The sequence below is a fragment of the Oncorhynchus kisutch genome, linkage group LG30 (assembly GCF_002021735.2).
Source record: "Oncorhynchus kisutch isolate 150728-3 linkage group LG30, Okis_V2, whole genome shotgun sequence".
Classification (NCBI taxonomy): Eukaryota; Metazoa; Chordata; class Actinopteri; order Salmoniformes; family Salmonidae; genus Oncorhynchus; species Oncorhynchus kisutch.
The window spans coordinates 47,682,453-47,739,722 of NC_034203.2; the positions used below are offsets into that span (position 1 = coordinate 47,682,453).

Consider the following 57,270-nt stretch of genomic DNA (forward strand, 5'->3'; position numbering starts at 1 on the left):
TTACCAGTGGAAGTATACCAAACTCCAGGCCTGGATGGCCGACCATTGGAAGTATACCAAACTCCAGGGCTGGATGGCAGACCAGTGGAAGTATACCAAACTCCAGGGCTGGATGGCCGACCATTGGAAGTATACCAAACTCCAGGGCTGGATGGCAGACCAGTGGAAGTATACCAAACTCCAGGGCTGGATGGCAGACCAGTGGAAGTATACCAAACTCCAGGGCTAGATGGCATACCAGTGGAAGTATACCAAACTCCAGGGCTGGATGGCAGACCAGTGGAAGTATACCAAACTCCAGGGCTGGATGGCAGACCAGTGGAAGTATACCAAACTCCAGGGCTAGATGGCATACCAGTGGAAGTATACCAAACTCCAGGGCTGGATGGTATACCAGTGGAAGTATACCAAACTCCAGGGCTGGATGGCTTACCAGTGGAAGTATACCAAACTCCAGGGCTGGATGGCTTACCAGTGGAAGTATACCAAACTCCAGGACTGGATGGCTTACCAGTGGAAGTATACCAAACTCCAGGGCTGGATGGCTTACCAGTGGAAGTATACCAAACTCCAGGGCTGGATGGCAGACCAGTGGAAGTATACCAAACTCCAGGGCTGGATGGCATACCAGTGGAGGTATACCAAACTCCAGGGCTGGATGGCATACCAGTGGAGGTATACCAAACTCCAGGGCTGGATGGCAGACCAGTGGAAGTATACCAAAAAAATGATATACTCAGAGGACCGTTATTAACATCAAATCAAAATCAAATCAAATCAAATTTTATTTGTCACATACACATGGTTAGCAGATGTTAATGGTTACATACACATGGTTAGCAGATGTTAATGGTCACATACACATGGTTAGCAGATGTTAATGCGAGTGTAGCGAAATGCTTGTGCTTCTAGTTCCGACAATGCAGTAATAACCAACAAGTAATCTAACTAACAATTCCAAAACTACTGTCTTATACACAGTGTAAGGGGATAAAGAATATGTACATAAGGATATATGAATGAGTGATGGTACAGAGCAGCATAGGCAAGATACAGTAGATGGTATCGAGTACAGTATATACATATGAGATGAGTATGTAAACAAAGTGGCATAGTTAAAGTGGCTAGTGATACATGTATTACATAAGGATACAGTCGATGATATAGAGTACAGTATATACGTATGCATATGAGATGAATAATGTAGGGTAAGTAACATTATATAAGGTAGCATTGTTTAAAGTGGCTAGTGATATATTTACATCATTTCCCATCAATTCCCATTATTAAAGTGGCTGGAGTTGAGTCAGTGTCAGTGTGTTGGCAGCAGCCACTCAATGTTAGTGGTGGCTGTTTAACAGTCTGATGGCCTTGAGATAGAAGCTGTTTTTCAGTCTCTCGGTCCCAGCTTTGATGCACCTGTACTGACCTCGCCTTCTGGATGATAGCGGGGTGAACAGGCAGTGGCTCGGGTGGTTGTCCTTGATGATCTTTATGGCCTTCCTGTAACATCGGGTGTTGTAGGTGTCCTGGAGGGCAGGTAGTTTGCCCCCGGTGATGCGTTGTGCAGACCTCACTACCCTCTGGAGAGCCTTACGGTTGTGGGCGGAGCAGTTGCCGTACCAGGCGGTGATACAGCCCAACAGGATGCTCTCGATTGTGCATCTGTAGAAGTTTGTGAGTGCTTTTGGTGACAAGCCGAATTTCTTCAGCCTCCTGAGGTTGAAGAGGCGCTGCTGCGCCTTCTTCACGATGCTGTCTGTGTGAGTGGACCAATTCAGTTTGTCTGTGATGTGTATGCCGAGGAACTTAAAACTTGCTACCCTCTCCACTACTGTTCCATCGATGTGGATAGGGGGGTGTTCCCTCTGCTGTTTCCTGAAGTCCACAATCATCTCCTTAGTTTTGTTGACGTTGAGTGTGAGGTTATTTTCCTGACACCACACTCCGAGGGCCCTCACCTCCTCCCTGTAGGCCGTCTCGTCGTTGTTTTAACATGTTTTAACCACTCCTATATAAATGGTAGATTATCAGACACTCAATGAGGTCTGATTTCTACTGAAACAGAATCCAAGTGGTAAATATAAAGATCCAGTCCATATAAAACAAATTGGAGGCCCCTTACACTTCAGTAAGAATGCTAACAAAATGTATAGTGCATACAATTAAAAAGGTTTTGTCAGATATTATTCATTCTGATCAGACAGGTTTTTTACATGGACGATCCATTGGAGATAATATTAGACAAGTACTGGAAACAATAGAACACTATGAAAAATCTGGGAAACCAGGCCTGGTAGTCACAGCTGACTTTGAAAATGCTTTTGATAAAGTATGACTGGAGTTTATTTATAAATGCCTGGAAGATCTTCATTTTTGTGAATCTCTTATAAAATGGCTTAAAGTCATATATAGTAACTCTAGGTGTAAAATAGTAAATAATGGCTACTTCTCATTAAGTTTAAAACTGTCAAGTGGAATAAAACAAGGTTGTCCACTATCAGCATATCTATTTATTATGGCCATCAAAATGTTAGCTATTAAAATCAGATCCAACAATAATATCAAGGGGCTAGAAATCCAGGGCTAAAAACAAAGGTGTCGTTGTACGCTGATGATTCATGTCTTTTAAATCCAGAATCTGGATCCCTCCACAGCCTCATAGAGGATCTAGATACTTTTTTTGAAAAATATATATGGAAATGTCTGCTCTACCCAAAATTACAATATGTATACCAGTTTCATTTAAAGACAGCTGTACCATACAGGTTGACAGCTGTGCCAAATACATTGTAAAATAATTGAAAATAGATTGTCGACGTTCTGATTCCATGGCACATGGTTTATGAAATGAAGCCGGATTCAAAACTTAGAATTTTTCTATTTAAAATATTAATAAAATTTTTTGCAACCAATAGAATGTTATATACAGTTGAAGTCGGAAGTTTACATACACTTAGGTTGCAGTCATTAAAACTCGTTTTTCAACCACTCCACAAATGTCTTGTTAACAAACTATAGTTTTGGCAAGTCGGTTAGGACATCTACTATGTGCATGACACAAGTAATTTTTCCAACAATTGTTTAAAGACAGATTATTTCACTTATAATTCACTGTATCACAATTCCAGTGGGTCAGAAGTTTACATACACTAAGTTGACTGTGTCTCAAAACAGCTTGGAAAATTCCAGAAAATGATGTCATGGCTTTAGAAGCTTCTGATAGGCTAATTGACGTAATTTGAGTCAATTGGAGGTGTACCTGTGGATGTTTATCAAGGCCTACCTTCAAACTCAGTGCCTCTTTGCTTGACATCATGGGAAAATCAAAAGAAATCAGTCAAGACCTCAAAAATAAATTTGTAGACCTCCACAAGTCTGGTTCATCCGCCTGAAGGTACCACGTTCATCTGTACAAACAATAGTACACAAGTATAAACACCATGGGACCGTGCAGCCGTCATACCGCTCAGGAAGGAGACGCGTTCTGTCTCCTAGAGATGAACGTACTTTGGTGTGAAAAGTGCAAATCAATCCCAGAACAGCAGCTGCTGGAGGAAACAGGTACAAAAGTATCTATATCCACAGTAAAACGAGTCCTATTTTGACATAACCTGAAAGGCCACTCAGCAAGGAAGAAGCCACTGCAAAACTGCCATTAAAAAAGCCAGACACATGGGGACAAAGATCGTACTTTTTTGGGAGAAATGTCCTCTGGTCTGATGAAACAAAAATAGAACTGTTTGGCCATAATGACCATCATTATGTTTGGAGGAAAAAGGGGGAGGCTTGCAAGCCGAAGAACACCATCCCAACTGTGAAGCATGGGGGTGGCAGCATCATGTTGTGGGGGTGCTTTGCTGCAGGAGGGACTGGTGCACTTGACAAAATAGATGGCATTATGAGGCAGGAAAATGATGTGGATATATTGAAGCAACATCTCAAGACATCAGTCAGGAAGTTAACGCTTGGTCGCAAATGGGTCTTCTAAATGGACAATGACCCCGAGCGTACATCCAAAGTTGTGACAAATGGCTTAAGGACAACAAAGTCAAGGTATTGGAGTGGCCATCACAAAGCCCTGACCTCAATCCCATAGATAATTTGTGGGCAGAACTGAAAAAGCGTGTGAGAGCAAGGAGGCCTACAAACCTGACTCAATTACACCAGCTCTGTCAGGAGGAATGGGCCAAAATTCATCCAACTTATTGTGGGAAGCTTGTGGAAGGCTACCTGAAACGTTTGACCCAAGTTAAACAATTTAAAGGCAATGCTACCAAAGACTAATTGAGTGTGTCACGCCCTGACCTTAGAGAGCCTTTTTATGCCTCTATTTGGTTTGGTCAGGGTGTGATTTGGGTGGCCATTCTAGGTTCTGATTTCTATGTTTTGTGTTTCTATGTTTTGCCCGGGTGTGGTTCTCAATCAGGGTCAGCTGTCTATCGTTGTCTCTGATTGGGAATCATACTTAGGCAGCTCTTTCCCTTTTGTTATTGTGGGAAGTTGTCTTTGTTAGGGGCACTATAGCGCTCGTAAGCTTTACGGTCGTTTTGTTGTTTGTGTTGTCGACATTATAAATAAAGAAATGTACACTCACAACGCTGCGCTTTGGTCCATTTCTTCAGACGGTCGTGACAGTATGTAAACTTCTGACCTACTGAGAATGTGATGAAAGAAATAAAAGCTGAAATATATCATTCTCTATTATTCTGACATTTCACATTCTTAAAATAAAGTGTTGATCCTAACTGACCTAAAACATGATTTTTTACTGGGATTAAATGTCAGGAATTGTGAAAAACTGAGTTTAAATGTATTTGGCTAAGGTGGATGTAAACTTCAGACTTCAACTCTATATGGGGGGATACAACCTTCCCAGCTCTGCACATTTTGCAACGAAGAGACAGATTCATTAGATCATTTCTTTTGGTACTGTCCATATCAGAGGGGTTGAATGGAGCTGAAGGGACTGGATGGTGTTAAAATATAGATGGAGGGGTTGAATGGAGCTGAAGGGTGGGACTGGATGGTGTTAAGAGATAGATGGGAGGGGTTGAATGGAGCTGAAGATGGGACTGGATGGTGTTAAGAGATAGATGGGAGGGGTTGAATGGAGCTGAAGGGACTGGATGGTGTTACAATATAGATGGAGGGGTTGAATGGAGCTGAAGGGTGGGACTGGATGGTGTTAAGAGATAGATGGGAGGGGTTGAATGGAGCTGAAGGGTGGGACTGGATGGTGTTAAGAGATAGATGGGAGGGGTTGAATGGAGCTGAAGGGTGGGACTGGATGGTGTTAAGAGATAGATGGGAGGGGTTGAATGGAGCTGAAGGGTGGGACTGGATGGTGTTAAGAGATAGATGGGAGGGGTTGAATGGAGCTGAAGGGTGGGACTGGATGGTGTTAAGCGATAGATGGGAGGGGTTGAATGGAGCTGAAGGGTGGGACTGGATGGTGTTAAGAGATAGATGGGAGGGGTTGAATGGAGCTGAAGGTTGGGACTGGATGGTGTTAAGAGATAGATGGGAGGGGTTGAATGGAGCTGAAGGGTGGGACTGGATGGTGTTAAGCGATAGATGGGAGGGGTTGAATGGAGCTGAAGGGTGGGACTGGATGGTGTTAAGAGATAGATGGGAGGGGTTGAATGGAGCTGAAGGTTGGGACTGGATGGTGTTAAGAGATAGATGGGAGGGGTTGAATGGAGCTGAAGGATGAGACTGGATGGTGTTAAGAGATAGATGGGAGGGGTTGAATGGAGCTGAAGGGTGGGACTGGATGGTGTTAAGCGATAGATGGGAGGGGTTGAATGGAGCTGAAGGGTGGGACTGGATGGTGTTAAGCGATAGATGGGAGGGGTTGAATGGAGCTGAAGGGTGGGACTGGATGGTGTTAAGAGATAGATGGGAGGGGTTGAATGGAGCTGAAGCGTGGGACTGGATGGTGTTAAGAGATAGATGGGAGGGGTTGAATGGAGCTGAAGGGTGGGACTGGATGGTGTTAAGCGATAGATGGGAGGGGTTGAATGGAGCTGAAGGGTGGGACTGGATGGTGTTAAGAGATAGATGGGAGGGGCTGAATGGAGCTGAAGGGTGGGACTGGATGGTGTTAAGAGATAGATGGGAGGGGTTGAATGGAGCTGAAGGGTGGGACTGGATGGTGTTAAGAGATAGATGGGAGGGGTTGAATGGAGCTGAAGGGTGGGACTGGATGGTGTTAAGAGATAGATGGGAGGGGTTGAATGGAGCTGAAGGTTGGGAATAATAATTAACTAGATAACTCATGTAAAACATATTGTGTCCGTAAAACATATATAGGTTCAGAACCATTTGTGAAATAAATAGATGGGAGAGGTTGAGATTAGAGGAAGGACAGGAGTTAAAAACAAACAAAATAGAACTACTGTAAAATAGATTGTGACCATAAAATGTACATAGTATGTATAAGCTGGAAGTAGAAGCCTAAGTGTTGTTGTTCTCTAGTTTACTCCAATTAGGGGAGGGGTGGTAGGGTTAGAAAGTAATAAAGGAAAATATATATATATATTTTTTTATATACAGTACCAGTCAAAAGTTTGCACACACCTACACATTCCAGGGTTTTTATTTATTTGTTCTATTTTCTACATTGTAGAATAATAGTGAAGACATCAACACTATGAAATAGCACACATGGAATCATGTAGTAACCAAAACAAGTGTTAAACAAATCAAAAATATATTTTATATTTCAAAGTAGCCACCCTTTGCCTTGATGACAGCTTTGCACACTCCTGGCATTCTCTCAACCAGATTCATGAGGTAGTCACCTGGAATGCATTTCAATTACAAGGTGTGCCTTGTTAAAAGTTAATATGTGGAATTTCTTTCCATCTTTATGCGTTTGAGCCAATCATTTGTGTTGTGACAAGGTAGGGGTGGTATACAGAAGATAGCCCCATTTGGTAAAACACCAAGTCCATATTATGGCAAGAACAGTTCAAATAAGCAAAGAGAAACATCAGTCCATCATTACTTTAGGACATATAATGGAGACAGAGGCCTGGACCTCTAGCAGTGTATAATGGAGACAGAGGACTGGACCTCTAGCAGTGTATAATGGAGACAGAGGCCTGGACCTCTAGCAGTGTATAATGGAGACAGAGGACTGGACCTCTAGCAGTGTATAATGGAGACAGAGGACTGGACCTCTAGCAGTGTATAATGGAGACAGAGGACTGGACCTCTAGCAGTGTATAATGGAGACAGAGGACTGGACCTCTAGCAGTGTATAATGGAGACAGAGGACTGGACCTCTAGCAGTGTATAATGGAGACAGAGGACTGGACCTCTAGCAGTGTATAATGGAGACAGAGGACTGGACCTCTAGCAGTGTATAATGGAGACAGAGGACTGGACCTCTAGCAGTGTATAATGGAGACAGAGGCCTGGACCTCTAGCAGTGTATAATGGAGACAGAGGACTGGCAGTATCTGGACCTCTAGCAGTGTATAATGGAGACAGAGGACTGGACCTCTAGCAGTGTATAATGGAGACAGAGGACTGGACCTCTAGCAGTGTATAATGGAGACAGCGGACTGGACCTCTAGCAGTGTATAATGGAGACAGAGGACTGGACCTCTAGCAGTGTATAATGGAGACAGAGGCCTGGACCTCTAGCAGTGTATAATGGAGACAGAGGCCTGGACCTCTAGCAGTGTATAATGGAGACAGAGGACTGGCAGTATCTGGACCTCTAGCAGTGTATAATGGAGACAGAGGACTGGCAGTATCTGGACCTCTAGCAGTGTATAATGGAGACAGAGGACTGGACCTCTAGCAGTGTATAATGGAGACAGAGGACTGGACCTCTAGCAGTGTATAATGGAGACAGAGGACTGGACCTCTAGCAGTGTATAATGGAGACAGAGGACTGGACCTCTAGCAGTGTATAATGGAGACAGAGGCCTGGACCTCTAGCAGTGTATAATGGAGACAGAGGACTGGCAGTATCTGGACCTCTAGCAGTGTATAATGGAGACAGAGGACTGGACCTCTAGCAGTGTATAATGGAGACAGAGGACTGGACCTCTAGCAGTGTATAATGGAGACAGCGGACTGGACCTCTAGCAGTGTATAATGGAGACAGAGGACTGGACCTCTAGCAGTGTATAATGGAGACAGAGGCCTGGACCTCTAGCAGTGTATAATGGAGACAGAGGCCTGGACCTCTAGCAGTGTATAATGGAGACAGAGGACTGGCAGTATCTGGACCTCTAGCAGTGTATAATGGAGACAGAGGACTGGCAGTATCTGGACCTCTAGCAGATATTTTCTGTACATTTAGTATATGCGATAGTAATGACTCGGTAACAATGAAAAACATTTTAATACAAAGAAGCGTCTTTCAAATGACATTTTTTTTGTGAACAGTGTCTTATCAATATCAAGTTGTATAGTTATATATATAACAGTAAAACTATGACTAGTTAAACAAGGAAGGGACTGGCTCTACCCAGTAACACTACTCATTTTTAGTTCTATATCGTTAAGGCAGACAGTTCAGACACCATCCCATTAGAAAAAACATTCTGTTGTCACCACCAGTGTCCGTTTCCAGAAGTTCCAAATGGCACCCTATTCCCTCTATAGTGCATTATAGGGGTCCTGGTCTAAAGCAGTGCACTATATAGGGAATAGGGTGCCATTTGGTAAATAACCCAGGTCTTCGGACCAGGGTCGTGTTCATTAGTACATACACATGAAAAACATTTTAAAACACTGTGCAACGGAAAACGCAAATATGCGTTTATTATTGTTTCAGACCATTTTCTTCCTTTTGGTACCAAATGATTACAATCCAGGTGTGTGTGTGTGTGTGTGTGTGTGTGTCGTGCTGTAACACGTTACTGTGTCTTAAAGGGCTTTAGCAGGAAGACCCACCCAGGCAAGGTCGGTGCAGCAGGTCGGTAACCAAGACGACACCATGACACCATCGCCACGGCAACTTGATTCTACCTAATAAGGTAACAGGAGACAGTTGCAATTAAAAAATAATAACACTTGTTCACTGTGGGAAGGAAAAATAATTTCCAGGACAGGAAGTCTGGTGTCAGATGACGTTGGACAAAACAGGTGGTGGTACATAAATAAGAAATGGTTTTATGCTAACTCACACATTTGTAGACAATAAGTAAAAAAAACATCAAATATCCACCACTAAAGCCTTATCTACTCACAGTGGAATGTACACGCCAGTACAGTGGCGTGGAAAACCACATGAAACATTCACAAGTCTTTTCACATGTGTGTATTACAGGAAGTGCTGAGCGATTAGTGCTTATTGAGGTCAGTTCAGTTTCGATTATAAAAAAAAAAGTTATCACGTTTTTTTTCTTCTTTCGATTATTTATTTATTTATTAACATGAAATGTATTACGTTCACATTATTTGAGAGCTTTTTAACGCAAATTCCAAAGCCAAAAATAATGAACATTCAATTGCCAAAACATTTGAAATATTCCATTGTCTCTGTCAAGTCCATATTGGGTCGACATCAATAGAAACATAGGAAATTACTATGAAATAATAATATATTTCAGTTGTGTATATTGCTTATTTTTTATTTGATGACTTTATTATTTTTAAATCCTCAAAGTTATCACCTCATCTCTGATCAGACAGTAAGTCAGCAGTCAGACCATCTAACGTTATGTTCCCCAAACTGTACTGTCTGTAGTCATCCTATTTAACTAGGATGCTGCAAAGCTGTCTGACTAAAATCATTTAACTAGTTATTTAAAGTAGATAAGGCATACTTTCACAAACTGTCTCTGTCCCTCGTCGTTGTGTTGTGAACATTCCTCTCACATGCGATCTGTGTGTATGGAACGCAACATAACGTAATGTAGTTGCAGGCGTAAAAAGGTATCCATCCAGAGATCTGTATATAATGACGAAATGCTTATGTCTCCGCCCCTAACAAGGGGAGTCGTTGTCCCGAAGGCGGGAAGGCAGGCGACAAGCTTAGGTCCAAAATAACCCCAAAGAAATGTATTGGGTTTATTTTGGCGAGATTGAAACCTCTAGCGTCGCCTCTTTTTCTCTGATTAGTCTCTCAGCTGAGAAAAAAATGGCGCAATGGATTGTGGTCATTGTAGTTAATTACCACGTGTCTTTGCTAAGCTAGGCTGAATATTTACTGTATGAAAACTACAACTCCATTCAGTCCAGCGTCCCACATAATTCTTGACTTGATTTCTCAGACTTCTCTCATGAATGATTTGAGTTCTCTCTATAGAAATGGAGCGTTGGGCTCACAAAACAAAACGGAATTCAAGTAATCGAACCGGAGTCCGTCAATAAGTTGTTTAATAACCCCCCCCCCCCAAAAAAAGACATGTTGGTTAATCTCTCAACACTAATTACAGGTTAGTTCAATAACCTGTTGCTTTGAACAAAAGCATCTAGTAAATGGTATATGTTATTATTATATTTTACTCACGTTGGCTGCGGTGAAGGAGCCGCTAACATGTTATTATTATATTAGTTAAACAAGTGGCTATATAAGACCGCCAGTAGAAGAATGAATGTCTACAACGCAAATATCTTTAGTTCCACCATTTACCTCAGGACATTGTATTAGTTCTGTGCATCTACATGGTTGGAGACGACTTGGTTCCATGGCCCACCACAGCATCAACAGCAGTGTGTTCAACCTCCAACGTACTGAAGAAGTAAGCCTGGATGAAAAGAAACACAGCAAATAATTTATTCTGAGAGAACACCGGGGTTCTGCCCCAAATTACACCCCCATTCCCTTTATAGTGCACTACTTTTGACCAGGACCCCCATAGGGAATAGGGTGCCATTTGGGACACATTCGAGACCAACAAGCTAGAGAGGAACAGGGGCTCTGGTCAAAAGTAGTGCACTATATAGAGAATAGGGTGCCATAGGACTCTGGTCTAAAGTAGTGCACTATATAGGGAATAGGGCCCCATAGGGTTCTGATCTAAAGTAGTGCACTATGTAGGGAATAGGGTGCCATAGGGCTCTGGTCTAAAGTAGTGCACTATATAGGGAATAGGCTTCCATGGGGCTCTGGTCTAAAGTAGTGCGCTAGATAGGGAATAGGCTTCCATGGGGCTCTGGTCTAAAGTAGTGCGCTAGATAGGGAATAGGGTGCCATTTTGGATGAACCTCATTTCCTGTCAGTCTTTTTTTTCTTATTAAGCCCTTCTGACACCCAATCTCTCTCTGTAAGTAGACAGGTCGTTCCACGAAATTGGTGCCTTTTGAAGTAAGTCTTCTCTCTCTTTTTGGTCTATTTATAAATGATTTGATCATCTTTGACTAAGGTGGTCAAGCTCAACATGTCAACCCTGTTCACTCAATTGAAAGTTGGGATTGATTTTTTTTTTTTTATCCAATATTATATCATTTTTTTTCTAGGTAACAATTAAGTACCTTACTGTGATTATTTTAAATTACAATGGTCAAAAAGAAACAAAAATAGATTCTTAGTAAAGAGCAATTTAATAAGCAATAATTTTGCTTGGACTGTCTGGGAGTGCTGTGAGTGGGGAGGGGAAAACTGAAAACTAGCTGTTATTGGCAGAGAGATTTAGAACTCTTTCTTATTGGCCTATTAACACATTTACCACCTGGTGATGTCACCAAGCAGTCCAAAACTCCATCCCACCAAAACAGGCTGAAATGTATTTCCAAACAGCACTTACACTAAAAGGGCATTATCATAATTATTTTTACAATTTCACAGTATTTTCTGTAGGCTAAACATATCCTCCATGCAATTGAATGTTGAAAGATATTTTTTCTTTTTAAAAGTTTGCATGTCCAAAAAGGCACCCATTTCGAGACATGTGATTCTCCTGAGTAGCTAGCTGGCTGTAGTCACACGTCGAAGTCTCTTTCTCATGCGCTGTCAAGAGGGAGTGTAGCCAAAGATACTATGGTCTTTGGTGTAGCGCTCAGGCAGTTGCCACGCTACAAGGCTCCAGTAGAATAGTGAGGAGGTAACTGAGCTAATTAAGTCATTGTGTGGGTCCCATTTGGAGATGCAACCATTGGTGCAGCCAGGTGAGGTTATGTAAACTGGGTCAGTCAAGTCGGTGATTGTTAAATCAGGACATTGTATTACATGACCAGGAACAACCCAACTCCGTAAGGCTGGTGTCGTGTTCACTAGGCACGAAAATAAGAAAAAAAAGCGGTCTGCACTTGCCCAATAAGAAACACTCATTTTGGTTTTCCATGGTGCACAACGTTTAGAAACGTTTTGCTACACTGTGCCCTAATGAACACGGCCCAGGTGTGTTTTTTTTCTCTCTGAATGTTTACCTTACAACCGAACGCCAAGAGGATGTGGAGCGCCACGATGGCCGTCATGATCGCTATGGCAACCCGGGGCTGGTCGTCACGGACGGCGGGCCAGAAGGTCAAGACCAGGATGGAACCAGAGAGACAGAGAGCCACAACAATGGAAAACCACCTAACGGCCTCGTACGGGATGATCCACAACACCTGTCAACAACAACACTCGTCAATAACTACAACATTATATAACATGTAAAAAAAGACTGGAATAAACATGTCCTCAACATTTGCATTGCAACAAAGTAAATGTGACACTATAGAACCTAATAAAATATAAACAATGCCACGTAATCAGACACAAAACAGTGTGTCATGTCTTACCACAGCAGGTATGTAGACGGCCAGGGAGTATCCGTAGACACAGACGATCTCCAGGAATGAGTAAGAAACTACGTTCATAACCTTGGAGTTCCTCCAGACCAGCAGGCCCCACAGGGCCAGGGGAACCAGACACGCATAGCTGTAGATCGCCGTGGCCGCAATGGTCACTGGGAAATAAAAACACACAAGAGAAACAGTAGCAACAATCCCATTATTTTCTAAAACATTTACGGGACTATTTGTTGTGTTCAGTATCTATTTGACTGAGTCTTGGGAAGTGGAGGAGTCAGTTTTATCCTGTGTTTTGTTTGACCCTTGAAAAACTTAAAATGACACTCACCTTTCCGGAACTCTGGGACGTATTTATACTGTGGTTCCCCCAGGTAAAACAGGAAGTCAGAAATGTTTCCACAGATGGCGATGACAAAAACCAGAGTAGCACAGATCCAAAAGGGACCTGGAGGACACAGAGACGGTATCAGTAATCTGTAGTATTTGACGATGCCAGTTTCAAATGCTGCTTCCACGTCCCTGAATCCACTTGATGAGGTTGAATGTTATTCTGCCACTTGTTGAATGCCCTCATCAAGACACAGGTGCCTTTATACACTCAGTGTTATCCACAAGTACATAGAGTAGCCAGACAAATAGAAAAAGTAGCCAGACGGGTGCCCCTCTGTGTTCAAAATGTTTTGCAGAAGGAGCTCTATTTTGGTGGCCTCTGGTACATTCTTATGCCTTAATTCCATCCGAAATACACAGCAAAATGATTGAATACTTTATCGAGTTTACCTCTCACATTGTGGTATTGTCTGGAAAGACATGACTTTACCATTGAAATTAGTGAAAACATATGAGTTCGGTGTGTGTGTTGTTTTGTCTCGGTCTAGGACTAGACGAACAAAACTATTTAAACCTTTTTAAACATTGAATCTTGTGAGATTAAAGTCTCATTTATTGTCTTCCTGCAAGATATTAATTGCCACAATTATGTTCTCTTCAAATTATGTATTTTATTAAAACAGAAAAATTAAGTAAATATCCTGTATTATCTTGAAAAATAAATTAAAGGATTTGTTTTTCCAGGTTTTCGCTCTTTAAAAATCACACTTTTGTAATAGAAAAACAACATAATTGGATGTTCTAAGCCCACAACAATGCTTAAACCTCATTAGAAGACGGCTTGTTGATTTCTGGGTTCCCCTTTAATTCAAGTGAGCACCTAGCAAGAGGCTGTTAGCGCGTTTTTGTAGAGCACATGTGATTGTAGAGTCTGCAAAAACAAACACCCACTGATGAATGATGTTTGTCCCCCATGTAGTCTATTTCACTTCCTCAAAATCCACAGAACGAATCTAAGATACCTCAAGAAAACTGTTATTAATTTACGTTTTGGCCAAGAATGTTTTAGTCGCGCAATTTAACATCTAATTAAGAAAAGTCGCCAAGTATGTTTTAGTCTCTGGAGAGACATTAAAATAGCTGAGCAGCGATGCTCCCCATCCAACCGGACAGAGATGGAGAGGATCTGTGGAGAAGAATGGGAGAAACTTCTCAGGCAGCATCATACCCAAAAGACTCGAGGCTGTAATCGCTGCCAAAGGTGCAGCCAAAAGTACTGAGTAAAGGGTCTAAATACTTATGGAAATGTGATATTTCAGTTTTTAATACATTTGCAAAAATGTCAACAAAAAAAAAATGTTTATGCTTTATCATTATGGGGTACTGTGATGTCATTATGGGGTATTGTGATGTCATTATGGGGTATTGTGATGTCATTATGGGGTACTGTGATGTCATTATGGGGTATTGTGATGTCATTATGGGGTACTGTGATGTCATTATGGGGTACTGTGATGTCATTATGGGGTACTGTGATGTCATTATGGGGTACTGTGATGTCATTATGGGGTACTGTGATGTCATTATGGGGTACTGTGATGTCATTATGGGGTACTGTGATGTCATTATGGGGTACTGTGATGTCATTATGGGGTACTGTGATGTCATTATGGGGTATTGTGATGTCATTATGGGGTACTGTGATGTCATTATGGGGTACTGTGATGTCATTATGGGGTATTGTGATGTCATTATGGGGTATTGTGATGTCATTATGGGGTACTGTGATGTCATTATGGGGTACTGTGATGTCATTATGGGGTATTGTGATGTCATTATGGGGTACTGTGATGTCATTATGGGGTACTGTGATGTCATTATGGGGTACTGTGATGTCATTATGGGGTACTGTGATGTCATTATGGGGTACTGTGATGTCATTATGGGGTATTGTGATGTCATTATGGGGTACTGTGATGTCATTATGGGGTATTGTGATGTCATTATGGGGTATTGTGATGTCATTATGGGGTACTGTGATGTCATTATGGGGTACTGTGATGTCATTATGGGGTATTGTGATGTCATTATGGGGTACTGTGATGTCATTATGGGGTACTGTGATGTCATTATGGGGTACTGTGATGTCATTATGGGGTACTGTGATGTCATTATGGGGTATTGTGATGTCATTCTGGGGTATTGTGATGTCATTATGGGGTATTGTAATGTCTTTATGGGTTATTGTGATGTCATTATGGGGTACTGTGATGTCATTATGGGGTATTGTGATGTCATTATGGGGTACTGTGATGTCATTATGGGGTATTGTGATGTCATTATGGGGTATTGTGATGTCATTATGGGGTACTGTGATGTCATTATGGGGTACTGTGATGTCATTATGGGGTACTGTGATGTCATTATGGGGTACTGTGATGTCATTATGGGGTATTGTGTGTAGATTGATGAGGGGAAAAACGATTTCATCCATTTTAGAATAAGGCTGTAACGTAACAAAATGTGTAAAAAGTCAAGGGGTCTGAATACTTTCCGAATGCACTGTATGAGATCAATTTTATTCAGTCAGTTGGACACCTTTTATAAACTTGTCAACACTGGCTGTTCAGTTGCAAATCAACACACAGTAAATAGCACCACGACTCCACCTGGCTGGCTCTGTGAAACACGCGAAAGAAAATAAATTAATGTGTCAGAAAACAATAATTAAGTCGTGGATTTTTAGCATCATCGTTACCACATGGGACGTCATGCTCTCTCCCTCTCCCTCAACTGCAACCAACCACAACGCACACAAATTGTACCGGGAGGTGGGACTACGTAACCATGTCAACGCTCGCTTTGTGACTGAGAGGCGCCTGTCCTGTCAATAGATTGGTAGAAGATGCATATCGTTCATTGTAGCGGGATCGACGGACTAACCAAAAAAAATAAAAAACGTTTAATTATAAGTAACCTTTTATATGAAGTGGAAAAAGTAGACGGCTGAAAATAAGTCTCTAAGTGGCTGATTAGCCGACAGCTGGCGCTAACGTTAAACATTTAGGTTAGGATAACAACTCTTCAGGTCATGACTAGTAGGAAGGATGCATGCTCACCATAAAGATCAGGGTTGTTGCAGATGTAGAGATGGACAAAGTTCTTCCCTGGCCATGGCAATAACGACCCCAGGATTCTCTCTCTCACCTAGAGGAAACAAAGACAAAGTCATTACGACACAGAAGTATAATAAATACATGATTACAAACCCAAGGCGGACGCCTATCCTGTGCAGGGATGGAAAGGGCACACAGGGCATGGGGCCCCCAACTTTTTGTTCTGTTTTTGGGGTTATGGGTCATCTGGGTCACATTTTTGGGGTTATGGGTCACCTGGAGGTCATGGGCCATATGTGTAAAAATGCAGGACAACTAAGACATTGAATTTTTTTTATTTTTAAATCTCTCAGCCTCAATGCCAAATGTGAACAATAGCATGAGACAAGCTATAAAACAACACATTTCTCTCTCTGACCCATGCCAACAAGTGTAGAATTGTAGGAAAGGTGCTTTTAAACTGCAACATTTTCTCTTCGCCTCATGACAAAATGTGTAGAATAGCATTATAAAAGTGCAATTCTTTCTACACAAACCGTGTGTTGAAATGGCAGGAAGTTAGCCGTTTACCCCCGCAAATAGAAATCAGATCCTGATCCAATGGAACTTCATTCGTTCTTAAAAACATATTGAAAATGTCATTTCAAAAAACATTTATTATGTTTTTCAAAGGCCTATTTGTTTGGCCGACTCAATTCAGATGCACAGATGAAGTCAGTTGAAGTACCTGGTGTGTCTCTACGTCAAAGAATGTCTGATAATATTCAAAGGTCCAGAAAGGAGCACTTCTCTTCTGCCCAGACAACAGCTGTAGGAAAAGAAAACCTGTATTTTATAACGATAGAACTCACATCAGGTAACAAAACAATCACAGAATCAGATTAATTATCAGAAACATCAAAATGGGCTTTTATATGGCAAGTGCTTTATTTTCTGAACCAAACATGGACAACATCTGGGCTGCAACTAAGTGCTTACCGACTACAGCCTATATGTTGTCAATGTTACGTTATAACGTGGTAAACTACACTATATATACACAAATGTATATGTACACTCCTTTCAGACACACCCGTTGCTGACAGGTGTATGAAATCGAGAACGCTAGCTGCCCGGATGCATAGTGCCAACTGTAAAGTTTGGTGGAGGAGGAATAGTGGTCTGGGGCTGTTTTTCAAGGTTCAGGCTAGGCCCCTTAGTTCCAGTGAAGGGAAATCTCAACGCTACAGCATACAATGACATTCTAGAACATTCTGTGCTTCCAACTTTGTTGCAACAGTTTGGGGAAGGCGCTTTCCTGTTTCAGCATGACAATGCCCCCGTTCAGAAAGAGAGGTCCATACAGAAATGGTTTGTCGAGATCAGTGTAGAGGAACTTGACTAGCCTGCACAGAGCCCTGAACTCAACCCCATTGAAACCCTTTCGGATGAATTGGAACGCCGACTGCAAGCCAGGCCTAATAGCCCAACATCAGTGCCGACCTCATTAATGCTTGTGGCTGATTAGAAGCAAGTCCCCGTAGCAATGTTCCAACATCTAGTGAAAAGCCTTCCCAGAAGAGTGGAGGCTGTTATAGCAGCAATGTTCCAACATCTAGTGGAAAGCCTTCCCAGAAGAGTGGAGGCTGTTATAGCAGCAATGTTCCTACATCTAGTGGAAAGCCTTCCCAGAAGAGTGGAGGCTGTTATAGCAGCAATGTTCCAACATCTAGTGGAAAGCCTTCCCAGAAGAGTGGAGGCTGTTATAGCAGCAATGTTCCAACATCTAGTGGAAAGCCATCCCAGAAGAGTGGAGGCCGTTATAGCAGCAATGTTCCAACATCTAGTGGAAAGCCTTCCCAGAAGAGTGGAGGCTGTTATAGCAGCAATGTTCCTACATCTAGTGGAAAGCCTTCCCAGAAGAGTGGAGGCTGTTATAGCAGCAATGTTCCAACATCTAGTGGAAAGCCTTCCCAGAAGAGTGGAGGCTGTTATAGCAGCAATGTTCCAACATCTAGTGGAAAGCCTTCCCAGAAGAGTGGAGGCTGTTATAGCAGCAAAGGGGGGACCAACTCCATATTAATGCCCATCATTTTGGAATGAGATGTTCGACCAATAGGTGTCCACATATTTTTGGTCATATAGTGTATGTATTTTTCTGACCTCAGTCTTGTCGTCATTAGCCAATGGGTCATTGTCCTCTTCGAAGGATGTCACCGGTGCAGATCTCCTCTGTTTCTGAGGTTTATGACTTCCTGCCCCTGTGTCCTCGATACTGATGGTAGTCGCATCTCCGTTCCCTCCCAAATGGCTCTCAGAACTGTCAAATTCTGATTCAGAATGTTAGTAAAGAGAAAGGTTATGACAAAGATTCTGATTCAGAATGTTAGTAAAGGGAAAGGTTATGACAAAGATTCTGATTCAGAATGTCAGTAAAGAGAAAGGTTATGAGATTCTGATTCAGAATGTCAGTAAAGAGAAAGGTTATGAGATTCTGATTCAGAATGTTAGTAAAGAGAAAAGTTATGAGATTCTGATTCACAATGTCAGTAAAGAGAAAGGTTATGACAAAGATTCTGATTCAGAATGTCAGTAAAGAGAAAGGTTATGACAAAGATTCTGATTCAGAATGTCAGTAAAGAGAAAGGTTATGACAAAGATTCTGATTCAGAATGTTAGTAAAGAGAAAGGTTATGACAAAGATTCTGATTCAGAATGTTAGTAAAGAGAAAGGTTATGACAAAGATTCTGATTCAGAATGTTAGTAAAGAGAAAGGTTATGACAAAGATTCTGATTCAGAATGTCAGTAAAGAGAAAGGTTATGAGATTCTGATTCAGAATGTTAGTAAAGAGAAAGGTTATGAGATTCTGATTCAGAATGTTAGTAAAGAGGAAGGTTATGAGATTCTGATTCAGAATGTCAGTAAAGAGGAAGGGTATGACAAAGATTCTGATTCAGAATGTCAGTAAAGAGAAAGGTTATGACAAAGATTCTGATTCAGAATGTTAGTAAAGAGAAAGGTTATGAGATTCTGATTCAGAATGTTAGTAAAGAGGAAGGTTATGAGATTCTGATTCAGAATGTTAGTAAAGAGGAAGGTTATGAGATTCTGATTCAGAATGTTAGTAAAGAGGAAGGTTATGAGATTCTGATTCAGAATGTTAGTAAAGAGAAAGGTTATGACAAAGATTCTGATTCAGAATGTCAGTAAAGAGAAAGGTTATGACAAAGATTCTGATTCAGAATGTTAGTAAAGAGAAAGGTTATGACAAAGATTCTGATTCAGAATGTTAGTAAAGAGGAAGGTTATGAGATTCTGATTCAGAATGTTAGTAAAGAGGAAGGTTATGAGATTCTGATTCAGAATGTTAGTAAAGAGGAAGGTTATGAGATTCTGATTCAGAATGTTAGTAAAGAGAAAGGTTATGACAAAGATTCTGATTCAGAATGTCAGTAAAGAGAAAGGTTATGACAAAGATTCTGATTCAGAATGTTAGTAAAGAGAAAGGTTATGACAAAGATTCTGATTCAGAATGTTAGGTTATGAGATTCTGATTCAGAATGTCAGTAAAGAGGAAGGTTATGACAAAGATTCTGATTCAGAATGTCAGTAAAGAGAAAGGTTATGACAAAGATTCTGATTCAGAATGTTAGTAAAGAGAAAGGTTATGAGATTCTGATTCAGAATGTTAGTAAAGAGGAAGGTTATGAGATTCTGATTCAGAATGTTAGTAAAGAGGAAGGTTATGAGATTCTGATTCAGAATGTTAGTAAAGAGAAAGGTTATGACAAAGATTCTGATTCAGAATGTTAGTAAAGAGAAAGGTTATGAGATTCTGATTCAGAATGTTAGTAAAGAGAAAGGTTATGACAAAGATTCTGATTCAGAATGTTAGTAAAGAGAAAGGTTATGACAAAGATTCTGATTCAGAATGTTAGCAAAGAGAAAGGTTATGACAAAGATTCTGATTCAGAATGTTAGTAAAGAGGAAGGTTATGACAAAGATTCTGATTCAGAATGTTAGGTTATGAGATTCTGATTCAGAATGTCAGTCAAGAGAAAGGTTATGACAAAGATTCTGATTCAGAATGTCAGTAAAGAGAAAGCTTATGACAAAGATTCTGATTCAGAATGTTAGGTTATGAGATTCTGATTCAGAATGTTAGTAAAGAGAAAGCTTATGACAAAGATTCTGATTCAGAATGTTAGGTTATGAGATTCTGATTCAGAATGTTTGTAAAGAGGAAGGTTATGAGATTCTGATTCAGAAATAAATGCCCAATACCACCATCTAGTGGGCACAACCTGGTAATATCAGGATTTTTGAAGAAATTATTTTTTTCAAAAATATTAAAATATTGTCTCTCTCTTTGGTTATTTACTCACATTTTATGCACTGCAGTGATAGCTAGCTGTAGCTTATGCTTTCAGTACTAGATACATGTTTTGATCCTATGATTGGGTGGACATGTCAGTTCATGCTGCAAGAGCTCTGATAGGTTGGAGGACATCCTCTGGAAGTTGTCATAATCACTGTGTAAGTCTATGGAAGGGGGTGAGAACCATGAGCCTCCTTGGTTTCGTATTGAAGTCAATGTACCAAGAGGATGGAAGCTAGCTGTCCTCCGGCTACACCATGGTGCTACCCTACAGAGTGCTGTTGAGGCTACTGCAGACCTTCATTGAAAAACAGTGTATTTTAATCAGTTATTTGGTGACGTGAACATATTTAGTATAGTTGTATCTAATAATAATAACTTTATCGCTTCACTATTTCTATTTTTATGAAATTCACTAAAGAAGATGGTCCTGCCCTTCCTCCTCAGAGGAGCCGCCACTGATCTGAATGGCATTATTATCATTATAATGTATACAGTCTATAAGACTGAGCAGCAGTGGTGTCATGCTGTATCTGAATTGCATTACAGGCTATAAACACTCACCTTGAAATGTTAAGAGGAAATCGCTGTTAGCCGCCATGTAGGAGACTAATCAAGAGTCTGTGGAGACAAAGAAGATTAGTGTCAAGATACACGCTTCTCCATAGAGATCCATTACACTGCTGGCACTGTAACGATGCAGGAAATGTGGATAAACTTGTTCAATTGGATTCAATGATCATCACTCAGTAGCTTTTTCAGAGGATAGAGGTTGACAGGCTAACAATACCATGTAAACATATACAGTGCATAGTCAATGTAAGTACCGTTTTGTTTGTTCACTACGATTGAATGCAGATGATAAAACTAACTCAGCACTGCTAGCTCAATCAGCGTCGGACCGATCAACATTTACAGGATGGGTACCCGGAGGAAATTGGGGGAGGGTCATGTTATTTCAATTTCAGTCAAGGGAAGGGTTTAGTATTATTTTAATCTGGTCCAGGGGAGGGTTATGTAATATTTTGTGTTTTAAATATATCTATTTATATATACACACACACACACACACACACACACACACACACACACACACACACACACACACACACACACACACACACACACACACACACACACACACACACACACACACACACACACACACACACACACACACACACACACACACACACACACACACACACACACACACACACACACACAGTACCAGTCAAAAGTTTGGACAGCTACTCATTCATGGGTTTTCTACATTGTAGAACATATATGGAATCATGTAATAAACAAAAAAGTGTTAAACAAATCAAAATATATTTTAGATTCTTCAAAGTAGCCACCCTTTGCCTTGATGACAGCTTTACACACTCTTGGAATTCTCTCAACCAGCTTCATGAGGTAGTCACTTGGAATGCATTTCAATTAACATGTGTACCTTGTTTAACGTGGAATCTATTTCAACCGGGAGAAAAAGGTACATTTGCAAACCGTAGCCGTGCTTGATGCCTCCTTCACACCGCTGAGAAATGTGGGGTTGGAAAGTCACAAGTTTAGACAAAGAACACTGGATCGAGACAAAACTATCGATGGCTGTGTGAATGCATTAAGAGAAGTGGAACTATCGATGCCTGTATGAATGCATTAAGAGAAACTATCAATGGCTGTGTGAATGCATTTTAGAGAAACTATCGATGGCTGTGTGAATGCATTAAGAGAAACTATCGATGGCCGTGTGAATGCATAAAAAAACAGTCCATTGTTCCGTAGAGAGAACAGTCCATTGTTCCGTAGAGAGAACAGTCCATTGTTCCGCAGAGAAAACAGTCCATTGTGTTCCGTAGAGAAAACAGTCCATTGTGTTCCGTAGAGAAAACAGTCCATTGTGTTCCGTAGAGAAAACAGTCCATTGTGTTCCGTAGAGAAAACAGTCCATTGTGTTCCATAGAGAGAACAGTCCATTGTCTTCCGTAGAGAAAACAGTCCATTGTGTTCCGTAGAGAGAACAGTCCATTGTGGTCGGTAGAGAAAACAGTCCATTGTGGTCGGTAGAGAAAACAGTCCATTGTGTTCCGTAGAGAGAACAGTCCATTGTGGTCGGTAGAGAAAACAGTCCATTGTGGTCGGTAGAGAAAACAGTCCATTGTGGTCCGTAGAGAGAACAGTCCATTGTGTTCCGTAGAGAAAACAGTCCATTGTGTTCCGTAGAGAGAACAGTCCATTGTTCCGTAGAGAAAACAGTCCATTGTGTTCCGTAGAGAGAACAGTCCATTGTTCCGTAGAGAAAACAGTCCATTGTGTTCCGTAGAGAAAACAGTCCATTGTGTTCCGTAGAGAGAACAGTCCATTGTGGTCGGTAGAGAAAACAGTCCATTGTGTTCCGTAGAGAAAACAGTCCATTGTGGTCGGTAGAGAAAACAGTCCATTGTGTTCCATAGAGAGAACAGTCCATTGTGGTCCGTAGAGAGAACAGTCCATTGTGGTCCATTGTGGTCCATTGTGGTCCATTGTGGTCCGTAGAGAGAACAGTCCATTGTGGTCCGTAGAGAAAACAGTCCATTGTGGTCCGTAGAGAGAACAGTCCATTGTGGTCCGTAGAGAAAACAGTCCATTGTGGTCCGTAGAGAGAACAGTCCATTGTGGTCCATTGTGGTCCGTAGAGAGAACAGTCCATTGTGGTCCGTAGGGAGAACAGTCCATTGTGGTCCGTAGAGAAAACAGTCCATTGTGGTCCGTAGAGAAAAGTGCATCAACATACCAGATATTGGTGCTCAGAGGAAACGTAGAAGCATTGATAGGAAGGAAAATATGTTTTGACTTGAAAATACAGAGCACAAGAGATCATGTCAATTCAGTAGAGCAATCATCCCTTTTCCAAGGACTTGGACATATCAGTGGATACACTCACAAAAGGTACGGTGAATGAGCAAATAGTCCCTGTAGCTCAAGGCCTGAGATCTGTTTCCTTATCCAATGCTGGAAGCTGTCAATCAAGAGCTGGACTCGATGTTAGATGATGACATCATACAAGAAGTGAATCAAAGATCACAAAGGATTTCCAATATTCTCCACATTCCAAAGAAAGACAAAAGAAGTCAGAGTTTGTGCTGACTTATGAGAACATAGATATATCATAGAGAACGACACGAAGTTCCCACAGTAGACAGTATACTGCAAGCATTGCAAGGAGCGAAAGTGTTTTCAAAACTGGATGCGAGAAAAGGATCATGGCAAGTTGAACTATCCTCAGAATCAAGAAACCTGACAACATTCATCACACACAGTGGATACTACAGATTCAAGAAATTTCCTTTCAGATTATCAAGCGCACCTGAGGCATACCAGAAAGACATGGACTTTATGCTATGTGGATTAACAACATTCAAATCAAATTGTATTGGTCACATACACCTGGTTAGCAGATGTTATTACCAGTGAAGCAAAATGCTTATTGAATTCTAGGTCAGGTGAACAAAAGGACTTAAGTTCCTGTATGTTGCTACAATTACACCATGATTGTGATACACCATGATTGTCGTTAATCATGAAACCTACACCCCTACCGGAGAGATGTTTATTCCTGTCGGGGTGATGCACTGAAAATCCGGATTCTGACAGCATGTCCCAAGCTAGCCATGTTTCCGTGAAACAGAATGTTACAATCCCAGATCCTCTTTGGGAAGTAACTCTTGCAGTGATTTCAGCGACTTTGTTAACTGGGGACTGGACATTAGCGAGTAATATACTGGGAAGCGGTGGGTGGTGTGCGCGCATCCGAAGCCTCACTAGAAGACCGCTCCGGCATTGTTTTGGGTCGGCCTCTCAAATCAGTTCAAATTCCCTGGGAGGTGCTGACAAAGGACCCGCTTTGGGAAAGTCGTATTCCTGGTCGTTGTGCTGGTAAGTTGACGTAGAGAGAACAGTCCATTGTGGTCGGTAGAGAAAACAGTCCATTGTGTTCCGTAGAGAAAACAGTCCATTGTGGTCGGTAGAGAAAACAGTCCATTGTGTTCCGTAGAGAGAACAGTCCATTGTGGTCCGTAGAGAAAACAGTCCATTGTGGTCCGTAGAGAGAACAGTCCATTGTGGTCCGTAGAGAAAACAGTCCATTGTGGTCCGTAGAGAGAACAGTCCATTGTGGTCCGTAGAGAAAACAGTCCATTGTGGTCCGTAGAGAAAACAGTCCATTGTGGTCCGTAGAGAAAAGAAAGACCATTGGAAAGAACAAAATCAAGGTGACAAAAATAAATAGAGACAAAGCTAAAAGTGACAACCCAGTTACAGCTGTGAAGGAACCTGAATCTGACTGTCTATTCAATCTATCAGGAAGGAAAAGAAACAGTGCAAGTCAATGGACAATATCTGAAAATGATCCTTAATCCAGTCAGTGGAAGGAATTTCATCAGAGAAGCCCTGTTCAAGAGAACGTTTGCAGGAATGGAACTTAGAGAGTAATAAAAAGTGCTATGTTTCTGCTCAGACTACTCCACTACATTGTGTCGGTTATTTGAAAGCAGAACTTTTGAATAAAAGTGCATCAACATACCAGATATTGGTGCTCAGAGGAAACGTAGAAGCATTGATAGGAAGGAAAATATGTTTTGACTTGAAAATACAGAGCAAAAGAGATCATGTCAATTCAGTAGAGCAATCATCCCTTTTCCAAGGACTTGGACATATCAGTGGATACACTCACAAAAGGTACGGTGAATGAGCAAATAGTCCCTGTAGCTCAAGGCCTGAGATCTGTTTCCTTATCCAATGCTGGAAGCTGTCAATCAAGAGCTGGACTCGATGTTAGATGATGACATCATACAAGAAGTGAATCAAAGATCACAAAGGATTTCCAATATTCTCCACATTCCAAAGAAAGACAAAAGAAGTCAGAGTTTGTGCTGACTTATGAGAACATAGATATATCATAGAGAACGACACGAAGTTCCCACAGTAGACAGTATACTGCAAGCATTGCAAGGAGCGAAAGTGTTTTCAAAACTGGATGCGAGAAAAGGATCATGGCAAGTTGAACTATCCTCAGAATCAAGAAACCTGACAACATTCATCACACACAGTGGATACTACAGATTCAAGAAATTTCCTTTCAGATTATCAAGCGCACCTGAGGCATACCAGAAAGACATGGACTTTATGCTATGTGGATTAACAACATTCAAATCAAATTGTATTGGTCACATACACCTGGTTAGCAGATGTTATTACCAGTGAAGCAAAATGCTTATTGAATTCTAGGTCAGGTGAACAAAAGGACTTGAGTTCCTGTATGTTGCTACAATTACACCATGATTGTGATACACCATGATTGTCGTTAATCATGAAACCTACACCCCTACCGGAGAGATGTTTATTCCTGTCGGGGTGATGCACTGAAAATCCGGATTCTGACAGCATGTCCCAAGCTAGCCATGTTTCCGTGAAACAGAATGTTACAATCCAAGATCCTCTTTGGGAAGTAACTCTTGCAGTGATTTCAGCGACTTTGTTAACTGGGGACTGGACATTAGCGAGTAATATACTGGGAAGCGGTGGGTGGTGTGCGCGCATCCGAAGCCTCACTAGAAGACCACTCCGGCATTGTTTTGGGTCGGCCTCTCAAATCAGTTCAAATTCCCTGGGAGGTGCTGACAAAGGACCCGCTTTGGGAAAGTCGTATTCCTGGTCGTTGTGCTGGTAAGTTGACGTCTCTCTGATATCCAATAGTTCTTCCCGGCTGTATGTTCTAACACTTAAGGTTTTCTGGGCAATGCAATGCAAGAAATAATACATGAAAAAATATAGAAAAATACTGCACAGTTTCCTAAGGACTAGAAGCGCAGCTGCCATCTCTATCGGCACCATTTTTAACAGCAGTGATTATTGACACAAACCCAGTAGGACTTGGAGCTATTAACACAGGTGTGAGTGTTGATGAGGACAAGGCTGGAGATTATTCTGTCATGCTGATTGAGTTTGAATAACAGACTGGAAGCTTCAAAAGGAGGGTGGTGCTTGGAATCATTGTTCTTCCTCTGTCAACCATGGTTACCTGCAAGGAAACACGTGCCGTCATCATTGCTTTACACAAAAAGGGCTTCACAGGCAAGGATATTGCTGCAAGTAAGATTCCACCCAAATCAACCATTTATCGGATCATCAAGAACTTCAAGGAGAGCGGTTCAATTGTTGTGAAGAAGGCTTCAGGGCGTCCAAGAAAATCCAGCAAGCGCCAGGACCGTCTCCTAAAGTTGATTCAGCTGCGGGATCGGGGCATCACTAGTACAGAGCTTGCTCAGGAATGGCAGCAGGCAGGTGTGAGTGCATCTGCATGCACAGTGAGGTGAAGACTTTTGGAGGAGGGCCTGGTGTCAAGAAGGGCAGCAAAGAAGCCACTTCTCTCCAGGAAAAACATCAGGGACAGACTGATATTCTACAAAAGGTAAAGGGATTGGACTGCTGAGGACCGGGGTAAAGTCATTTTCTCTGATGAATCCCCTTACCGATTGTTTGGGGCATCCAGAAAAAAGCTTGTCCGGAAAAGACAAGGTGAGCGCTACCATCAGTCCTGTGTCATGCCAACAGAAAGCATCCAGAGACCATTCATGTGTAGTGTTGCTTCTCAGCCAAGGGAATGGGCTCACTCACAATTTTGCCTAAGAACACAGCCATGAATAAAGAATGGTACCAACACATCCTCCGAGAGCAACTTCTCCCAACCAGTTTGGTTATGAACAATGCCTTTTCCAGCATGATGGAGCATCTTGCCATAAGGCAAAAGTGATAACTAAGTGGCTCGGGGAACAAAACATCGATATTTTGGGTCCATGGCCAGGAAACTCCCCAGACCTTAATCCCATTGAGAACTTGTGGTCAATCCTCAAGAGGCGGGTGGTCAAACTAAATTCTGACAAACTCCAAGCATTGATTATGCAAGAGTGGGGTGCCATCAGTCAGGATGTGGCCCGGAAGTTAATAGACAGCATGCCAGGGAGGAATGCAGAGGTCTTGAAAAAGAAGGGTCAACACTGCAAATATTGACTCTTTGCATCAACTTCATGTAATTGTCAATAAAAGCCTTTGACACTTACGCTGTGTCTGAGAATTCAAAGACTTGGACCACAAGATTGAGCACATCAAGGGAAAAACAAACATTGCAGATTCCCTATCTCGCCTTCCCTATCCTGAAACTGAAGAAAATGGATACGTTGATGATTATGTGCAGAGAGTGCTTTCAGTTAGCGACCTACCTGCATTGGCAATCAAGGATCTGAAAGAAGCAACAAAACCGGATAAAAATTTGACAAAGTTGATTCAAACTGTGGAAAGGAAAAATGGCCATATTCAGTTCCAGAGGATCTACATACAACAGAATGGACAACACATGATAGGACGTATTCTAAGAGGACACAGGATTGTGTTACCAAAAACATAGATCAAACAAGCGTTCGACATCGCAACACACAACTCATCAAGGAATGGTTTGTCCAAAACAGTAGCAAAGAAGCAGGACTTTGATGCTGAAAGACTGATAAGAAATTGTACGGCATCTGTGCTAAACCAGCCACTGCACGAAGACCAACCACTAGAACTACCACCAAGACACTGCATTAAACTAGGACTTAGTGGGATCCATAATGAATACATCATTACCGTAACTGACTATTACACCTGTTACCCAGAAGCTGTTGTCATATCTGACATGTCTTCAAGTACGGTGTCTTTGTAGGTGTTGCCCCCTAGAGGTGGTTATAGATGCCAGACAATTCGTTGGACAGACTTTTGAAAACTTGTTGCCATTAGAGCATCGCCATATTATCCAAAGAGCGATTCCATCGATATGTGAAGAAAGCAGAAGAACAGCCAACAGTGAGGGGAAAAGTGAACTCTTCGTTTTGACGTCATTTCCGGTCACAACTTGCAGGCTTGTTTTCGAGTTGCTGTGCGTTTTGTTGCCAACCTGTTTTGCTACCTGACAACTTTACGGTTTTCACTTTTTAATTACCGTTCATATATTTATTTATTTTTTCCTCAATTTTTTCACTCCGAACGCTTTATCTGGACACGATTCGTCAGGACCTCCAACAGCCGAAGCTAAGTAGTAACATTAACATGATGCCTTCTAATTGCAGCCGCTGTACTCGCCTTACGGCGAGGACAGCTGTGCTGCAAGCCCAGCTTCAGACGCAATCGTTAGGCAAGGGTAATTTCAGTGTAGGAAAGGATGAAACAGCGTCTGTGCCACCAGTAAGTACAGATAGTAGTGTAAATCCCCTGGCACAGTCCCCGCAGCCGGACAACTTTCTCACGGTTTCTGGAAGGAAATGCTGTAGGAACGCTCAACCGGTGTCGCTCATTCAGCCGACAGAAACTTTCAACCGGTTTTCCCCATTAAGCAGCGGGTCGGAGTCAGAGGCCGATTCTTCTCTGGTCTCTACTCCTCCCGTTACGGGGTCTGAGACGCCGAAGCTTCCCACCATTAGCTCTGACAAATTGAAAACTCTAGTCATTGGCGACTCCATTACCTGCAGTATTAGACTTAAAGCGAATCATCCAGCGATCATACACTGTTTACCCGGGGGCAGGGCTACCGACGTTAAGGCTAATCTGAAGATGGTGCTGGCTAAAGCTAAAACTGGCGAGTGTAGAGAGTATAGAGATATTGTTATCCACGTCGGCACCAACGATGTTAGGATGAAACAGTCAGAGATCACCAAGCGCAACATAGCTTCTGCGTGCATATCAGCTAGAAAGATGTGTCGGCATCGAGTAATTGTCTCTGGCCCCCTCCCAGTTAGGGGGAGTGATGAGCTCTACAGCAGAGTCTCACAACTCAATCGCTGGTTGAAAACTGTTTTCTGCCCCTCCCAAAAGTTAGAATTTGTAGATAATTGGCCCTCTTTCTGGGACTCACCCACAAACAGGACCAAGCCTGACCTGCTGAGGAGTGACGGACTCCATCCTAGCTGGAGGGGTGCTCTCATCTTATCTACCAACATAGACAGGGCTCTAACTCTTCTAGCTCCACAATGAAATACGGTGCAGTCCAGGCAGCAGGCTGTTAGCCAGCCTGCCAGCATAGTGGGGTCTGCCACTAGCACAGTCAGTGTAGTCAGCTCAGCTATCACCATTGAGACCGTGTCTGTGCCTCGACCTAGGTTGGGCAAAACTAAACATGGCGGTGTTCGCCTTAGCAATCTCACTAGGATAAAGACCACCTCCATTCCTGTCATTACTGAAAGAGATCATGATACCTCACATCTCAAAATAGGGCTACTTAATGTTAGATCCCTTACTTCAAAGGCAATTATAGTCAATGAACTAATCACTGATCATAATCTTGATGTGATTGGCCTGACTGAAACATGGCTTAAGCCTGATGAATTTACTGTTTTAAATGAGGCCTCACCTCCTGGCTACACTAGTGACCATATCCCCCGTGCATCCCGCAAAGGCGGAGGTGTTGCTAACATTTACGATAGCAAATTTCAATTTACCCAAAAAAAATATGACGTTTTCGTCTTTTGAGCTTCTAGTCATGAAATCTATGCAGCCTACTCAATCACTTTTTATAGCTACTGTTTACAGGCCTCCTGGGCCATATACAGCGTTTCTCACTGAGTTCCCTGAATTCCTATCGGACCTTGTAGTCATAGCAGATAATATTCTAATCTTTGGTGACTTTAATATTCACATGGAAAAGTCCACAGACCCACTCCAAAAGGCTTTCGGAGCCATCATCGACTCAGTGGGTTTTGTCCAACATGTCTCTGGACCCACTCACTGCCACAGTCATACGCTGGACCTAGTTTTGTCCCATGGAATAAATGTGGTGGATCTTAATGTTTTTTCTCATAATCCTGGACTATCGGACCACCATTTTATTACGTTTGCAATTGCAACAAATAATCTGCTCAGACCCCAACCAAGGAACATCAAAAGTCGTGCTATAAATTCACAGACAACACAAAGATTCCTTGATGCCCTTCCAGACTCCCTCTGCCTACCCAAGGACGCCAGAGGACAAAAATCAGTTAACCACCTAACTGAGGATCTCAATTTAACCTTGCGCAATACCCTAGATGCAGTTGCACCCCTAAAAACTAAAAAAAATTCACATAAGAAACTAGCTCCCTGGTACACAGAAAATACCCGAGCTCTGAAGCAAGCTTCCAGAAAATTGGAACGGAAATGGCGCTACACCAAACTGGAAGTCTTCCGACTAGCTTGGAAGGACGGTACCGTGCAGTACCGTAGAGCCCTTACTGCTGCTCGATCATCCTATTTTTCTAACTTAATTGAGGAAAATAAGAACAATCCGAAATTCCTTTTTGATACTGTTGCAAAGCTAACTAAAAAGCAGCATTCCCCAAGAGAGGATGACTTTCACTTTAGCAGTGATAAATTCATGAACTTCTTTGAGGAAAAGATTATGATTATTAGAAAGCAAATTACGGACTCCTCTTTAAACCTGCGTATTCCTCCAAACCTCAGTTGTCCTGAGTCTGCACAACTCTGCCAGGACCTAGGATCAACAGAGACGCTCAAGTGTTTTAGTACTATATCTCTTGACACAATGATGAAAATAATCATGGCCTCTAAACCTTCAAGCTGCATACTGGACCCTATTCCAACTAAACTACTGAAAGAGCTGCTTCCTGTGCTTGGCCCTCCTATGTTGAACATAATAAACGGCTCTCTATCCACTGGATGTGTACCAAACTCACTAAAAGTGGCAGTAATAAAGCCTCTCTTGAAAAAGCCAAACCTTGACCCAGAAAATATAAAAAACTATCGGCCTATATCGAATCTTCCATTTCTCTCAAAATTTTTAGAGAAGGCTGTTGCGCAGCAACTCACTGCCTTCCTGAAGACAAACAATGTATACGAAATGCTTCAGTCTGGTTTTAGACCCCATCATAGCACTGAGACGGCACTTGTGAAGGTGGTAAATTACATTTTAATGGCATCGGACCGAGGCTCTGCATCTGTCCTCGTGCTCCTAGACCTTAGTGCTGCTTTTGATACCATCGATCACCACATTCTTTTGGAGAGATTGGAGCCCCAAATTGGTCTACACGGACATGTTCTGGCCTGGTTTAGATCTTATCTGTCGGAAAGATATCAGTTTGTCTCTGTGAATGGTTTGTTCTCTGACAAATCAACTGTAAATTTCGGTGTTCCTCAAGGTTCCGTTTTAGGACCACTATTGTTTTCACTATATATTTTACCTCTTGGGGATGTTATTCGAAAACATAATGTAAACTTTCACTGCTATGCGGATGACACACAGCTGTACATTTCAATGAAACATGGTTTCAAAATTGCCCTCGCTAGAAGCATGTGTTTCAGACATAAGGAAGTGGATGGCTGCAAACTTTCTACTATTAAACTCGGACAAAACAGAGATGCTTGTTCTAGGTCCCAAGAAACAAAGAGATCTTCTGTTGAATCTGACAATTAATCTTAATGGTTGTACAGTCGTCTCAAATAAAACTGTGAAGGACCTCGGCGTTACTCTGGACCCTGATCTCTCTTTTGAAGAACATATCAAGACCATTTCGAGGACAGCTTTTTTCCATCTACGTAACATTGCAAAAATCTGAAACTTTCTGTCCAAAAATGATGCAGAAAAATTAATCCATGCTTTTGTCACTTCTAGGTTAGACTACTGCAATGCTCTATTTTCCGGCTACCCGGATAAAGCACTAAATAAACTTCAGTTAGTGCTAAATACGGCTGCTAGAATCCTGACTAGAACCAAAAAATTTGATCATATTACTCCAGTGCTAGCCTCTCTACACTGGCTTCCTGTCAAAGCAAGGGCTGATTTCAAGGTTTTACTGCTAACCTACAAAGCATTACATGGGCTTGCTCCTACCTATCTCTCTGATTTGGTCCTGCCGTACATACCTACACGTACGCTACGGTCACAAGACGCAGGCCTCCTAATTGTCCCTAGAATTTCTAAGCAAACAGCTGGAGGCAGGGCTTTCTCCTATAGAGCTCCATTTTTATGGAACGGTCTGCCTACCCATGTCAGAGACGCAAACTCGGTCTCAACCTTTAAGTCTTTACTGAAGACTCATCTCTTCAGTGGGTCATATGATTGAGTGTAGTCTGGCCCAGGAGTGGGAAGGTGAACGGAAAGGCTCTGGAGCAACGAACCGCCCTTGCTGTCTCTGCCTGGCCGGTTCCCCTCTTTCCACTGGGATTCTCTGCCTCTAACCCTATTACAGGGGCTGAGTCACTGGCTTGCTGGGGCTCTCTCATGCCGTCCCTGGAGGGGGAGCGTCACCTGAGTGGGTTGATTCACTGTTGTGGTCATCCTGTCTGGGTTGGCGCCCCCCCCTTGGGTTGTGCCGTGGCGGAGATCTTTGTGGGCTATACTCAGCCTTGTCTCAGGATGGTAAGTTGGTGGTTGAAGATATCCCTCTAGTGGTGTGGGGGCTGTGCATTGGCAAAGTGGGTGGGGTTATATCCTTCCTGTTTGGCCCTGTCCGGGGGTGTCCTCGGATGGGGCCACAGTGTCTCCTGACCCCCCCTGTCTCAGCCTCCAGTATTTATGCTGCAGTAGTTTGTGTCGGGGGGCTGGGGTCAGTTTGTTATATCTGGGGTACTTCTCCTGTCCTATTCGGTGTCCTGTGTGAATCTAAGTGTGCGTTCTCTAATTCTCTCCTTCTTTCTTTCTCTCTCTCGGAGGACCTGAGCCCTAGGACCATGCCCCAGGACTACCTGACATGATGACTCCTTGCTGTCCCCAGTCCACCTGGCCATGCTGCTGTTCCAGTTTCAACTGACCTGAGCCCTAGGACCATGCCCCAGGACTACCTGACATGATGACTCCTTGCTGTCCCCAGTCCACCTGGCCATGCTGCTGCTCCAGTTTCAACTTCCACCTGACTGTGCTGCTGCTCCAGTTTCAACTGTTCTGCCTTATTATTATTCGACCATGCTGGTCATTTATGAACATTTGAACATCTTGGCCATGTTCTGTTATAATCTCCACCCGGCACAGCCAGAAGAGGACTGGCCACCCCACATAGCCTGGTTCCTCTCTAGGTTTCTTCCTAGGTTTTGGCCTTTCTAGGGAGTTTTTCCTAGCCACCGTGCTTCTACACCTGCATTGCTTGCTGTTTGGGGTTTTAGGCTGGGTTTCTGTACAGCACTTTGAGATATCAGCTGATGTACGAAGGGCTATATAAATAAATTTGATTTGATTTGAAAAGCCGGAAAGAGGAGCTACCAAAAATGATTACCCTTGCTAATCGCCTCAACGTGCTTCAGGGGAAACACCAGCCTTTCTCATGTTTGGAAGAGACATTCAAACTAATTTTTCAGTTTTGATTTGTTAAAAAAGTTTGAAATATCCAATAAATGTCGTTCCACTTCATGATTGTGTCCCACTTATTGTTGATTCTTCACAAAAAAATACAGTTTTATATCTTTATGTTTGAAGCCTGAAATGTGGCAAAAGGTCGCAAAGTTCAAGGGGGCCGAATACTTTCGCAAGGCACTGTACCTAGGTGTCTGGTTAGACTGTAAACTCTCCTTCCAGACTCACAATAAGCATCTCCAATCCCAAATTAAATCTAGAATCGGCTTCCTATTTCACAACAAAGCCTGCTTCATTCACGTTGCCAAACATACCCTCGTAAAACTGACCATCCTACCAATCCTTGACTTCGGCGATGTCATTTAGAAAATAGACTCCAACACGCTACTCAACAAATTGGATGCAGTCTATCACAGTGCCATCCGTTTTGTCACCAAAGCCCCATATACTACCCAGCACTGCGACCTGTACGCTCTCGTTGGCTGGCTCTCGCTTCATACTTGTCGCCAAACCCACTGTTTTCAGGTCATCTACAAGTCTCTGATAGGTAAGGCCCCGCCTTATCTCAGCTCACTGGTCACCATAGCAGCACCCACCTGTAGCACGCGCTCCAGCAGGTATATTTCACTGGTCACCCCCAAAGTCAATTCCTCCTGTGGCCACCTCTCCTTCCAGTTCTCTGCTGCCAATGACTGGAACTCACTGCAAAAATCTCTGAAGCTGGAGACTCTTAACTCCCTCACTAGCTTTAAGCACCAGCTCACAGATCACTGCACCTGTACATAGCCCATCTTTAAATAGCCCATCCAACCACCTCATCCCCATACTGTATTTATTTATTTATCTTGCTCCCTTGCACCCCTGTATCTCTACTTGCACATTCATCTTCTGCACATCAATCACTCTAGTGTCTAATTGGTATATTGTAATTACTTCACCACCATGGCCTATTTATTGCCTTACCTCTCTTATCCTACCTCCAATCCACATGCTGTATATAGATTTTCTTCTACTGTATTATTGACTGTAGGTTTTGTTTATTCCATGTGTAACTCTGTGTTGTTGTATGTGTTGCACTGCTATGCTTTATCTTGGCCAGGTCGCAGTTGTAAATGAGAACTTGTTCTCAACTAGCCTACCTGGTTAAATAAAGGTGTTCTCAACTAGCCTACCTGGTTAAATAAAGGTGTTCTCAACTAGCCTACCTGGTTAAATAAAGGTGTTCTCAACTAGCCTACCTGGTTAAATAAAGGTGTTCTCAACTAGCCTACCTGGTTAAATAAAGGTGTTCTCAACTAGCCTACCTGGTTAAATAAAGGTGTTCTCAACTAGCCTACCTGGTTAAATAAAGGTGTTCTCAACTAGCCTACCTGGTTAAATAAAGGTGTTCTCAACTAGCCTACCTGGTTAAATAAAGGTGTTCTCAACTAGCCTACCTGGTTAAATAAAGGTGTTCTCAACTAGCCTACCTGGTTAAATAAAGGTGTTCTCAACTAGCCTACCTGGTTAAATAAAGGTGTTCTCAACTAGCCTACCTGGTTAAATAAAGGTGTTCTCAACTAGCCTACCTGGTTAAATAAAGGTGTTCTCAACTGGCCTACCTGGTTAAATAAAGGTGTTCTCAACTAGCCTACCTGGTTAAATAAAGGTGTTCTCAACTAGCCTACCTGGTTAAATAAAGGTGTTCTCAACTAGCCTACCTGGTTAAATAAAGGTGTTCTCAACTAGCCTACCTGGTTAAATAAAGGTGTTCTCAACTAGCCTACCTGGTTAAATAAAGGTGTTCTCAACTAGCCTACCTGGTTAAATAAAGGTGTTCTCAACTAGCCTACCTGGTTAAATAAAGGTGTTCTCAACTAGCCTACCTGGTTAAATAAAGGTGTTCTCAACTAGCCTACCTGGTTAAATAAAGGTGTTCTCAACTAGCCTACCTGGTTAAATAAAGGTGTTCTCAACTAGCCTACCTGGTTAAATAAAGGTGTTCTCAACTAGCCTACCTGGTTAAATAAAGGTGTTCTCAACTAGCCTACCTGGTTAAATAAAGGTGTTCTCAACTAGCCTACCTGGTTAAATAAAGGTGTTCTCAACTAGCCTACCTGGTTAAATAAAGGTGTTCTCAACTAGCCTACCTGGTTAAATAAAGGTGTTCTCAACTAGCCTACCTGGTTAAATAAAGGTGTTCTCAACTAGCCTACCTGGTTAAATAAAGGTGTTCTCAACTAGCCTACCTGGTTAAATAAAGGTGTTCTCAACTAGCCTACCTGGTTAAATAAAGGTGTTCTCAACTAGCCTACCTGGTTAAATAAAGGTGTTCTCAACTAGCCTACCTGGTTAAATAAAGGTGTTCTCAACTAGCCTACCTGGTTAAATAAAGGTGTTCTCAACTAGCCTACCTGGTTAAATAAAGGTGTTCTCAACTAGCCTACCTGGTTAAATAAAGGTGTTCTCAACTAGCCTACCTGGTTAAATAAAGGTGTTCTCAACTAGCCTACCTGGTTAAATAAAGGTGTTCTCAACTAGCCTACCTGGTTAAATAAAGGTGTTCTCAACTAGCCTACCTGGTTAAATAAAGGTGTTCTCAACTAGCCTACCTGGTTAAATAAAGGTGTTCTCAACTAGCCTACCTGGTTAAATAAAGGTGTTCTCAACTAGCCTACCTGGTTAAATAAAGGTGTTCTCAACTAGCCTACCTGGTTAAATAAGGTGTTCTCAACTAGCCTACCTGGTTAAATAAAGGTGTTCTCAACTAGCCTACCTGGTTAAATAAAGGTGTTCTCAACTAGCCTCCCTGGTTAAATAAAGGTGTTCTCAACTAGCCTCCCTGGTTAAATAAAGGTGTTCTCAACTAGCCTACCTGGTTAAATAAAGGTGTTCTCAACTGGCCTACCTGGTTAAATAAAGGTGTTCTCAACTAGCCTACCTGGTTAAATAAAGGTGTTCTCAACTAGCCTCCCTGGTTAAATAAAGGTGTTCTCAACTAGCCTACCTGGTTAAATAAAGGTGTTCTCAACTAGCCTACCTGGTTAAATAAAGGTGTTCTCAACTAGCCTACCTGGTTAAATAAAGGTGTTCTCAACTAGCCTACCTGGTTAAATAAAGGTGTTCTCAACTAGCCTACCTGGTTAAATAAAGGTGTTCTCAACTAGCCTACCTGGTTAAATAAAGGTGTTCTCAACTAGCCTACCTGGTTAAATAAAGGTGTTCTCAACTAGCCTACCTGGTTAAATAAAGGTGTTCTCAACTAGCCTACCTGGTTAAATAAAGGTGTTCTCAACTAGCCTACCTGGTTAAATAAAGGTGTTCTCAACTAGCCTACCTGGTTAAATAAAGGTGTTCTCAACTAGCCTACCTGGTTAAATAAAAGGTGGAATTTATTTATTTATATGGAAGCACTGAAAAATTGCAGTTTTAACATTTATTTGTGTAAAAAAAAGTACTTTTGAATGTAAAAGAAAACCATATTTAATGTGTAAGCTATTGTAACAACAATGTTAGAAACGGTAATACAATTTGATTGTTAAAGTTGTGGACTTTAAATCTAACAAGGGAAGGGAGGTAGTATAGTACTATTGCAAGCCTACCTACCTGTTATAGTGATTTAGACGTGACTAGAACTAGATAATGAAACTACCTGGTTAAATAAAGGTGTTCTCAACTAGCCTACCTGGTTAAATAAAGGTGTTCTCAACTAGCCTACCTGGTTAAATAAAGGTGTTCTCAACTAGCCTACCTGGTTAAATAAAGGTGTTCTCAACTAGCCTACCTGGTTAAATAAAGGTGTTCTCAACTAGCCTACCTGGTTAAATAAAGGTGTTCTCAACTAGCCTACCTGGTTAAATAAAGGTGTTCTCAACTAGCCTACCTGGTTAAATAAAGGTGTTCTCAACTAGCCTACCTGGTTAAATAAAGGTGTTCTCAACTAGCCTACCTGGTTAAATAAAGGTGTTCTCAACTAGCCTACCTGGTTAAATAAAGGTGTTCTCAACTAGCCTACCTGGTTAAATAAAGGTGTTCTCAACTAGCCTACCTGGTTAAATAAAGGTGTTCTCAACTAGCCTACCTGGTTAAATAAAGGTGTTCTCAACTAGCCTACCTGGTTAAATAAAGGTGTTCTCAACTAGCCTACCTGGTTAAATAAAGGTGTTCTCAACTAGCCTACCTGGTTAAATAAAGGTGTTCTCAACTAGCCTACCTGGTTAAATAAAGGTGTTCTCAACTAGCCTACCTGGTTAAATAAAGGTGTTCTCAACTAGCCTCCCTGGTTAAATAAAGGTGTTCTCAACTAGCCTCCCTGGTTAAATAAAGGTGTTCTCAACTAGCCTACCTGGTTAAATAAAGGTGTTCTCAACTGGCCTACCTGGTTAAATAAAGGTGTTCTCAACTAGCCTACCTGGTTAAATAAAGGTGTTCTCAACTAGCCTCCCTGGTTAAATAAAGGTGTTCTCAACTAGCCTACCTGGTTAAATAAAGGTGTTCTCAACTAGCCTACCTGGTTAAATAAAGGTGTTCTCAACTAGCCTACCTGGTTAAATAAAGGTGTTCTCAACTAGCCTACCTGGTTAAATAAAGGTGTTCTCAACTAGCCTACCTGGTTAAATAAAGGTGTTCTCAACTAGCCTACCTGGTTAAATAAAGGTGTTCTCAACTAGCCTACCTGGTTAAATAAAGGTGTTCTCAACTAGCCTACCTGGTTAAATAAAGGTGTTCTCAACTAGCCTACCTGGTTAAATAAAGGTGTTCTCAACTAGCCTACCTGGTTAAATAAAGGTGTTCTCAACTAGCCTACCTGGTTAAATAAAGGTGTTCTCAACTAGCCTACCTGGTTAAATAAAGGTGTTCTCAACTAGCCTACCTGATTAAATAAAGGTGTTCTCAACTAGCCTACCTGGTTAAATAAAGGTGTTCTCAACTAGCCTACCTGGTTAAATAAAGGTGTTCTCAACTAGCCTACCTGGTTAAATAAAGGTGTTCTCAACTAGCCTACCTGGTTAAATAAAGGTGTTCTCAACTAGCCTACCTGGTTAAATAAAGGTGTTCTCAACTAGCCTACCTGGTTAAATAAAGGTGTTCTCAACTAGCCTACCTGGTTAAATAAAGGTGTTCTCAACTAGCCTCCCTGGTTAAATAAAGGTGTTCTCAACTAGCCTACCTGGTTAAATAAAAGGTGTAATTTATTTATTTATATGGAAGCACTGAAAAATTGCAGTTTTAACATTTATTTATGTAAAAAAAAGTACTTTTTGAATGTAAAAGAAAACCATATTTAATGTGTAAGCTATTGTAACAACAATGTTAGAAACGGTAATACAATTTGATTGTTAAAGTTGTGGACTTTAAATCTAACAAGGGAAGGGAGGTAGTATAGTACTATTGCAAGCCTACCTACCTGTTATAGTGATTTAGACGTGACTAGAACTAGATAATGAAAATGGCTTTGAACTGTAAAACCTCGGGAAGTACGAGTTGTTATCACAGCGAGTTAAACGAGTCTCCTTCTTTAATTCAACAACATCGCGTTGCAGCGGTGGATTTGATCTGCGCACCTGCGAGCAGCCGAATGAGTCCCCATCTTTAGTGAAGTGAGTTCAGAACAAATGAATGTATGCGAAGTAGATTTCACATAAAAACGTTATATGTCCGAACTCAGAAGAAAATATGGTTCGCATAAATAATATGTTTACTGTGGTAGAACGTTTATTTTGATTGGCGATAGTCTGTATTCATCAGAGTACTGTCAGTTGTAGACATAATTATTAGGGGTTATCGTTCGTTGCAATGCATGTAAACGTTTCAATTGAACTATTCTATTAATCTGACGATAAACAATAACACCATTATTGTGTGCATGTAACCGTACTCAGTGATGATGGTCTATTTAGAAATGAGGTAGCTTATGCTTAACTTCGTGTTTGAGGGTATTCAAAAGTGAAACTTTTCTTTATACAATGTGTGTGGAGGGCCATCCATTTTCATTTCAGAGGCCCGATGTAACGCTTAATATAGATAACGTTCACTCTCTAATCCTATGCCAAATACAAGGAAGGCATTGCATTTCATTAGCTACATTGTGAATAATAACTCCACTAACTATTAAATAACCAAATTACCATCAATATATACTTTACCCTCTCAGCAGTTAGGAAGTAAGAAAATATGTGTAAGGTAAACTCAGCTCCCTTTTCCGGTCGCATTTTCTAAATAATAGTCAAATGATCTGATCTCGAAACAGTACATAAAAATCATCGCATATTCTCATTTTATAAATATTGCATTCCTGATTATGATTTGAAATAAAAGGATTGAAGGTGGAGAAATGTTCTTTATCATAGAGAAAATACCTCCTAAAGAAACATGGGACTTTTATTTTGACATAAAGCAGCAGGACCGTTTACGGAAGTACGCGTTCTTCGCCGACGATGAAGAAGAAGCCGAAAAGGTGTTTTCTTTGCCTGCTAGGATAGCTAACTAGCTAGTATATTTATTAGATAAGTAATTCCTTCCCTTCCTCTTCATAACAACCCGAAGCAAGAAGTTCTTTGGAGGTGAAATATGGGTATGTATTAGCTGATGTACACATTGCATAGTTTTTTTTGGTAACTATCAGTTGCTTCGGCCCTCAAGCCAAGGCTTGTGTTAGCTAGCTACAATAGGACATATGTTTATAACTAACCCAAGATAGACCAGAGCCTGTTGTTTCCAATGGGAGCAAACTAATCATAATGGGCAGGACAAGCAAGGAGGTGGGCTGAGCCAAGGACGACCTACTGACATCCTATTGGCGCATTCTAGCATTTATTTGTATATTTCCGTTAGGGAACGCCTACGCTGTGAAGTGCGCATGTGCGGTAACTCAATTCCTCCTTGCGCTCCTTGGAAATATATATTTTTTGAAACTTTGGCAAAGCGAAGGGTAAAGTCTACAAAAAATCAGTTTGTTACAGATTTTAGTTTTGGAAACACAAAACTGTATGGAGATCCAAATGTTTTATCGATGAGAAAATTAGCAGAATGTTGGCCATAATTAATCTCGCTTCATCGTTTCCTACTGCCAGCCACTGGGCTTCCTCTCAGGACCTTATTTTGTAGTGAGTGGTAACGCCAACCCCCCCCCCCCCCCGAGCATTCCATTGGTTCCTGTATGAACACCGCCCTCGAGCACGCCATCATCATGCTTGTGTTACACTTTTGATATTATGGATTTCCCAATTGTCTATGTGATTTAAAATGTGGGTCAAAAAGGAAATAAAAGTACTATGTGAGTTTTTCGGGGGGCGAATGACACTTGTCTACCGGTGTCCTAGCAAGCTACATATATTGCCCCTGCCCCCCGCCCGCTGAGTCCTGGAGTCCTCCTAGCTAGCACATTGGCCTTCGCTTCCGCCCGCTGAGTCCTGGAGTCCTCCTAGCTAGCACATTGGCCTTCGCTTCCGCCCGGTGAGTACCGGAGACCTCAGAACTAGCACATTGGCCTTCACTTCCGTCTGCTGAGTACCGGAGTCCTCATAGCTAGCACATTGGCCTTCACTTTCTGAAAACAGATAAGGTCGTTAGCCTATAGTTGACCCTACAGAAACTTAGCTCTGGGGTTTTTAGATAAGGCAGTGAGTGCATTCCTAGGTTTTCTGTTAATTAAAACTGTCAGTTCAGTGGTGATCGATAATGTTGAGGGGTCAAAAGTGATCTGGGAGTGTGTTAGTAAGTTAGAATGAACTTTTCACCTTACTTTGTCCCGGTCGAGAGGAGGGGACTCTGTTAAAGCAATGAAATGACATCGTGATCTGTATATAAACTGCTGCACGTGATTAAGCGGGAGCGCGCTCCGAGAATAAATTATATGACCTATTATTGAAAGACTGGTCTGCGTCTATTTTACGCAAACAAGAAATCTTACAAATTCTCATAAAATAGATTAAGGGCTTTCAATTGATGAAAGCACATTGGCATAATTAAATTACAGTAACAGTACCGGAGTCCTCCTAGCTAGCACATTGGCCTTCGCTTCCGCCCGCTGAGTACCGGAGTCCTCCTAGCTAGCACAGTTGCCTTCGCTTCTGCCCGCTGAGTACCGGAGTCCTCCTAGCTAGCACAGTGGCCTTCGCTTCTGCCCGCTGAGTACCGGAGTCCTCCTAGCTAGCACAGTTGCCTTCGCTTCTGCCCGCTGAGTACCGGAGTCCTCCTAGCTAGCACAGTTGCCTTCGCTTCTGCCCGCTGAGTACCGGAGTCCTCCTAGCTAGCACAGTGGCCTTCGCTCCCGCCTGCTGTGTACCGGAGTCCTACAAGCTAACATAGTGGCCTTCGTTCCCGCCTGCTGTGTACCGGAGTCCTACAAGCTAGCACAGTGACCTTCACTCCCACCTGCCCTCAATAACATTAACAGAAAAGCAGTGCCCGACAGGCTGGGGTAAAGGAAACTATCTACTGGTGTCCAAGCTGGCTAGCTACTTATCCTGCCTCCCACCTGCTGTTTACCAGAGTTCTTTCACCCAGAGTCCTTTGCTAACGCCTCCCGAACACCTGTCCTCACCGTCGTTAACAGAACTGTACCCCACAGGCGGGGGCGAAGTACACTGTCCTAGCTAGGAGGACTCCTGTATTCAGCGGGCGGGGGCGAAGTACACTGTCCTAGCTTGGAGGACTCCGGTACTCAGCGGGCGGGGGCGAAGTACACTGTCCTAGCTAGGAGGACTCCGGTACTCAGCGGGCGGGGGCGAAGTACACTGTCCTAGCTAGGAGGACTCCGGTACTCAGCGGGTGGGGGCGAAGTACACTGTCCTAGCTAGGAGGACTCCTGTACTCAGCGGGCGGGGGCGAAGTACACTGTCCTAGCTAGGAGGACTCCTGTACTCAGCGGCGAAGTACACTGTCCTAGCTAGGAGGACTCCGGTACTCAGCGGGCGGGGGCGAAGTACACTGTCCTAGCTAGGAGGACTCCGGCTCTCAGCGGGCTGGGGCGAAGTACACTATCCTAGCTAGGAGGACTCCGGCACTCAGCGGGCGGGGGCGAAGTACACTGTCCTAGCTAGGAGGACTCTGGTAGTCAGCGGGCGGGGATGAAGTACACTGTCCTAGCTAGCTAGCTACCATTGTCGCACCCGCCTCTTCTTCTTCTGTGGGGTCTGTTGGCATCCAACGCTATGGTACATTACTGTGTCCTTCTGTACTGGAGCGCCCCCACGTCTGTACCGGAGTCCTAGCTTATTAAAATGGACCAATAGAAGAATAGAGAGGGGTTCCTGCAGATGCAGGAATGCCCACATGCAGGAACGCCCCCAATTATGGGCTGCAATTTCACCCTTCTCGCTAGCTACAGTAGCCAAACTACATGTGTGTTGTTCAAGACAAAAGGGTTTCAGTTAGCAGCAACGTGCATATTCCATTGAACAACAGTGGTAACGATTTATCAGTGTTTATAAACGCGTATAAAATGTGACAGGATGACGTTTTCCTATGATGTAGCGACAGTATGTTCTGCCAACATGATATCATAGGAAAACGTCGCTACAGTATGTTCAGCCAACATGATATCATAGGAAAACGTCGCTACAGTATGTTCAGCCAACATGATATCATAGGAAAACATCGCCACAGTATGTTCAGCCAACATGATATCATAGGAAAACATCGCCACAGTATGTTCTGTCAACATGATATCATAGGAAAATGTCATTCTGTCACATTTTTGAAAATAGTTTAGAATCAAACAATTGATGCATTTGTCAATTGGCTATGCTCCCAGCAGGCTTTGGGGTGCCAATGTGAAAAGATGAGTGTCAACTAGAGGTGGCCCGATTAATCGGTATTGCTGATAAATTAGGGCCGATTTCAAGTTTTCGTAACAATCGGTAATCAGCATTTTTGGAAACCGATTATGGCCGATTACATTGCACTCCACGAGGAGACTGCGTACGAGAGTGCAGCAAGGAGCCAAGGTAAGTTGCTAGCTAGCATTAAACATATCTTATAAAACAATCAATCAATCAATAATCACTAGTTAACTACACATGGTTGATGATATTACCAGTTTATGTAGCTTGTCCTGCGTTGCACATAATCTATGCGGTGCCTGTGGCTCGTATTTCTGTGTGTTATTATGTTATAATTAAGTCTATGATTTTATATATGATAGAGCAGTCTGACTGAGCGGTGGTAGGCAGCAGCAGGCCCGTAAGCATTCATTCAAACAGCACTTTCCTGCATTTGCCACCAGCTCTTCGCTGTGCTACAAGCATTGCACTGTTTATGACTTCAAGCCTATCAACTCCTGAGATTAGACTGGCAATACTAAAGTGCCTATTAGAACATCCAATAGTCAAAGGTATATGAAATACAAATGGTATAGAGAGAAATAGTCCTATAATAACTACAACCTAAAATTTCTTACCTGGGAATATTGAAGACTCATGTTAAAAGGAACCACCAGCTTTCATATGTTCTCATGTTCTGAGCAAGGAACTGAAACGTTAGCTTTCTTACATGGCACATATTGCACTTTTATTTTCTTCTCCAACACTTTGTTTTTGCATTATTTAAACCAAATTGAAAATGTTTCATTATTTATTTGAGACTAAATAGATTTTATTGATGTATTATATTAAGTTAAAATAAGTGTTCATTCAGTATTGTTGTAATTGTCATTGTTTTATATATATATATACTTGTAATAATCGGCCGATTAATCGGTATCTGCTATTTTTTGGTTCTCCAGTAATCGTTATCGCCTTTGAAAAATCATAATCGGACGACCTCTAATTGTGACCCAACCTCCTTCCTCTCCATCTCTCTCATCTCTTTCCCCCTCCTGGCAGAACCCCCATTTCCTCTGCTCTCCCTGGGTGTCCTGGTCCCTCCTTTCCGGATGATGTCAGCACTCATGTGGCAGGTGGTGCGCCTGGGCAACATAAGTCAGTATGGGAAATTGGAGGAGTTTGTTTCCATGGTCACAGAGGCGGTTCCAGATCTCCTGTCCAACAGACAGAGGTGGCTGCTGACCCTGGCACTCAGAGGACGGGTAAGAGACTCCCTGATAGATTGTAAGAGATTCCCAGCATGTTTCGAGAGTCTAGGTTTCAGCAAGGCTCAGTGCAGAATCACTGGACCCTAAATAACAAACTCACTCAAATTCAATCTGGGGTCCAGATTAGCAGTTTGCTCAGGCCAATCACCTGGAAGGTTCTGTTTGTGATTGGAGGCTAAAAATAGGAGGTCGCACATATAAGTTTGCTTGTTGTGGGTGTATGGGGGTAGAAGAAATACCCACTGCTCTTGCTAGTATCACTTATGGTTTATTATGGTTGTGTGATTGGAGGCTACATATGGGTTGAATTCATGTAGCAGTTGGTAACTGTTTGGTTCTTGTCTCAGGTGAGTCTACAGCTATTAGGGTCTGGACATCCTGATGACCTCAAGGCTGTTCAAACCCACCTGGATAGAATCACAGCATCTGGTCTCAAACAGGTGAGTGTTTTAATCAACTGGTGCGTAATTCTGACAAGCCTGCTCTCTTAAACAGTAAGCAGTAAGGGCCGGTTTCCCAGACACAGACTAAGCCTAAAAAACACTTTCAAAGGAGATTCTCCAGGACGAGGGTCAGTCTGTGTCCTAGAAACCGCCACTGTGCAGCTTGTGATGTTTGTCTGGACTCTTACGTGTTGCAGTCAAATGATGCCGCGATTGAATTTGCTGAATCCAACTTCCTGAAGCTGATCCAGAGCCTAGTGGAAGACCCAGATAGGAGGGAACACTTCTTCAAGGTAAGATAGAGCCTAGTGGAAGACCCAGATAGGAGGGAACACTTCTTCAAGGTGAGATAGAGCCTAGTGGAAGACCCAGATAGGAGGGAACACTTCTTCAAGGTGAGATAGAGCCTAGTGGAAGACCCAGATAGGAGGGAACACTTCTTCAAGGTAAGATAGAGCCTAGTGGAAGACCCAGATAGGAGGGAACACTTCTTCAAGGTGAGATAGAGCCTAGTGGAAGACCCAGATAGGAGGGAACACTTCTTCAAGGTGAGATAGAGCCTAGTGGAAGACCCAGATAGGAGGGAACACTTCTTCAAGGTGAGATGCTTCTCCAAGTCACACCGATACAAATCCCCAACTGATGCACTGCACATAATCAAATCAAGTTGACCTCGTGTTTAGTGCCAACCTAAATACAAGGACGTATGCAGTTTTAGACTATTGAAACAGGCTGTCTCTCTTGTACAATAGGTTGTGTTCCCCGTGGAGTATGGACCGAGCTTTGACTCGGCGCTGCAGACTCTGGTGTGTCATTTGCTGTCCAGACTGGAGGAGCTGCTGCCCGTCCCTGACTTCAAACAGGTACAGACAGACTGAGCTGATCCAAAACCACAGTAAGATAGAGAAACAATAGCTATTTCTACTTCTGAACAGTAAACTGGGTTCACGAAGGTAAAACACTTAAGGAACATTGCATATATATAAATCTTTGTCATCACAATACTGTTATTTTCACCACTGTTCTCTCTGCTGTCTCTAGACTGCTCTGTTGATCAGTGGTGCCCCATCTGTCCTGGAGGACTTCATGTGCAGTGTCTCCCATGCAGAGGATCTGAAGTCCCTGCTACAGAACCCACAGTGCCACGGGAAACTCAAGCTGCCCAAGAGCGGTAAGTCTCTTGTCTGAGTTCCAAATGGCTCTCTTCCCTTCGCGCCTCTGCTCAAAAGTAGTGTTCTCTATAGGGAAGGGGTGTCAAACTCATTCCATGGAGGGCTGACTGTGCTGGTCTTTGTTATTTCCTTTCAGTTTGTGTCCAATGAAGTTTGACATGCAGGTGAGGGTAACTAATCAGTGACCTTAATAGATCAATCGAGTAGAGAGGGAGGAGTGGAAGACCGGGCCCCCCATGGAATAGTTTGACACCTTTTGATGGAGGGAATCCGCTGCCATTAGGTACACATCGCCCGGTACACCCCCCCCCCCCCCCCCCCCACCCGGTACACATCCCCCCGCCTGGTACACCCCCCCCCGCCTGGTACACACCCCCCGCCCGGTACACACCCCCCGCCCGGTACACATCCTCTGTCTGACAATCTGTAGATTAAATACAACGCCAATATAACCTTAATCATCTAATAATCTATATAATAATCTCACAATTGTTTCCCATCTTCTTTCCATTGGTCCTGGTTGTCACTGTTCAGCTCCTTCGCAGATAGAGGACCATCTCCTCTGCTCCTTATCCCTTCCTCCCTCACTGAGATTGGGCAATGCCTCGCACCACAGCGCCAGCGAATCCAAAGCCTTCCCTGACTGTGAGAACCCGCCCCTGCAGGTCAGAGATAACCAGGGGACTATGACTGACAATTTGAGTGGCCAATGGGCTGAGTCTAAAACAAGTATAGATCAAAACGTGATCGGAACAGATTCAGTAGAAAACCAAGGAGGTTCTCAACGAACGGACAACCAGAAGGACGTGAAGGAGAAAGATGTGGAAAGACAAAGTGCAGGAAGGAAAGCAGTAGACACGGAGCACCAATACTGTCTGAGCACCAATACTGCTCCTCAAACTGCTGACCAAGACACGGCACCATCAGCCAGCCAACAAGCTGCCTCAGCCTCCACCTCAGTCTCTGCCCAGGACACCACCTCAACATCCACCTCGAGCACCCTGTCGTCCTCCTCCGGTGTGTCACCCGAGCAGCCGCGGCAGCGCGTGGCCCACAGGTGTCCCCAGTGCGGCCGTTGTTTCATTTACCGCTATAAGATGCTGGAGCACCAGAGACTCCACACAGGGGAGAACCCTTACAAGTGTTCCCAGTGTGGTAAGACCTTCAGAAGGTCCTCGGAGATGTCCACCCACCGCCGAACGCAGTGCTCCAACGCTGCCTATGTCTGTATTAAATGCGGAACCAGTTTTGGGTCGGTCAGAGAGCGGGTCAGCCACAGGTGTTGTGGTAGCAAAGCGGCGGCGGCGCCAAAGTTTGAATGTCCACAGTGTGGGAAGAACTTCAAGTGGCACAACTCGTTGAAGAAACACCTGGTAACCCACACCAGGAAGAAGGGCTTCAATTGCAGGTACATTAACATTACACTGTTACCGTCCCAAATGGCACCCTATTCCCTACATAGTGCTTCATTCTATAAGGGGAAAGGGGGATACCTAGTCAGCTGTACAACTGAATTCCTTCAACTGGAATGTGTCTTCCGCATTTAACCCAACCCCTCTGAATCAGAGAGGAGCAGGGGGGGTGGGCTGCCTTAATCGACATCCACGTCTTCAGCACGCGGGGAACAGTGGGGAACGGGGGAACAGGGGTTAACTGCCTTGCTCATTGACAGAACAACATATTTTTCCCTTGTCAGCTCAGGCCCAACACGCTAACCACTAGGCTACCTGCTGTAGCTAGAGGACTCCTGATATCTCCAGGACTGGTTCTAGAGCTAGAGGACTCCTGATATCTCCAGGACTGGTTCTAGAGCTAGAGGACACCTGATATCTCCAGGACTGGTTCTAGAGCTAGAGGACTCCTGATATCTCCAGGACTGGTTCTAGAGAGGAGAAGCCTCTCCCAGTGGCTCTATTGAAGGGGGAGTGGTTTCTCCTCTCCTAGGTAATCAGTGGCTCTATTGAAGGGGGAGTGGTTTCTCCTCTCCTAGGTAATCAGTGGCTCTATTGAAGGGGGAGTGGTTTCTCCCCTCCTAGGTAATTAGTGGCTCTATTGAAGGGTGAGTGGTTTCTCCTCTCCTAGGTAATCAGTGGCTCTATTGAAGGGGGAGTGGTTTCTCCTCTCCTAGGTAATCAGTGGCTCTATTGAAGGGGGAGTGGTTTCTCCTCTCCTAGGTAATCAGTGGCTCTATTGAAGGGGGAGTGGTTTCTCCTCTCCTAGGTAATCAGTGGCTGTATTGAAGGGGGACTGGTTTCTCCTTCAGTCCCTATACTTTTTGGCCCTGACACAGACATCGATCACCCCAGAGAACACTGCTACTCCATCTGCCCTGTCTTCATCTGACTATGTTTTCTCTCATAGTCCGAGAGCATCTGGTCGTCACGGTGATGGCACAGGGCTTCTCATTTCTCCTGACTGGAGATTCTCTATTCTCCCTCTCTCACCTGTCCATCTCCTCATTTGAATTCCATGTTGTCACTGTCTCTTGACCACTCAAGCTTAACATGGTTGTTATTTATCGTCCACCATGTTGCCCTTAGAGTTCCTCAAAAGCTTGACACCTGAACCTTTAAACAGGTCAACATTCACCAAGCTGCGGGGCCAGACAGATTACAAGGACGTGTACTCAGAGCAAGCGCTGACCAACTGGCAAGTGTCTTCACTGACATTTTCAACCTCTCCCTGATCGAGTCTGTAATACCTACGTGTTTCAAGCAGACCACCATAGTCCCTGTGCCCAAGGAAGTGAAGGTAAGCTTCCTAAATGATTACCGCCCCGTAGCACTCACGTCGGTAGCCATGAAGTGCTTTGAAAGACTGGTCATGGCTCACATCAACAGCATCCTCCCGGGCATCCTAGACCCACTCCAATTCGCATACCGCCCCAACAGATCCACAGATGATGTAATCTCTATTGCACTCCACACTGCCCTTTCCCACCTGGACAAAGGAACACCTATGTGAGAATGCTGTTCATTGACTTCAGCTCAGCGTTCAACACCATAGTGCCCACGAAGCTCATCACTAAGCTGAGGACTCTGGGACTAAACACCTCCCTCTGCAACTGGATCCTGGACTTCCTGATGGGCTGCCCCCAGGTGCTAAGGGTAGGCAACATGTCTGCCGCACTGATCCTCAACACTGGGGCACCTCAGGGATATGTACTTAGTAGAGAGTTTCAAGTTCCTTGGTGTCCACATCACCAACAATCTATCATGGTCCAAACATGATAGGGCACGACAAAACCTTTCCCCCTCAGGAGATGGAAAAGACTTGGCACGTGTCCCCAGATCCTTAAAAGGTTCTACAGCTGCACCATCAGGAGCATCCTGACCGGTTGCATCACCGCCTGGTATGTCAACTGCTCTGCATCTGACCATAAGGCACTACAGTGCAAACGGCCCAGTACATCACTGAGGCCAAGCTTCCTGCCATCCAGGACCTATATAATAGGCGGTGTCAGAGGAAAGCCCATAAAATCGTCAGACTCCAGTCACCCAAGTTTTCTCTGCTACCGCACGGCAAGTGGACCGGAGCGCCAAGTTTAGGACCAAAAGGCTCCTCAATAGATTCTACCTCCAAGCCATAAGATTGCTGAACAATTAATAAAATCGCCACCGGATTTGATGAGCTCATTTCCTGACGAAGGCTCGCTGCTCTTCGTACTGGGCGACTTCAACCTTCTGACTTTGACTTTCTTTACACCTCTTTCTTTCACCTCCTTGCCATATGCTTGACCTCATCTTTACTGGAGGTTGTTCCCCTACTAATCTCACTGCAATCCCCTCCAGGTCTCTGATCACTACTTAGTTTCCTTTTCTGTCTCCCTCTATCATTTTACCCTCCTGTCTCCTGATTCTGCCTCTTCAACCTTACTCTTTTTCCTTTCCACATCCTTCGACTTTCACTGTCCCCTTTCCTACCGGCCTGCTAGACCCTCACCTCCTGCTCCGTGGCTGAGTGACTCATTGCTTACAGAACAGGGCTGTGGACAGCTGAGCTAAAATTTAGAAAAACTAAACTTTCGGAGGACCTATCATCCTTTCACTCTCTCCTCTTTACCTTCTCTTCCTCTGTGTCTGCTGCTAAAGCCACTTTCTATCACTCTGAAATGTCTGCCTTGCCAACCACTCCTTGACCTATTGAGTCCACTGGTCCCATTCACACAGAACTACTCCTTGACCTATTTCTCCCCTCTCTCTCTCCAGAAAGAAATGTTACCGAGTTACAGTTCATATAAGGAAATCAGTCCAGTTAAATAAATGTATTTGGCCCTAATCTATGGATTTCACATGACTGGGCAGGGGCGCAGCCATGGGTGGGCCTGGGGGGGGCTTAAGCCCACCCACTTGGGTGCCAGGTCCAGCCAATCAGAATTCGTTTTTTTTTTTTTCTCACAAAAGGGCTTTATTACAGACAGAAATACTCCTCAGTTTCATCAGCTGTCCGGGTGGCTGGTCTGAGATGATCCCGCAGGTGAAGAAGCCGGATGTGGAGGTCCTGGGCTGGCATGGTGACACGTGGTCTGCGGTTGTGAGGCCGGTTGGACGTACTGCCAAATTCTCTAAAACGATGTTGGAGGCGGCTTATGGTAGCGAAATTAACATTCATGCCAATTGCACGCTCCCTCAACTTGAGACATCTGTGGCATTGTGTTGAGACAAAACGGCACATTTTAGAGTGGCCTTTTATTGTCCCCAGCACAAGGTGCACCTGTGTTATGATCATGCTGTTTAATCATCTTCTTGATATGCCACACCTGTCAGGTGGATGGATTATCTTGGTGAAATATAAATTCTAAATAATGGGGGTGTAAACAAATTTTGCCATTTTTCTTTTAATCATCTTTTTGTGAGTATGGAACATTTCTGTGATTTTATTTTTTTCAGCTCATGAAACATGGGACCAACACTTAACATCTTGCATTTTATATATATTTTTCAGTATACTTATGACCAGGTCCCATAGGAATTTGGTCAAAAGTAGTGCACTATATAGGGAATGGTATGGCATTTGGGAAGCTACACTGTGATTGGTGACTCATGTAAATCATGTTTTATATTTAATGTCCTGTAATGGAAAAGCAAATATCTTTGAAAAGACATTAGCTGTGGCCCAGATAGCAGCCTAGTACCTGTTATAGAGCTCTATGGGCCCAGGTCAACAGTAGTGCACTATAAAGGGGAACAGGAAGTCATTTGGGACACAACCGATAAAGGCTATCTTCCATAAAGCGCTATCCTATGTATTCTAAGGTACTGTGGTGAGGGGCCGTTCCCAGGTATTGCTGAGCTGAGGACCCACCAGAAGGTCCATGATGGAGAAGAGAAGCCCTACAAGTGTGAACAGTGTGGAAAGGGCTTCAGCTCCCAGGTATTCTATTGTATTCATCTCCCAGGTATTCATCTCCCAGGTATTCTATTGTATTCATCTCCCAGGTATTCATCTCCCAGGTATTCTATTGTATTCATCTCCCAGGTATTCTGTTGCATTCAGCTTAAATATGTCTAATAAAATGTATTTAGGGCTGGCTCCATGGCCACGAGCAGCGCCACTCCCAAGAGAGGTCCAAGATCTGCCCCAGCTGTGGAAAGGCCTTCCGGTGTAAAGGAGACCTGAAGCTCCACATGCGGACTCACACTGGCGAGAGGCCGTACCAGTGTACCTACTGCACCAAGCGGTTCTCTGTGAACGGAAACCTGACGATACACATCAGGACTCACACAGGGGAGAAACCTTTCCTCTGCTCTGACTGCGGCAAGGCCTTCTGCTCAGCAGGAGAGCTGCAGATCCACAGGAGAACACACACTGGGGAGAGACCGTACAAATGCACCGTCTGTGAGAAAGGCTTCACCATGGCTAGTCAGGTGACTCTTCACATGCGGGTACACACGGGGGAACGACCCTACGTGTGTCATGAGTGTGGAAAGGCATTTCGTCGCGGTGCGGAGCTGAAGACACACATCCTGAATCACAGTGGGGTGAGACCGTACCCCTGTCGTCTCTGTTCCAAGACCTACACCTGCCTTAGTCACCTGAAGAGACATTTGAAGACTCACGGGGACCAGTCGGTGGATATGAGCAGTGAGGTGTCTGTATCTGCTGTATAATAAACCACTTGTGTTTTCTATTCCTTTTAACACCGTGTTGTCAATATAAAAAGGTGCATATTTCATTTTCTGACGGCTACTTATATTAAGAGGTAGACAACTCCGTAAGGATCATCGCCGTGTTTGCTTATTGCTACTATCAGGACTAAGACTGTTGCTTCTAGAACAAGACGAGTGTTGCTTCTAGAACAAGACGAGTGTTGCTTCTAGAACAAGACGAGTGTTGCTTCTAGAACAAGACGAGTGTTGCTTCTAGAACAAGACGAGTGTTGCTTCCAGAACAAGACGAGTGTTGCTTCCAGAACAAGACGAGTGTTGCTTCTAGAACAAGACGAGTGTTGCTTCCAGAACAAGACGAGTGTTGCTTCTAGAACAAGACGAGTGTTGCTTCTAGAACAAGACGAGTGTTGCTTCTAGAACAAGACGAGTGTTGCTTCTAGAACAAGACGAGTGTTGCTTCTAGAACAAGACGAGTGTTGCTTCTAGAACAAGACGAGTGTTGCTTCTAGAACAAGACGAGTGTTGCTTCTAGAACAAGACGAGTGTTGCTTCTAGAACAAGACGAGTGTTGCTTCTAGAACAAGACGAGTGTTGCTTCTAGAACAAGACGAGTGTTGCTTCTAGAACAAGACGAGTGTTGCTTCTAGAACAAGACGAGTGTTGCTTCCAGAACAAGACGAGTGTTGCTTCTAGAACAAGACGAGTGTTGCTTCCAGAACAAGACGAGTGTTGCTTCTAGAACAAGACGAGTGTTGCTTCTAGAACAAGACGAGTGTTGCTTCTAGAACCAGACGAGTGTTGCTTCTAGAACCAGACGAGTGTTGCTTCCAGAACAAGACGAGTGTTGCTTCCAGAACAAGACGAGTGTTGCTTCTAGAACAAGACGAGTGTTGCTTCTAGAACAAGACGAGTGTTGCTTCTAGAACAAGACGAGTGTTGCTTCTAGAACAAGACGAGTGTTGCTTCTAGAACAAGACGAGTGTTGCTTCTAGAACCAGACGAGACATTTTTCTTTGTTGCAGTTCTAGGCGTTTTTATAATCATTTTGATCATGTCTTAGATTGAGGCTTTTGGATAGTTGCAGTAGCTAGTGTTTCTGTTCATCTCACGTGTTGGTTCTGTTTACTTAACAAATAAGGAACACTCTCAAAATGTGTGCACTTATAAATCATAACAATTTTAATAAAAAAATACATCTGTAGACAGAAGTCAAAGATCACACAAACAACTGATGTCTCATGAGTTCTGCCCCATAGGAAAAGTCCAAGTTGCTTTTGTCATGCTTGTAGTCAACCCCCTTGTGATGTCACTGCATACGTCATTACCTGCTACTCATCAGACCAAGCCCATGCATACACAGCAAAACAAACTTGCAAGAGAGATACAATAGTTCCAGTGTTTTCTAAGGCCTCAGCAGTAAATGTCCCCAAGTTGATTTATAGAGGTCTGTCTGACTAGACTCTTATCTCTTCTACTCCCCTGAAGAAGTTATAATGAATATATAAATATTGTTAATCTGTAGTCTAGGATCCTATAAATGAAGAGGAGGTGGGGTCCAATAGCCCCTCCCCTTCTATTAATGCAACATAAGCATAATCAATTATTTTAATATATCGATCATTTGGTGCAGCCGCTATCATGACCCCAATTTGACCCCATCACATGCCAAATTAATCCATGTCTGTTAATCTCAGATGCCAAGTTAATCAGCAATGGAAAGTGGTTTGTTGACGAATGGAACTCGTTAGTTGTGAGGAGACACATGAAGGTCCTTAATTAGAGGGTATGCAATCATGTTTGACCCTATTTTTCCAATAACCACATTTTCTGCAGAAGAAAATAACTCACTTAAACTCAATTTCACACTGACTTGATCTTTGGTCAAAATGCATTTTTACAAAGAAAGGACATATGATTGTTTTGAATATGTTTAATGAAATGAAAATATTAAATGATTTCTTGACTATTGGCATTTCTATTAGGCTTCTTACATAAGGCTACTATAGTATAATACTGTTTAACAGAGTCCAATATCAATGTAGAAAAAATAAATTCTTTATCCTCAGCTTCTGTCTCCACTCCCGTTGGATTGCAAGTGGAACGCAGAGGTGGGAAGCCTGTGTGTCCGATGAGGCGTTGGTCTTTGAGGAGAGAGGTCCCTCCCCTCTGACCATCTCCTCCAATGAGTTTTGAGAATGAGGTTGAGGAGAGAGAGGGTTCAGTGAGAGAGGTCCCTCCCCTCTGACCATCCCCTCCAATGAGTTTTGAGAACGAGGTTGAGGAGAGAGAGGGTTCAGTGAGAGGTCCCTCCCCTCTGACCATCCCCTCCAATGAGTTTTGAGAACGAGGTTGAGGAGAGAGAGGGTTCAGTGAGAGAAAGACTACGGGAGAAAATCCTTTTCAGACTCCTCGCCTCCTTCTCAAAACCCGTTGGATGAGAAAGCCAGAGGTCCCTCCCCTCTGACCATCTCCTCCAATGAGTTTTGAGAACGAGGTTGAGGAAAGAGGACTCAAGGAGTATGCAATTGAGATCCCCCCCCCACCCAATTTACAGATTTGTTTCTCACTCCATTCCAGAAGGCCCCCCAGGGGGGTTGAGAGACCCTGCTCTAGACAGACGGCTAGCAAGGCAGTTGTCCGTGCTGGATTTTGTGTCAGGGCTCGTTGGACATCATCTCCTTCCTGTTGTGGGTAGGGAACACACTGGACACAGCTGGTAGCACCCCCTGGTGTCCTTCCACAGAATGCAGCTGTCGAAGGAACGACCTGGGGTGGAGGGGAGGACGAACAAGGGGGGTGAGTCCCAATTATCTCCTGAAGTGTACACTCATTCACTACTTCCCACAAATATAAAAGCATTGTATTGGTGGAGGCTTGAGCTCGTGGGAGTTTCCACCATATCTCTGATACCAGTCGTTTGCTTTCAAATCAGTGAGGAGAAGTGCACACTTTGTGAAGAAGGACAGGTAATTGGGACACGCCTCGAGGGTTAGGGTACATGTAGTATCATTAGGACAGTGGCAAGTAGTTCTAGTTTGGGTCAAAGCATGTACAACCTAAACAAATAGATCAAGGTTATTGACAAGGGACAAAGTGAAGGCTGGCGAACGCGATTCAACAGAGGAATAACAGCAGCCACAAACACAGTGAAGCCACACTAGACTGACCTCTACTAAACCCTCCAGACAGACCTCTCTACTAAACCACTTCAGACAGACCTCTCTACTAAAACCCTCCAGACAGACCTCTCTACTAAAACCCTTCAGACAGACCTCTACTAAAACCCTCCAGAGAGACCTCTCTACTAAAACCCTCCAGACAGACCTCTCTACTAAAACCCTCCAGACAGACCTCTCTACTAAAACCCTCCAGACAGACCTCTCTACTAAAACCCTCCAGACAGACCTCTCTACTAAAACCCTCCAGACAGACCTCTCTACTAAAACCCCCCAGACAGACCTCTCTACAGACAGACCTCTCTACTAAAACCCTCCAGACAGACCTCTCTACTAAAACCCTCCAGAGAGACCTATCTACTAAAACCCTCCAGAGAGACCTCTCTACTAAAACCCTCCAGACAGACCTCTCTACAGACAGACCTCTCTACTAAAACCCTCCAGACAGACCTCTCTACTAAATCCCTCCAGACAGACCTCTCTACTAAATCCCTCCAGACAGACCTCTCTACTAAAACCCTCCAGACAGACCTCTCTACTAAAACCCTCCAGACAGACCTCTCTACTAAAACCCTCCAGACAGACCTCTCTACTAAAACCCTCCAGACAGACCTCTCTACTAAAACCCTCCAGACAGACCTCTCTACTAAAACCCTCCAGACAGACCTCTCTACTAAAACCCTCCAGACAGACCTCTCTACAGACAGACCTCTCTACTAAAACCCCCCAGACAGACCTCTCTACTAAAACCCTCCAGACAGACCTCTCTACTAAATCCCTCCAGACAGACCTCTCTACTAAAACCCTCCAGACAGACCTCTCTACAGACAGACCTCTCTACTAAAACCCCCCAGACAGACCTCTCTACTAAAACCCTCCAGACAGACCTCTCTACTAAATCCCTCCAGACAGACCTCTCTACTAAATCCCTCCAGACAAAGTTTCCACTCATTGATCATCCCTGCTTTTTTGTATATCTGAAAGGGGGAGGGGTTATAAAACATGGTAATTTAAAAGCCATCAAAGACCAAGTCTTGATTATTGCATTTTCACAGACCATGTAACCAAAATACAAATACCAGGTCTGTGTGAATGCTTCTCTGCAGGTACTGTTTTTTTTCAACTGGTACCTGGGACCTTCAGACGAGTATTGTGAAGCTTTTGGTCAGGGTAGCCTAGTGGTTAGAATGTTGGACTAGTAACCGAAAGGTTGCAAGTTCAAATCCCAGAGCTGACAAGGTACAAATCTGTCATTCTGCCCCTGAACAGGCAGTTAACCCACTAGGCCGTCACTGAAAATAAGAATTTGTTCTTTAACTGACTTGCCTAGTTGAATAAAGGGATTAAAAAATAAAAAAGAATCCTAGAGCAAAACAAACGACATGCACGTGTTCCTGAGCCCTTTCCCAACAATGCAGAGGTTAAAAAGTAAGAAAACAGGCACCCACTTATGGAAACTCGTATCAGATTGCCTAATGACCCTACAGTTTATTCGAAA

At 43.2% G+C, this 57,270-nt stretch overlaps 2 protein-coding genes across 4 annotated transcripts; one reads left to right on the top strand and one right to left on the bottom strand.

The window, feature by feature from the left end:
- Nucleotides 1-8,346: 8,346 nt before the first annotated feature.
- yipf1 (Yip1 domain family, member 1) lies at nucleotides 8,347-40,056 on the bottom strand. 2 transcript variants are annotated; one of them, XM_031809999.1, is made up of 10 exons: nucleotides 39,983-40,056; nucleotides 21,080-21,136; nucleotides 18,297-18,463; nucleotides 16,882-16,962; nucleotides 16,158-16,245; nucleotides 13,037-13,153; nucleotides 12,697-12,863; nucleotides 12,340-12,522; nucleotides 10,604-10,718; nucleotides 8,347-8,994 (listed from the first exon to the last, which is right to left on the bottom strand). In XM_031809999.1, the coding sequence occupies exons 2-9, from the start codon at nucleotides 21,114-21,116 to the stop codon at nucleotides 10,632-10,634; spliced, it is 927 nt and encodes a 308-aa protein (XP_031665859.1). In that variant the 5' UTR covers nucleotides 21,117-21,136; nucleotides 39,983-40,056; the 3' UTR covers nucleotides 8,347-8,994; nucleotides 10,604-10,631. The 2 variants fall into 2 exon arrangements, with proteins under 2 accessions (XP_031665859.1, XP_020329806.2); XM_020474217.2 differs by having other exon boundaries at nucleotides 39,965-40,056.
- Nucleotides 39,312-54,568, top strand: LOC109882124 (zinc finger protein ZFMSA12A). Of its 2 annotated transcripts, none has more exons than XM_031809998.1 (9): nucleotides 39,312-39,436; nucleotides 44,663-44,865; nucleotides 45,219-45,311; nucleotides 45,512-45,607; nucleotides 46,067-46,177; nucleotides 46,356-46,485; nucleotides 47,021-47,894; nucleotides 51,742-51,859; nucleotides 52,012-54,568. In XM_031809998.1, exons 2-9 carry the CDS (start codon nucleotides 44,713-44,715, stop codon nucleotides 52,594-52,596), a joined length of 2,160 nt encoding a protein of 719 aa, XP_031665858.1. In that variant the 5' UTR covers nucleotides 39,312-39,436; nucleotides 44,663-44,712; the 3' UTR covers nucleotides 52,597-54,568. The 2 variants fall into 2 exon arrangements, with proteins under 2 accessions (XP_031665858.1, XP_020329805.2); XM_020474216.2 differs by having other exon boundaries at nucleotides 39,389-40,410.
- The last annotated feature ends 2,702 nt before the right edge of the window (nucleotides 54,569-57,270 follow it).

Bases quoted from the DNA above. Each gene is read 5' to 3' on its own strand.
- yipf1 (XM_031809999.1), bottom strand. From the start codon at position 21,116: ATGGCGGCTAACAGCGATTTCCTCTTAACATTTCAAG. The intron at 16,963-18,296 runs GTCAGAAAAATA...CTTTTCCTACAG, and splicing joins CTAATGACGACAAGACTGAG to CTGTTGTCTGGGCAGAAGAG. The intron at 10,719-12,339 runs GTAAACATTCAG...CTTTTCATCCAG, and splicing joins TCTTGGCGTTCGGTTGTAAG to GCTTACTTCTTCAGTACGTT.
- LOC109882124 (XM_020474216.2), top strand. The intron at 45,608-46,066 runs GTAAGATAGAGC...CTTGTACAATAG, and splicing joins GGAGGGAACACTTCTTCAAG to GTTGTGTTCCCCGTGGAGTA. The intron at 47,895-51,741 runs GTACATTAACAT...ATGTATTCTAAG, and splicing joins AAGAAGGGCTTCAATTGCAG to GTACTGTGGTGAGGGGCCGT.